Source organism: Pavona decussata, unplaced genomic scaffold (assembly GCF_977016875.1).
Source record: "Pavona decussata unplaced genomic scaffold, jaPavDecu1.1 SCAFFOLD_324, whole genome shotgun sequence".
In the NCBI taxonomy this organism is placed as follows: Eukaryota; Metazoa; Cnidaria; class Anthozoa; order Scleractinia; family Agariciidae; genus Pavona; species Pavona decussata.
This window is the reverse complement of record NW_028145713.1, coordinates 1-72,089: the sequence shown is the minus strand read 5'-3', so window position 1 is coordinate 72,089 and position 72,089 is coordinate 1. Positions and strand designations below refer to the sequence as shown.

At 38.1% G+C, this 72,089-nt stretch overlaps 5 protein-coding genes and 1 pseudogene across 5 annotated transcripts in view; 3 read left to right on the top strand and 3 right to left on the bottom strand.

Annotated features, from left to right (window-relative positions):
• LOC146453651 (uncharacterized) overlaps nucleotides 1–4,493 on the bottom strand; it is a 33,561-nt gene extending 29,068 nt beyond the window's left edge. Inside the window, exons 1-3 of the mRNA XM_085096258.1 lie at nucleotides 4,316–4,493; nucleotides 1,310–1,541; nucleotides 1,009–1,191 (exon numbers count right to left, since the gene is read on the bottom strand). Coding sequence (XP_084952384.1) covers nucleotides 1,009–1,191; nucleotides 1,310–1,504 — 378 coding nt within the window. The 5' untranslated portion in view covers nucleotides 1,505–1,541; nucleotides 4,316–4,493. The remainder of the gene's footprint in view (nucleotides 1–1,008; nucleotides 1,192–1,309; nucleotides 1,542–4,315) is intronic.
• LOC146453649 (uncharacterized) lies at nucleotides 3,250–11,841 on the top strand. The gene is made up of 5 exons (XM_085096320.1): nucleotides 3,250–3,354; nucleotides 5,382–5,469; nucleotides 5,612–6,072; nucleotides 7,754–8,095; nucleotides 10,818–11,841. The coding sequence occupies exons 2-5, from the start codon at nucleotides 5,441–5,443 to the stop codon at nucleotides 10,994–10,996; spliced, it is 1,011 nt and encodes a 336-aa protein (XP_084952446.1). The 5' UTR covers nucleotides 3,250–3,354; nucleotides 5,382–5,440; the 3' UTR covers nucleotides 10,997–11,841.
• LOC146453650 (uncharacterized protein KIAA1958 homolog) lies at nucleotides 9,101–10,680 on the bottom strand (annotated as a pseudogene).
• Nucleotides 11,842–19,816: 7,975 nt separating the features above from the next.
• LOC146453648 (lysophosphatidic acid receptor 3-like) lies at nucleotides 19,817–20,749 on the bottom strand. The gene has a single exon (XM_085096397.1). The coding sequence runs from the start codon at nucleotides 20,747–20,749 to the stop codon at nucleotides 19,817–19,819; it is 933 nt and encodes a 310-aa protein (XP_084952523.1).
• A 4,030-nt stretch (nucleotides 20,750–24,779) lies between these two features.
• Nucleotides 24,780–25,710, top strand: LOC146453647 (uncharacterized). The gene is made up of 2 exons (XM_085096396.1): nucleotides 24,780–25,664; nucleotides 25,705–25,710. Exons 1-2 carry the CDS (start codon nucleotides 24,780–24,782, stop codon nucleotides 25,708–25,710), a joined length of 891 nt encoding a protein of 296 aa, XP_084952522.1.
• A 13,856-nt stretch (nucleotides 25,711–39,566) lies between these two features.
• LOC146453646 (uncharacterized) lies at nucleotides 39,567–69,806 on the top strand. Its single transcript, XM_085096395.1, has 17 exons — nucleotides 39,567–39,672; nucleotides 42,148–42,205; nucleotides 42,660–43,280; nucleotides 43,787–44,018; nucleotides 44,342–44,730; nucleotides 46,841–47,074; nucleotides 48,510–48,743; nucleotides 50,634–50,960; nucleotides 53,886–54,166; nucleotides 57,396–57,528; nucleotides 59,189–59,487; nucleotides 61,866–62,007; nucleotides 63,262–63,693; nucleotides 65,585–65,692; nucleotides 67,724–67,992; nucleotides 68,442–68,562; nucleotides 69,424–69,806. The coding sequence occupies exons 1-17, from the start codon at nucleotides 39,646–39,648 to the stop codon at nucleotides 69,804–69,806; spliced, it is 4,290 nt and encodes a 1,429-aa protein (XP_084952521.1). The 5' UTR covers nucleotides 39,567–39,645.
• Nucleotides 69,807–72,089: the final 2,283 nt, after the last annotated feature.

Below are 72,089 nucleotides of genomic sequence, written 5' to 3'. Positions count from 1 at the left end.
ACTTCCGGTTACACCGGAGCGAGTGATTTATTTGCATACCGAGCGCCCCTATCACTCGTGATGCTAAAGCATATCCACGAGTAAAAACTAAGGTAAGCAAGTGAGAACAATACCTCCATACTCACAAGGTGGGACACATGCAAAGAAAACCATTTCTTCATGGATATTCTCTACACCAGTTCCCCCTTGTTGTTAAGCAAACTGGCGGACGAAACGGTTGACTTCTTTTTGCTTCTGCTTATGCTTATGTCGTCCCCGTGCTCATCAGTGAAAACTGTGACATAAGCGTAAGCACAAGAAGAACGAACGTTGAATTTCAACAGCCCTTGCTCAGATCTTCTTTTCCTGCGTAGTCAAGGCTAGAGATGCCTTGCACAACTCTTACGCATTTTTCGTGCACTTCAAACTTCCCGCGTGCTTCATATCTCGATGAACGTACGCTGAAGCCTGAGCTAATTGTTAATTATAACAATTCTTGATCTTGATGTAAAGTATATGAAATCATTCATAAATGAACTGCGGATGTAGATGAAAGTGAGAAGTGATCATCGCAGTGAATTTTCCAATTTATGAAGCCTGAATTTTTTTCAGGCTTCTTATTTCCTATTGCATAAATTGGAAAATTCACTGCGATGATCACTTCTCACTTTCATCTACATCCGCAGTTCATATATGAGTCATTTCATATACTTGACATCATTTCACTCCTCTCACGGGAAAATGGGAATCCACAATTGACCTTGCTCCCAATGTGTGGCGTCATAGCTCAGTTGGTAGAGCATCGCACCGGCAACGCGGAGATCACGGGTTCGAATCCCGTTGAAGCCTGAATTTTTTCAGGCTTCTTATTTGCTATTGCATAAATTGGAAAATTCACTGCGATAATCACTTCTCACTTTCAATTCTTGATCTTACAGCTTTTTGTTTTCGCAGGTTACGTTCTTAGTCATGGCGTACAGACGTCTACTTCAGGACCCTACAGTAAAACAAAAAAATATGATTGTATACCTGCAGCTCATAATCCTCGGCTGGTTTCAGTCGATACTGCGGTTGTGATTTTTGAGAAACCTTATCATTATTTAGTACCACTTGGCTCAGTTCAAGTTTGCAGTCGGCAGGCAGATTCCAACCATCAATGTAGTAACAGACTTTGTTGAATTTGTTTTCCATGCGCTTTATTCTTCCTCCAGCCTGTAAACGAAGTCAAACGACATTTTCTCTTAAGCAAGGGGACATCGTTTCTACCTTTATTGTCTGAAAACTACCACTGCACTATCACGAACATATTATTTTAGCTATATTAACTTACCACTTTTTCTAATATGAGTCTCTTCGCGCATGCTCTTTGCCCTTCATCACCACGGACTTTGAACCCTTCCAATTCCCTTGGCGTAAAAAGAACTTTTGCTCCAGATTTCTGTTCAATTGCTTCTATCACACTGCCACCCTTACCGATAACATAACCTTTCAACTCTTTTGGCACAGCTACAAACTCAAGCTCCATTGTCTCTCTGATTCTTCGTTAACTGCTGTAAATTAACCTGGAAAGCAGTAAGATAAAAAAGATATGATTGGCAATAATTCCTTAAAGTTTAATTTAAAAAACAAAATTCATATATATTTAAAAAAGCAGGAAGATGCCACAAGTCGTCCGCCATCAAGTCTAACTGTGAAACTCCAGATTTAGCGGAAATATAGGTATCAATATATCTAGTTCGTACACAGGTTTTTAATACTGGCCCATTAATGCGACTGGACATATTCCGTCACAATTCTAGAAGTTTAATAACTCGGAATAAGCCCTTGTACAGGGATGGATAAATATTGAATTTGAAGGGGTAAAAACAAAAGAGTTTTGCCACAAGTAAGGTGGCCGCTGTTGATAAGGGATGGAAAATATGAAACAAGGCAAATTTCTTTATAGTTTGGTAATGTGTTAGATGTTGTTTAATCTATAGTTCGTTCATGTGAAATGTGCCGATGCAAAATCAAGTTTCGACAATTCCATTCAAGAAGGCCTGCAGCTTAAAAAAATGAGAATTATTCCTAATGCTGTTTAATCATATTTCCCTATGATTTCCTCTCTCAGAGAGTTTCATAAACAACCTTGAATACAATGGTGGAAATTGGACTACATGTAGGCTCGATTTCCAGTTGCGCTCAGGGAATTTGAGCCTGGGTTCATACCTATTCCCCCCTCCTCTCCCTCTGGATCCAGGAGAAGACGATGGAAACGGCCAGAAATAAGACCTCATTGCTTTATCTTATAAGTTGCAAACGAAGCAGCTACATAAACTTTGTCTGAAGAGCCTATTGAGGCGTAACTGCCGCCCTGATTGAAATACCTTCCCAAAGAAGGCATGTCAAAAGGACCTGGGTCCAACCTGTGCCCTTTTGGTTTGTTTCTATTAAGTGATTTCTCACTCTACGTATACTACAAACATTCAACTACGAAACCGAGTTGTTTTACCTCTTTTCGTGTTATAAGGAATAGTGAAGACCGTTCGTTGATCGACAGAATTGTACAGACTGCCAGACATGCATTGGGGGCCAAAAAGTTAGCAATGAGTTTCGGTTTGTCTTCAGTCAAAGGATGAATAGTGCAGGAAGTTAAAGTCGTTACACCACGATTATAAACTTGCCACATTTTTGCCCTTTCACTGTCTCTTTTATTTTCCTCGAGACATATTGTAAAATACTCACTGTCGAAAATTTGCTCTCAAACTCTTTCTGTTTTCCCTCTTAGACGTATAATTCTTTGTTAAGCTCGAATAATGACCGCCCAGGATAAAACTATTCATTATCGCCTGAGGTTAAAATTATAGGAGGGATCAAATTGTATGCCTTGTAGTCTGGATATAAATACACTGTTATGCACGAAGCGGATTCTGTTCCAAATATGTTGAGCGCTCGCTTAGCAGTTAAGCGTAGAGGCACCAAGGCTCTGAATTATATTTCCAAATTTCGAATTTTGATATATTGCTAGTTACAACTCAGTGCTCTTCTACTATTGCATCACTCAACAAACATCACCTATATTCAAATAGCAACTCAAGTTACATGGACGTCTATCAACTCGTCTGACAAAAGTCCCTGACTACACTGAAGCTCGAATGTTCGCAATTAAATACTCGAATTGTAGACATGTTTGGGTTAACCGACCGTGGGAACTTACAGAATCCTGTTAACTACTCAACTAAGAAAACCCGGGCAAACCCACACAAATGCAAATAACAGGTATCCAATGAAAAACTTGGAAAGAACGGCAGCTTAAGGACATTAACAAACCAAATTTACACGTCGCTCCAAGCCAACGTGGTCAGCAAGAATTGCCAAGCATATCTATCTCGAGAGGTATGGTTAAAAGTCCAAAGTAAACAATCAACTAGACGACGACACTTAATTATAAACTTACAAAGCATTTGTGTAGGATAACCTAGACCTTGAATTATAACATCAACATGACGGTCACGAGTTCTTAAGATGCGGAAATGCGGTTAAGCTTCAGTGGCAAACTCTGTGAGTTCTTTAAAGCTGGCGGTTATTACTGATGCATGGTAAAAATATTCGCTCGAACATTAGGTGAACTCTAAAAGACTTCTTGTTGATCATTTAATCAACAAAATGAAATCAGGAAGAAGAACAACGTGTAAATAAGGTGTTTTAAAATATCATCAGTTGAATGTTCGGTTTCATTGTTTACACTATTGAATAGCATTAAATCAATCTTTTGAATCGCTATTTTAGTAGCCTACATGTATTCAGTCTTGTTGATGTTTTCCGAGATTTATAGTTTAGGCTGTTTCATGTCCGAGTTCTGAACGTTCTTCAGTGATTCTTGGGTTTCCATGTTTGAGTGCAGCGTGTTTCGTTTTCGACTTAAGGGTGCTTCTTGGCATGGGCTTCGCACCGCTACGGACTGTAGTATTTTCACGCGAATACCGTAATTGACAACATGAAAACCGCAGGTTTGGAAACGTAATTTCGAATAAGGTCACGTATTATGCGAAACAATATAGTTCTGGGTGAAACACACTTTGAAATGCAAGGATATAATGTCAAAATGTAGATGTGACTGCACGTAATCTAATTATTTTCACGACATGTACATTTGCATATGTTTTAGTATTTGTGCTGGATGGGGTAATATCGGCTTCTGTCTTATTTTCAGTTTCATTCCTAGAAATAGAAATGCCACAATGGAAGTTTACACCGAAAACGATGATTTGTCCGGAAAGATCTAAATCGATCGACAGTACTATCAAAATGAAATCTTGTTGTACTTTGTAATGTAAACAACTGAAATATGGCTCACCGCTCTCGTTGTCGATCATTGCCCCCATTAACCATGGTTTTTCGACGTTCAAGGCTTCGGACGTGAAGTGCTTAGCTTGTATGACGCAGTATTTTGGATAGAAAACTGTTTTTACGAGAATCAAGTCGTCGAAACAACCAGCACACAAGCCGGAAATACTTCCGTTTGAGTCATAATCGGTAGGAATGCCGGGTAATTCAACCGATATAGCCTGGAACGAGACTTAATTTTTGTGTGGCAACTGCGCATGCCGTTAAGGAACTTTATAAGTGAATTATGCTAAGTTTTAACGGAACAGTTGTTTCACAACGCAAGTTAAGCTCAAATGACGTCAAATATCCTACTCTTAAACCGAGGTCAAACGTAAAAAAATTAGATAAGTCTGCTAAAGTTAAAGCTTTTCCTTGACCGCGGTTAATAAAAGCGCAAATAACGTTACAACTCTTGCTCACGTTGCCAAATCTTTCCTAGTGTTAGCGTCTTGTTGAACTTGAACTTGCCTCGCTGTGACCAGTGTGGGAATCTTATTTGAAGATTCTACACCGTTCCCTGCTAGTTAGTACTTCTAGACTTTTCTCGTTTATTTTTATTTTTTTTTTTTTATTTTTTTTAGGAAACTGTACTGTTGTAAACTCGAGTTTTCAAGGCATTAATAATTGCTGCTCAAGTTATTCAAAACAACTTTTAAATAATTCAAGTATTAAAGTAGGAGACTTTCACGGTTTAATGATTTAAGTCCAGAATTTTGAGAAGATGACTGTAAATGCTACTTCAATGCCAACCTTCTGTTTTAATCGCACTCCAATATTTTGCATACTGACTCTCAATTTGATCGCCTGCACTATCCACGAATAGCAAGTCACCAGGTTGCAACAAACTATTTTATGGACGGTTGATTTTGTCCAAATTTTATATATTTTTCAACAAGCTGCATTCAATGCTTTCCACCAGAGAACTCACCCGTCACCAATTAAATTAAAGAAATTTGCATTTCGACGTTACTCACCCAGAAAGCGAAACAATCAGAACAAGGCGAGCCTATTCACTTCTATCGATTGCTTTTAAGGGCTGAAACAGAGACAGATCAGGAGAGATCAAAAAGAAGAAAAGAAGCGACCGTGTAAAATGATCAGCTGTTTTTCAATTAAAAAGATGTAAGTACCTATTGACACGTCGCTGTTTTGATTCATGTTGTAGAACCTCGTGTAAATATAGTTTCTTAACTATTACATAATGATTATTAAGCGAAACCGCGTAATTTTTCAATTTACCTTCCGATCTTTTCTCTCTACTCAGGTTTCCGACAACATCGTCGATTTCCTTCGTGGTTGTTACTATGTTAGTCGGTCTCTCTCGTGCAGAGTCGCAATGCCACCAAATCAACGAAACAGTGTCCAACCTTTCCATTCAATGTGGATACCACTACACTGCACGATTTAATTCCACACAAAACTTCGACAATGCATCACAAGCTATTGCATCTTTGAAGTCTCTCCTAAAGAACTGTTCGACATATGTCGATACAATGATATGCTCTCTTTATCTACCGCGCTGCAGTGAAGAAATAAAAGGACCGTATTTACCCTGCAAAGGAGTCTGCCAAGATTATTCAAACGAATGTAAGGATGTTATTCAAGCAAATCGACTCGAGAGGACAGCAATGTGTGATGATTTGCCAGAGAAAGATAACCCACAGACAAGTAAGGGGTACAGAGAGAGATGCTTCACTCCTCCTGACTACAGAGATAGTGGAAGAAGTAAGTAATCCAACATTCGGGCTTATTAAGGGGAATGGTGCGGAACCTAATTAAGACATAACAAACTGACACATTTTCGTAAGATAACAAGTGATATCAAGCATTGTGTCCATATAACCAATATTTGGGCATTTACAAAGTTATCTTGATTACGAGCAGGTAACGAAAGATTTGTTTCGCTTTATTCGTTTGTTCTCTTGAAGTTAAACCTTGTCATTATAAAATCGCTGATTATACACCTTGAATATATTTTAAAGGTATTCACAAAGTAAAATGGCAGACATATTTTGTGGCCTAAGAGTTATCTCGATACGCACCAGGAGACATTCCTTCCAATCAATATATTGTCCATGGATAGACCAGTGATATAAATTGTGTTTTGTCTCAAATAAGTGAACAGCGATCCCATTTATATCGTAAATGAACAGATACTGTTGGCACGATTGGGACAGTTAAGTCAATTTTGTGGATAATTTTAAGAGACCTATGTAAACAATTCAGAATGGCCACCAACAGATTAAACAGAAGATCTGATTAATTAAAATTGATCTTCTCTCGTACACCGTTATTTAACACTGACATGACCCACTCAGCAAACTTTCAAAATAGCGTCTTTTGTGGATTATTCTGACTCTTGCATTTTTCTGACTTTAAAAATTGAGGGTTGAAATACAAGCATACATGAATAAACTTTATTTCACTTCGAAGTTTAGAGTAGCTCACAACAAAAGTCCTACGTATATCTCAAAGAAAAAAGAAATCAATAAATCAACAAAGTGAAAAAATAACTGAAATGGATAAAAGAATATATATTAACAAGAAACAAAGAAAACTCCAATTCTTTCCTACCATGAAGAAACGAATGTACAAGTTGTTATATATTTATTGAAAGAATTCTGTTTTATTCATGCTAACACATACGCAGCACAATTTTTGTATTTATCGTGTTTTCAAGATGACCTCTGTATAAAAGCCCGTTGGTTTCTTGAGGTTTATCCTTCCGTATCTTTATCGCAATTATTTTTCTTACATTAATGTGTTTTATGGTCTTTATGGAAAGTAAATAAATAAGTTCTCAAATGACGTTATTCTTACTGTAAAGTGGTAACTCTTCTACCTAGGGTTGAGTTTTTAAAACTCGAGGTCGGAAGATAAAAATAACAGTTCTTTTCCCGTCCGATTTTCCTGCAACCTGGTTCGCAAATTTTGCACGCGAAACTACATTTGAATGCAGGGGACCACACGATGCACTATAAACTACTCTGAATAATTTTCGTTGCTGAATCTCTTGAAGAGGAGATGCACGTGTCCGACATCACCTTAAGTGTCGATAAACCAAACTAATTGCAGGGCTGACAAAGGAGACTAGTGGTACTGGTTAATTAATGGCCCAAATAAAATTGCATCTTCCGCAGTGTCCGTCTTGTAATAAGTTGGGTTTGTTTCCACACGAACTCTATGTAAAAAGATTCCCCACTAGGAGACTTCATCGTATGTCCTGCGACACTGACTGTGCGTAGTGCACTTACTTTGAAATCAGGGCATTAAAAATGCAGATAAAAAAATTGTTAATGAAGAGTGTTTGTTAAAGGGAAGTTTAACTGATATTTCGACCATTTACAACCCGTTTGTCTCGCAAATGTTTCCTTATGTGGCCTATCTTATTGTTTTCTTTATTTAGCACAACAACAGAACGTAAGCTCTCGCGCAACAACGACCAAATCGTCTGGGAATGTTAGCTCCCCGCTCACAACGAGAAAGGCAGTTGGAAATGTAAGCACCTTAGTGACAACGCCCAGAACATCAGAAAATGTCAGAACCCCTGTGACAACTGTCATGGCTGAGCCATCTGGAAAAGGTACTGTGTCTGTGACAACAGCGATGGGAATGGAAAATGTAATCACGTCTGTAGTGACGACTGAACAACCAGGAAAGTATTCAACTAATGGTGAGGTTTCCTCCACTGTTAGAACACTTGACCGAAAGCCTAGCAGCTCTAGTACTTCTGCACCAGGAATCAAAGGTACGAAATACAGTGAATAACTGGGTTTTCTTTGAAAGAATAAGGTGCAAGATAGATTTGTAGTCGAAGGAATAATTTTTCCCAAAGTACAATGGGTGGGTGGGTGGAATAAGGGAGACCCTATCCGGCAGCACGAAGAAAAGTGGGACCCGTATTATGAGGCCGCTAAAGTAGCTGTCAAGGCCTGATATAAACCTTGATAAACCTAGCAAATAGAAATTAGTGTTTAAATTCTAAGTTGGGATAGTTACCCACTTTGACTTATCAGTTGCAATTGGCTACAGAAAGTAATACAGCAAATTTATAGCACTTGGGGTATTGTGGGTCGCCGGAGACAGCAGCGTCACGGCAACGCATGGTAATAGGACGTATATTTACAGGCCAAAGCATTAGCTTAATATTATTGAAATTCACCGTACATGTGTAAATTTTTTTTTATAATCACAGGCAACTAAACATTAAGGACAATAAAGTACTTTAATCTGGACAGAAAGACTGACAGACTGGTTTTATGGAAGTTACTTTGCAGACAAAAACACTGAATTGCTTAACTTTTACAAGCATTTTCTGAATAGTTGCAACACAGCAATAAATAGAGATTACTTTATGGTTGGTGAGTGCGTACGATTTTTATCCACGAGTTGTGAAGAATCGCAAACGAACGAGTGAGCGCAGCGAACGAGTGAGTTTGCGATTCTTCACAACGAGTGAATAAAAATCGTACAAGCGAACCAACCATGAAGTAATTTGTTTATTATATATGTACTGAGATATTACAAAATAATGTTAACAACTATCAATTGCACGGTGAAATCGACACAAAGACCACAACGAGTTGCGAATGATTTTATTCGAGCAAACTGAACGTACAAAATTTCCTATCAACATTAAAGTTATTCAATGACTCTGAAGAAAGTGGAACACGGTGTACTTTTAAACGTTAACGATTCTTTAACTTTAAATGACAATGAAAATTTTCAGCTTTATATTAAATATCGTCGTTCAAAACCGTAACTATATAAAATTTGAAAAAGTTGACTGTTTTGTAAAACTAATTATAGTAATGCATGCATTCTAATCAGAGTCAGAATCCAGTACTTTTAGCCTTTTGTACCTCTTTGGAGAAGATTTCACCTCAACTTCTTGGATTGCCAACTTCGGGGATTGATTGAGGCTGTTAATAGAAATGCTGAATTGACCTCCATGAATAACAGCGCCCGTGAAAAGCGACATCGCTTGTTGGTGATGATCTGCCGCCGAGCGACCCGCCGAGCTAGCTGAAGGATCAGTGGAGCATTCTCCAACTTGAGATGAATAAGTTTCTTCTAAGCTATGCACATTCCCAGACATCAGTTTACTTAAAGTACGAGACATTTTTACTTGCCGTTTTTCAGAAACTACAGAACAATTTGTCACACTTTGAAGATTTTTATGTCCCGACAGTTGAATAATATCCGTCGCTGGGATGTCGTTGTTTGTTAAAGTTTGGATCATTGTTTTGCGACCGCTATGGTTCTTTACATTGGGTCCCAGCCCGGCTCTTTCTGCCATTTTTTTCATTAACGTCACGCCAACGGCTGACTTTTTAAACCATGGTTTAGAAGAATCTTGTTTTTTACAGTTATTTACTGCTAAATAAAATGGCGCGTTGTTGTCGTTCATTTCCGACGGCCTTTTCTCCGCGTAGAATTTGTAAACAGTGACGGGATCTCTTTCGCTTCCCTGAACCGAAAACATTTTCGGTTTTATTTGCCTGACATCTCTGGGGTTTTCTCCGGTTCGAGTCTTAGTTTGTCTCTCAGTGTACTCTAAAAATTCCTCGCCATTTGTAGTTTGGCGTAGTTGCACATCGCCCCAACACATGTCTCTGTGTTCCTTACAACCACGGAGACCGAAATAGACTGTGTTGTTGAACCAAACTGTATTCAGTAGAGCCTCAGGAGTTGACTTTCCTAACAATCCTTTGTCATACAGCAGTTTTGTATGTCGTCTTCTGTGAGGAGAACTGAAGCGTTTGGTTTATCGCCTTTGCCTTTCTTCTTGAGATCTCTTTGTTTTGACTTTAATGCCGTTCGTGCTTTTTCAAACTCGACGTCTCTCACAATGCTGTAGCCGTAATCCTTCTTCTTTAAATACCGTTCAAAACTGGCCATCATAGCACGCAAGGAAGTGGGTTCGTAATCTTCGTTGTTTTCTTTCTTTCTTACTGTTATGATAAATTCGCTGATGAATGAACTCAGTTCGTGTGGGGGAATTTCTTCTACAGGCCTTGACTCGTCTTTTAGCCTCAAAAATTCCTTAAGCAAAGCAACATTCTGTTCAGTTTTCTTCCTGGTATTTTCGTTTTCTTGTCCTTCAATAAATTCCTCTACTGAAGTTATATCTGCAAACCTTGAATTGCTCGAAGAAGACGCCATGGTTTTCCTTTTGCCTAGTGACGCCGTCAGTGAAAGGCGGGAAAACCGATACGATTTTTGTCACTAGTGAAAACTTTCGCCTGCGGCTTGTGATTGGTCATACGGTATTTTTCACTAGTGAGAAAACTCGTACAACCAATCAGATTGCGTGTACTCTGCAACGCATCATTTTTATTTGACAATTCATTTTGCAGTAAATCTCAGTACATATAAAATAAAATAATAAAAGTAATATACCAAGTGTAAATCATCTAACGATAGTTTTATTATTAAACATTAATTAATCTATTTATCTTTATCTTTAGGTGCACCTGAAACCCAAGCAAGGAAAGGCAGGAAAATATCGGCTGCAGGTACCGTTGGCATATTACTGGGCTTTATAGGTGGACTGGCCGCCATTATTGCTGGTGTCGAATTATATAAGAGATACAAGAGGAAGAAAAGTGGATACAGGCAGAGTCCAATAAAAATGGATGAACTTTAACCAAAGTATGAGATAATGGAAAGCCATAAGCATCTCGATTACGGACTGGTTAATCGTAATTTTGCAGTTAAGAAGGAACAGAGAACCACATGCACTCCTAGAGTGTTAATTTTGCAGCTTTTCGAAAGACAGTGGGGACCTTCAGATCAGAGTAAGAGTACGAGATTGAATACGAGTACGACTTTCAAATTTCAAATCAGTTACATCCCCAGAACTCTCGCTCCCTCCCGTTGTTTACCAGCAGATAAGGAGACCCTATAAACAAGAATGGTGTGACAAGCGGTTATCTAAACCACACAAACTAGATTTGAAAAGTCGTACTCGTACTAAATCTCGTACTCGTAGTCAAATTTGAAGGTCCCTATTTTCAAATAAACAGTTGCTGAATTGACCCTGAGACCTTGATTACCATTTAGAAAATCAGCTAGAGAGAACGTCAATAAATTAACCTAGAAACATTAGTTAATAAATACTACGCACCTTGCTGCGTTTCGCAGATTCAATTAGTTCAGCCCAGATGTCGTTTTCTACACCTGACAAATAGGTGAAATTATATTGCATTTAGGGACGGCATCTCCTTTGGTTACTGCGTATTCGAAATCGCCCCAGCCATATGCATACTTGGGTTTCCTATGGCCGACACCTACTAATACAGGGATTGAGGGATACAGGGATTCTTACGTGGTTCATAACTATGCGGAGAAAGCAGATCCTAGCAAGGGTTATTGGTATCCAAAAAGAAAATTGCGAAAAACCATTCAATTTTTAGAGATAGCTGAAGTTCAACTTGGAAACGCAATAAATTGCTTTGTCTTTTGCAGCTAATTAAAATTATTGTTGGTTAATTATTATTCTATAAAACAAAAATGCACTGCTACCCCAATCACCCCCCCCCCCCCCCTATTTTCTTTTTGCATTCCAGTAGCACATGTTAAGATCTGCTTTTCTCGCATAGTCTTTAACTGCGCAAAAATACTTCTGTGTTACGAGGCATCGTCCTGTATAATATTATGTTAAAAATATGAATTCAGAATCATTGGATTTTTGTTACATTGCATTGGTTTATATTGGAAAACTGTTTCAGTTTCTTAAGCATCCAAGAGACTTGCTGAGAAGTTTATATTTTATTTACGCTTCCAATGTTTAGATGTCGTTAGGTCAAATTAGAAACTATATCGTGTAGAATAGGGGACACCGAACGGTATTGAAAATAAATATAAAATAAAATAAAGCACTTTACTTAAGAGCCACCCTATTTTGCGTATATATGCATAGCACTACAGTCAACTCTCGCTATGAAGGACACCCCGAAAATACGGACAGCAACTAGTCCCCGGGAAAAATATATTACAGACGTTCGACTGAAATAAATTCCTGCTGTTACGGAATCTCGCTATTAAGGACACTAACTCGCGGTCCTGAGGGTGTCCACAATAAAGGGAATTGACTGTAATTGGAGACACCCACTAGATGGAATTGGAATTTGGAAATGTTGGTTTTTGAAGAAAGGAACCTCTAAGAGCAAGGACGAGAATCAACAACAAATTTATCCACATATGACATAGAGTCAGGAAATCGAACGGCGGGCCACATTGGTGGGAGGCGAGTGCTCTGACCACTGCGCCATCTCTGCTTCCCATGTCATGCTTCCCGTGAAGATGAAAGACGCTCTAACTGATAAATTTGTAGCCTACGATCAGGCTAGGTGCTCCAGTTTGTTTCGTGCATAGTTAATAGAAAGAGACTAGCTACGCTTCGTGCGAGTTTTAGGCCGGCCTACTCGGGAAGAACCGGCGGAGCCCAATCAAGACTGCCAGTTCGCAGGCTAAGTAATTTGTTTGAACAACTAAACGGTTTCCTTTTATGGACTGCCAATTCCAACTTTCTGAACATAAAAAAATAATGGCTTTGCTGTCGGAGAGATTCACATGTCGAAAGGGCGACAGCGTCTAGTAAAATCAGTAGCCTAAAATTTCTTAAATTTCTTTAAATTCTTAAATGTTCATCAAAAGTCTGAACATAACTTACCTTAGCCCACGCAAATTAAATATAGAGTTTTCAAACGGTTCTCAAATGATCTAGGACCACAACGAACAGTGAGAATGATGTATTCTTCAAGGTAACACAGGTAAATCCGGAAAAAGGAATCCGAGTGCTCCTTTCAGGAGTCGAACCTAAGCCCTTCCGATTACTCGGTTCGGATGCTCTACCACTGGGCTACAGGAGACTCGTGGGAGCTTAAAGGCCATTAAACAAGGTTCACGAGAAACCGTGTTTCAAGTATTTTGCTTTGATTTCCTTTTTTCCGGCGTGCCACCTTGTATAAATCTTCGCAATCTTTTAATTTCGTCGTCTTGCAAAGGCATCATTTAATGTAATTTATGTCTAATTTTACAGTTTTGCCAGGTCAAGCGTACCTCCCCCCTAGATTCTATTAATGAAACGATTATTTTAAAATTAAACCCTTTACTCATCTAAAGAATTCGTTCATCCATCCATCCATCCATCCATTCATCCATCCATCCATCCATCCATCCATCCATCCATCCATCCATCCATCCATCCATCCATCCATCCATTCATCCATCCATTCATTCATTCATTCATTCATTCATTCATTCATTCATTCATTCATTCATTCATTCATTCATTCATTCATTCATTCATTCATTCATTCATTCATTCATTCATTCATTCATTCATTCATTCATTTATTCATTTTGAAATTGGGCAGCCGTTAATGTTCAAATCAATATTCGATTTCTTATTGAATTGGAAAAGAGCAATAGCTTGTCAAATTCGAACTATGTTTGAAACAACTTAAATTTGTCGTAGAAATATTGTTTCATTGTTGCATGTTGTCGACACGTTCATTTAATTCAATATGCAAATGTGGTCATTTCAAGAGCACAAATTCAAGCGCTTGTAACTGAGTCGGGCTGAAAAAGTCCACTTTATCCTCCATGACTTTAATAACATTACCCAAATTGTGGCGGTAAAAAGCTTCGTTTACTTTAGAGGACATTGCATTATACAGCGAAGAATAGCGTTTCACATGCGCCAGCTGTTCTGTCATTGGGGAAAGAAATGAACATCTTTCAGTTTACTATATTAAATTTGTATATGCATTAAAAAAATAAGAACAGCTTTTGATTATAAAATGCTTCTAATTCTTGTTTTGTTATTTTTTTAAATAACTAACAAACATAACGCAAGCATAAACGTACAGAATATACCATTAGTGAGCTTACGCAACAGGACTCACTTTCATCGTACCGGGTTGGAAATGGAGAATTTTTGGTTCACACAGTATGCGTTCAGGGGCACCCGACAGATCGTTTCGGTAAATTACGTAGCTGTTCGGAAGGCCCTTAATCACCTACAATTTTCTAAAGGAAATTTTCACCTCGAACGTTCGTGATATGGGAAATTGAAGGCCTTGTTTTATCAGAATGATAAAAATGTGGTTTCAGGTACCGAAGAAAGGTTAGCTAAGATTTTCGGAAAGGAAATAAGAGCGAATGCCCACAAGAATCAAACGAAATCGGAAAATAGCGGCAAAAGTGTAAAACCTCAAAATCGCTCAAACTTTGGCTATCACTAGCCCACTTTGAGTTATTTATCGCAATGTAATTACTTTGTCAAATAACTTTTTGTTTTGGCGGAAAATGACTATAATAAATGTCGGTGTTAGCCACGAGAAATTTCGACTTGAAAATTAACGGTTTTTAAGCAAGCCGCTCGCCTTAACTGTAGAGCAAGAAGACATCCTCTTATTATCAGCTTATTCTACATCTCTTCCCAATTTGATTTTATTATTTCTATGAAGTTTGAAAAAAACCATGACATCGAGAGGGACCTGAACGAAATCCCACTGTTACTATATGGAAGTGACGAGCTAAATTTAAAAGATTATTTACTATACTACCTTTATCACGAATGAGGTGAAATTTCAAGAGTAAAGTAAGGAAGAAATGGGCTCTTAATTGATGTAACTTTTGTTCTGGGGAAATTAAATTGTTGTCTATAACAGAGCGCTAAAAACCACTGAAGTACCGCCAAATAAGAGATTGCGTGACAGATCGTGACAGAGGTTACAATTGTGTTTTACGGATATTTAAGCCCGAACTCGATATTAATGCTGTTCAAAAATAACAGCATTCTCTTTTGAGAATGTAATGGTTTTCTCGTATTATATGAAACTTCGTTCGTACCTTGTGTAAACAAATTCATAACTCTCAAGAAAAAAAAGTTATGACATCGCGAGACATCGGGAGGTGTTCTTGTCTCCGACCCCTCAATCCTTTAACTGTAGTTTCCTTTCGAAGTTATCTATTTCTTTGTTGCGTATGAGATAATTTGTCTTTATTCTATTCGGTTGTGAGAGCTACTAACTCACACGTTTCATTAAGCATGAGATCTGATCATGACAATAAATGCTATTATTGCCGACTTCTGACATCATTGATTGGCAACAAAATTTCAGCTAGTTGTGTATAAAAAAGCCGTATTTCCTCGAACAATAGCCGGGGCGATTTTTTTCCACACCAAAAGAGGGCAATTATTTGAGCGTCCAACTGGGACAAACTTTCCCGTTGTATTAACAATTCGTTCGGATACTACTTTGGAAATACCCCGATCTGCTTTTCTATTTATTCCATGTTTGGATAGGATTTGAGGTACACAGCACTTAACGCCTGTGATATGGGCAAACGGTGTCCAATTTCCGTGCTGAAGTCTCTTTCTCCTTGAAAACACCCACTCTAGCAAGTAGCGGTTCCCTCTCCGTGATTACTCTAGAAAATGACCAGACTCTGAAAAGAGCACGAAAACTGCGAAAACGCCATTGCAGTGCTGCACAATACAAGACAACTAGCTAGCTTTACAAAGCGCGTCACTCTGAGTAAGAAAGTTCCGTGGAAAAATTCCAAACCTTTTGCGTGGAACTCGTTTATAATTGGCTATCAGTATAGCAACACGTTCAAATAGTTAATTTCAAGAGTCAACAAAATAATTCTTTCCAAGGGTCCGGACGCACTGGACTGACAAAATTTGTTTGGCCCTTCCAAAAATCTCGACAAAATTTGTCTCTGCCAAAGTTTCAATTTGTCAAGCGTGGGCGCACTGAGACTCAGCAAAATATTTGTTAACCACAAGTGTCAATCACACGGAAATAAACACCATCGCTTGCGTGCTGAGCGCGGGAAAGGTTACATGAGATCTCAGGAGTCATGGGCTGATGGTGATCTTTAACCGCTTCGATCGAATATGTTGCCTCAGCATATTATTGCTTGTATTCTAGTTTTTTTTCTTCCTTAAATTCGTTCGACTCCAGCAGAGGCATTTGCTACTTGTACTATGCCAGTGGAGGCTTCACCTTGTTCGACTGCAACTGGTTCAGTGATTTGTCCTTAGAAGGCGGCGAAAGCCTCATCCTTATTATTGGAACCTACCTAGGCCTTTGCAATTCTTGGTTTGAAATTCATTTTCATTGGCGTAATATCCCCGAAGAATTCTTTTAGTGATAATAATAAAAATGACAGGCCTGCAAGACTCACTGCGTTACGTTGTGTACATTTTTATGATCGCTGCCTTATATTTTTGCAATTTTTTTATATTTTCTGAAATACTCCCACTAAAAATAGAGATCAAATATTCTTGATTGACATTTTCCTTCAAATCGTGGCGTGTAAATTAACAAATCTGTGAGATTTCACACCTGACAAAAATTTTTCCTGCTCCGAGGCAGGACGACGGCGTCTTTGAAGTTTGGTAAGCCTTGACAAAATTTGGTAGATCTAAAAATCACCGGGCGCACTTGTCTCAGTAGATTGGTGACAGATTTTTTCGCAAAATTAACAAAAATTTGCCCAGTGCGTCCGGGCCCTTGCAAGTCTAATATTAAACAGAAACTAGGGACTTTAGTCTCTGTTTTGCCAGCTTTCTATAATTTGTGATCATCCGCATTCGGTTTTTTTTTTTAACTAGTAAAGAAACTCGTAATCATCCAAGTAAAGAGACAAGTATGTGCACTACTGGCTACGTGAAAATTGGCGAGGGAGCGAGGGAAAGCTTGAATGATCAAACAAAATGATGAATAATAAAAATCAGCAACAATAACAAGGTCATTAATGTATTTTCATCCGGTTAGGTCTGCATGTTTCCCGAAATACGTTTGTAATATCTGTCACGGTGCGTCACGCAATCTCGGTTTGATTTTGCGATTTTGTCAGATATTGGGCGGTCTTCCACAGAGCACGATTAAGTTTCCCCGGAAATTTTTTTATTTTAGTTGAAAGCCCATTTCCTCCTTAATTCACTCTTACATTTTCATTTGATTTGTGATAAAGGTAGTAGGATAAATTATGTTTTCAATTTAGCAAGCGATTTCTATAGAGTAACGGGTCCCTTTTTTTCTGGTCGGTCTCAGTGTTACAAGCTCCATCGATCTTGATGGGAATTAAAAGATAAAACCTGAAAAGGTTGTAGAACAAGCTGATAACAAATAGATGTCTTCTAGCGTTATCAGTAGGGCAAGTGGGTTACTTCAAAATGACTGATTTTTCAACCCGAATTTTCTCGTGTCTGGCTATGAAATCAATCTTCGTCATTTTCAGCCGAATCAAAAAGTTATTTCACAAATGAACCACACAGCAATGAATAACTTAATATGGACTACTAATAGCCAAAGTTTCAGCTATTTTCAAAATTTGAAAGTTTGCCGCACAATGTTCGATTTTTGTGTGCACGAGCTCATAAGACCTAAGGCTCGATAAGGTTTTCGGGAAATGGACAAAAAATGCCCTTGTCATTTCGAAAAGACTCAAGTTCCGCTAAAATGACCGAACAGATAAAAATATTATGGCGCGGCCTGAAATGAATCTAGAGAGCTTTAAAAGAACTCCACATAGCCTAAAATGGCGTTTCAAAGGATCTGAGCGAAAATTGTCGTTGGGTGTCCCTGTGCGTTGACTACTGCAAATCAGGAGAAATCTGCTTTGTGGAAAATCCACTATTGTACAAATCAAAAATTTCCGCTCTGAATGTTGCTGGTTACTCGCCGCCATTTTAAAGAACACTACATTTTCTACATAAGGAGCATCAATTGTTCGTATATCATCCAATCAGAAGTCAAATTTTGATTTGAATGACTGAATGCATTCTTGAAACGACTGACAGGTTCAATTTTCAAATAATCAATTCATCAGTAGAATCTAGGAAGTAAGCTTGACCTGGCTTGCTTTAAGAATATGTCTTGTTAATAATTTTTTTTCTAGTTTCGCAATCAGAAAAAAACAAACTCCGAAATACACAAAAATTTGACGTTGTAGAAAATCTGTCTTTACATATGATGAAAGGCTTTTTGACAGTACGAATCTGGAAACATCACCGTAAGAACTTTCATTACAATTTGAAAGACAAAGATTGGGGAAATGAAACGCCACTAATATGTCAAAAAACAGCCAATTCTCTTTGTCAGGGTCTGTTCGTTTACTTTTCGGTTGAAAGTTGAATCATAGTTGTAATGACTTTTTTGCACTGTATATTTCAATTCGGATTTTTGGCAAATAGAAATTTACAGTGCAGTTTCGAACTAGAAATATCATGGGACAAGCTGCCAGTTGGCTTAATAGCTCAGTTGGTACAGCACTGCCCCGACATCCCAGAGGTTATGGGTTCAATTCTGGTCAAGCCTGATTTTTGTTTTTTTTTTGGTTTTTTTTGAGGCTTTCTTTTCGCAATTGCTTAAGTTACGTAAATCCTTCTTCCATTTAATCTTTCGCCCGCAGTTCAAACTGATGTGCTTGATATATTCATATTCACGTATATGAATTGATTTGCATGTAATCAAATAAATTAAAGCTCTTATGTCGCCCAGTAAAAGCTTTTTTTTTTCTTTAATTATTAGTTACCGTCTTGTCGTGTGCAGAGGAAGGGTTTGTTCATTGCGAGAAAAATGTTCATGTTCCTCGTTTGAACTTTGAAATTTTTAATAAGAGATTGCTAACGTCTGAGAATGTAAAAATAGCCCCTAATATAACCTTTCACGACAGTTATCCAACTGTTACAAACTTACAAACAAATGTTTCTTACGCATATATAGTCTCGTTCTCGAGCTTTGGTAAAGTTTCCGTGAAAGAGGGTGTGGCTTCAGTCTGCAAGCTTCAGAATTCTGATTCTAAAACAACCAAACCGCCATCTTCTCTCCTCTCTGTTAATTTTGTACTTGCAACCGCACTAAGCGAGTCATGCTCTAAACCAGAACTTGGCACCCTACTGTTATTTCATCGGTTGTCTCTCATTTCCAGAAGTTTTGAAAGTTTTAAAAAGCAGGAATGAAAATTTGGGTTATCTGGTTTCACACAACGAGTTCGTTTCAAGTCCGTTCACCACCCAAGAGAGGACAACCAAAAATGATAATAGACCATGCATGAATTTCGGAGTTGCCGTGCGATGTTTTTATTTCATTCCTATGCAACAAAATTATTTTCATATGAAAAGAAATTCGAGTGCCTTATTTACGAGATGCTTCTAATAAGGAAAAAGAGAGCGACTCAAAACACTCAAAAAGACTCCATACCAGCAAAACTGTTCACTCCATCTCCTTTTATTCTAATGCAGTTTCACACCTTCCTTTCTTTATATATAACGTTACTGAACTTATATTAATTTACATCTGATAACGGCGACATGTCGTCGCCGAAACGTCATGTTTTAATCTCGCTACTTTTTATTCTCGTATGAAAGGTTTTGCACTTATTCTCGCTTTCATAATGAGGCTCACAGGAACTCGAAAATGGCCTAAAATTTTATCAAATATTACGAAGAACTGATTCCGGGTATGATTCGTCTCACTTCTTCTCGAATCTCTTTGATTCTCCAGCAGTATAGAAGAGGATTCAGTGATGAGGATATTAAGATAAGAGTCGCTGTTAAATGCCAGGTTGTATGAAAAGCTTCTGCAGACATCTTGAATAAAACGTGGATGCAGATGCAAACTGCATGTGGTGAGCAGCAAAGCAAGAAAATCACCAAGATATAAAACACGGTGTAAACAGACTTTTTGTACTTAGAAGTAATGGCTGTCTGTCGACCACCGTTTTGGCTAGGCAGCTTAGCTTGAATCTGCCGCTGTTGATTGCGAATTATTCCAAAAACCTTGCAGTAACAAAAGGTTGTTGTTGAAAAGCAGACCAGGCTAAGCATTCCGTAGAGTAGAGGCTCTACAAAACGCAAATACGAATGCGATGATATGAGGAACAAGCGAGCTGCGACGTGTGCTGCTGGGAGGAACACAAGTGCTCCATAAATCGAATATGTACGCCTTTCAGTTATGAGAGATCGACGACTCATGTGTAACCATCTTTCCACGGACATGATTGTAATAGTTTCTGCTGTGACAGTGGAAAAATAGCGACTAGCCACATCTGCAGCGCTGATCACAATGCAGTTTGTTTGCGCAAAAAAATAAGCGACGTACAACGGCTGGGTGATGAGCCCTGTCGAAAAATCCGTGGCCGCCAGTCCCGCTAAGAGAATGTAAGATGGTGTTCTGAGGGAGGCGTTTTTCCATATTGCTGTTAGTATAAGCGAGTTTCCCACCACAGCGACGAGTGAGAATGAAGCATTAATGACGCCAGTAAGAACTAGAACGGCTTGTGGAGAGTTATCCCTTTCGCGAGTTCTAAGATAAAACTGACACAAGTTGAAAGAAGAACTATTTCGCGAGGAAAGTGATGTGTCGTTAGACATAGCTGAGAATGAAGAAGTTCAACTTGATTGGAATATAAGTAAAATGACCGGGTAACCCTTAACAGCTTCGTTTACAAATTTTATTTAAATAACAGCTTCGTTATTAGTTCAGCTGTTTTTCAACCCCTGATTACTATTTGACAAGGTGGGTGATCTTTTCAGTTCCTTGACAGTAGGTCTCTTAATTGAATTTAAATTTTCTCTGAGGCTTGAGTCTTGATTGGTTAATAAAATACAAAATATTCGCAATTAGCGGACTTGTATGGTTAACTCCCCACGTCGCCCTTGGTTGTTGAAGTGAATATTCTGCCGACTTTAATCAAAAACTTTAGAAACGCAGATGTTAAGCTGTGCGACCCTAACCTTATCACAGTACTACTCTTAATAAGGATACTTATAGAAACGGCTTGTTTCTGGTTTAGCCGAGAATTTCGACCATATTAGAAACTGACAATGCGCATTTATTTTGTTAGCTTCGTTTCGCAGAGAGCTTGTGTCAATAACTGTATTCGCCGTGTTGACTGTTCCCCCCTAATCTACCCTCACTCCCCCCTCCCTCGTAACCTTGTACAAACAATCAACCAATCAGCAATGTGTTCGAGTTTCACAGTGAATGAGATTTCGCTGATTTCAGTTAAGACATTGATTTTCTATGACACACTTTTTTTTCATCTACATAAAAGCACCTACATGTATTGATACCAATAAATAACTACAATAAATAACTTCGACAGCGTTGAGACTATTGAAAGAGGGTAGTGGGAAATTTAGTTCGGTTTGAATTATTGAGTCCATTTTCTTCACAGATGTACATGCAAAATACTTACAACCTACCAAAATCAAACGAGGCTGTACAACAAGAGCACAAAACCTGGTCTATAATTTACTTCTGTCCGTGTAGATTAATCTTTAAAAAGCACATTCATCAGGGTCCATTGAAAAGAGAAAGGAGTTCTAATTTCTTAGACCTTGTGAGAATAATTTATTATTATTTATCGTTTTCCGAGGTCTGTTTGTTTGCTTAGCTCCTCAGTCAAATTGTTCCGACTACCAGAAAAATTTCAGTTCTGCCATTTCATTTCCGTTTCATTTACTTTTGACTTTCGAGAAATACAAATGCAAATTCAATGACGAAAGAGTTTCCTCTATTAATCCATTGCTATGGGTATCAAAAGCTGTACAGGTGGCACTTCAAAGAAAACTGGTAAAAACTGAATGGAAGTCTGCATAAACTTCGATTCCACAATACAAGGGCAAGGAACGAGGGAAAATTGTGAAAGAATTATTCAGCTTTGGCTTATTCGAATTACTGCCTATTAGTACTGTCTCATGCCGCCAGAGCTCAGATGAAAGACACAGCATCCTTGATTATAGGCATCATCAACGCATTCTTCTCGCCCATGGCAGTTGCAAGGAACGTTGTTATTTTGATAACAATAAAATACGAAGGAACTCTTCCCTTAGATTTTCTTCCTACAATTTTCTGGCCGCATTATCGGCTGCAAAAATGGTACAGGTTTGATTACGCAACCAATTCGAAAGCAATGTATTCCACCGGGAAACTCTTAACAACTAACGACACCAAGATGGATTGCATTGCGCTCACAAAAAAAATTTACACTTGCAGTAGTTTATTTGACATTGTCACTGTAGAAACCGGCGATCACAGCCATGTCCATACAGAAAGATGGTTGCACATTGCCTTTCAATATATCCACCACTCTAGTGCAAAGCTGGTTTGCTTTCGTTTTCATATCTTTTACAGTTTAATATACTCGTATACACTAGCCTGATGTGTCGCCCGCCAGCGCCCTAAAAGAGGCACAATGATTTAGGTTATAATTTGTATTGCTTATTTTATTTTACTTCTCCAAATTCCACGTGTTCAAATTTCATAGTAGGATTGCCAAGAAGAATGGGTCATTCGTTTTAAAATAAAGTTTCCTTCCTGACGTTAAAATTTTGTGTGTTTCTAAAATAGCGATCAACATGTTCGAAATGACCGGAATTGACTCCGAAATTTACCGGATTTTATACTAGGGAAGCTTTAAACATCTAAAACTGAAAAAAGGAAATAGTCTAGAAATAAAGTTCATATTTCTCTAACACATGTCTCTTTGATCATGAGCTACTTTTTTAATTTATCACACTTTAATAAATTCAAACAGTTTTTTTGACGGAATACTAACAGGCACTGTATTGTAGCTTAAGGAAACACGATAGTAAAAGTGATATCAAATTATTTGCTAAATTATCGCGAAGAAAGGCTGGAACGTTCCACGTCCTAAGATGGAAAATTCTTGTAAAAAATCGTGTATAGACATCCTCCATTTAAAAAAAAAAAAACCTTTAAGCTTCCATTTTCTACCCCCACCCCTGGCACGCACTTCTCCTGGGGAGAAATTTGTCAACGATTAGTAGCCACGCCTTCTTGGGTCCTGATTTTTCAAGATGGCGTCGTTGTATTTTTCTTGCTTAAGCGTCAATGTTTCACTGCCTTTAGTGACTTGAAATGCACCCCGCTAGCGTGCTTTTCAACGTTCAAGTAGGACGTATCTTTAAAGTATATTCTACAGCTGGATTAGGCTGAGAAAGCTTCAACAGCCGAATTGACACAAAGATAGCAGCGACTCGCGTTACTCGAAGGTCCTTGAACATCTTCGAGAAAGGTAAGCTAAGTCATCCAGGAACTTGTTGTTTCAGCCAACCAAAAAGACTATTACAAATTTTGAAAGACCAGAGGCCGGGGAAATTGGGAGTATAATACATTGCAATTGGTTTGTTTTTGTAGCTATTTAGATGTGTGTTCTAGATAAGCTCAAGAGTGGCATATTTCTTAGGTGGATGTTTTGTGGTTGACTCGAACCAAAAAGATTATTACAAATTTTGAAAGACCAGAGGCTGGGGAAATTGGGAGTATAATACATTGCAATTGGTTTGTCTTTGTAGCTATATATAGATGTGTGTTCTAGATAAGCTCAAGAGTGGCATATTTCTTAGGTGGATAATTTGTGGTTGACTCATATTACACCCTGTAAAGTGACAAAGTGGGAGTTTTCAGCCAAATGGAAAATATTTGCATAAAGATAAAATTTATTTTCCCAAAGGAAAATCATTTTCTTGTTTACTACTTCCAATTTGGCCGCCGTGAAAACTAGCCTCTGTACTTAATGCTTTGATCTCCTAAACCTATCCGTTCACTCTGACAAAATAGCGAAATATGAAACTCCACGTTAATTACTTTAGACTACCAACCCTTGAGAGTTCGCCTCGTAACCCTCTTGGCCAGGGCGATAGTGGTTTAGAGGAAGACACTGTGGAATGGTCTAAACAAAACCTTGAGAAAAGTGTCAAGATTTGCAACAACGTGTCACAAAATACCGACGCCACGTTCACAAATGCTACTTTAATATCGTACTGCAGCACTGAATTACCGCAATACCGTGAAAAAAACAAAAACAAAAAACAAACAAACAAAAATACAAACAATGCAAATGCGGTCTACAGTAAACCTCCATTCCCACTTCGGTTTTATCCGGTAATCGCGACGTACGGAACGACCACACAAAAAAAATAAATAGTAATAATAATAATAATAATAATAATAATAATAATAATAATAATAATAATAATAATAAAAACTACTAGATACAGTTTGCTTCTCTTAAAACCTGAGTGATTTCACAGTTTGCTGTCATAAAATTGTAAAATATCAACATCTTATATATAAAAGCTAATTTATATGGGTTTGGTTCAGAAGATAAAAGAACAATTTCCATTGATGTATTAGAAATATGTATATACCCGCATAATAGGAATATTCAAAATAAATGCCCAGTCACAGTGTTTCCAATCATACACTAAGATAATAATAATAATAAGAATAATATTTTTTTTAATTATATAAATTATCTGAAAATTAAAATATTCCAAGCAAAATTGATATTTACAAGCTAAAAGTAGAAAAAAGAACTATTAAAAAACTTGAATATGAAATTTTTAATTAAAAGGGTTTTGCTGAAGCAAAGACATGCCCGATAGAGTAACCGCTGACCACTTCTTACGCACGCTCAACCATTGCCATTCTTCCTTGAAATTCACTATGGAGACCGAACATGACGGGTCGCTTCCCTTTCTTGGCGTGGAATTACTTAATCGAGCTCCCAAGATCGAAACCAAGGTTTACATCAAGCCCACCAATACAGGCCTCCTACTTCACTACCAGAGCCACGTAGATGATCGTTACAAACGGAGCCTAATTAACACCATGCTAGACCGGGCCTACCGATTATCTTCTGATTGGTCACATTTCCACGAAGAATGCGACCGGCTGAGAGAAGTGTTCAGTAAGCTTAAATACCCACAGCACTTAATTGACACGGCCATCAAAAAGGTTATCGACACTAAGGTATCTGATCCACAGCCCTATCCATCGTCACAAGAGAAAGCGAACACCGTTAGAGTCATCCTACCGTTTAAAGATCAGAGTTCAGCGAACATTGTGAAACAGCAACTAAGTAAACTAAGTTTAAAAGTAGGAACTGCCATCGAACCTGTGTTTGTGAGTCGAAAACTCAATGAAGATCTTAAGGTGCAAGAAGCCAACCCCTTCATTGTCAACCAACAATGTGTAGTATACAAATTTAAATGTAACCTGTGCGATGCAGGATATGTGGGGTATACGCGTGGCCACCTGCATGAGCGCGTAGACGGACACAAAAGAAAGTCGTCTTCCATTTACAAACACTACCATCTTCAACATAATGACCAGATACCACAGCGTTTTTTAGAACGGTTTCACGTTCTTGCAAAATGCACCAGCAAATTTGATTGCCTCATTCATGAGATGCTATTCATACGCAAACTGAAACCAGAACTGAACGTGCAAACTGATTCAATTCGCGCTAAAGTATTTGTTTATATAATTAACCATCTATTAATATGTTTATTTCCAGCTCTAGCCTATTTAAATGTCCGCGTTCACAAACTGATTTTTTCTCTTGATAATGGAGTCAAGATGACTCTGAAACGTCGAGCTTTAAATTAATCTCGTACCCCGATCTCAGTCGTCGGTTCGGGAATGTCGAAATGTGAGATCTGGTAAAGTTCGATACAACGCCATTTCTGGTTGGTTACCAGAATTAAGAATGCCTCATTCTAATCTGCTCTGTGATTGGCTCTTTCCTTCTGTGTTTGGTTTTCGCTCAGTTCGGGGAAGAAACAAAAACACGGAAAAGTTTTCGCTCCGATTAAGATTGTCATGCGACGTTTTAATACATACATGCCCTTTGTGTGGGGAGAGAACAGTGAGAAATTGTTTTTTCGGAAGACAACAGCGACTTTAGCCGAAAAGAGTTTGCAGTAACGTTCAAACGGCCTTGCCAAATTACACAAGTTTCCAACACGATGGATATAAGCTTGCTTACTTTTGGGGATAAAATGGAGGTAGGTCATATATATATATTTTTTTGGTATTTCTTGACAAAAAATGATTTTTTTTAAAATGATTATTTATTTAGTAAACGCAAATTTATTTCCCCAAAATACTTTACCTTGAGTTCCTGAACACGCGCGCCGCATTTGCTAGCATATTTTCAGTTTTTGTCTTCTGCTAAAAGACTATTTTCCTTCTATAAATTGAACTGGACTTTGAGTAAGAGACTTCATAATATAATATTAGTCCTTTCAGACCAGTGTGCTTATTCCCTCAAGATCCATAGAACATCTCTCATAGGACTTTGGAGAAATTGATAGAGTGTCCACACAATATTATTCTTCATCTGCTGGTGAGATCAATATCCCTCCCACCCCTCAGCTAAGAGAAATGAAAAATGTCCGACTTATGACCGCCAAAATAATAGTAATGAAACCCGTACTACAACAGAGAACACCTTGTCTGAACCGATTAGGGCTCTTTATGTAAGTGTAGTTAGTTTAATTTTATCCCCTCTCTCCCACCTACTGAGTTAAGAAAAAATTTGGATCCAAAATATAAAACTAGCCTTCCTCTAAAATAAAAATGGGGACATTGGTTTACATGTCTGCACCACCTAATGTTTTGCAGGTCTATGCTTGTGATAGGCTTTAGAAAAGAAGTAGTTTTAAAAGGAGGACATGCCTCTTTGGATTTGACATCACTTATAGTTTTTAGAATCTTTTTGCCATTGTTCTTTTCTTCAAGATAGGGGAATTTCTCCATTATTTTATCATTAGTATGGAGTCCTTGAAGTACTAAACACACTTCATTTACTACTTCCATTGTTAATCCTTAGCACATTCTCTGATACAAATAGTTATCACTGGCCTCAGTTTCTCCTTTATTTCTTGTTAACTCTGCCTTAATTTCTTCCACCTGATTTCTAGGGAGAAGCAAGTTCCTAAAGTTCCTATCAGTGTGAATATCTTCAAGGGCTAAAACAGCTGGACACAGCTCAACGCATAATTAAGAGCAATGACAGTCATTTCGGACAACAGATATCACAACAGCTGCATTTCTCACACAAAAGCCAAAACCAAAGTGGTTATAAACAAAAATTTTCCCCTGCACAGATTTCTGAGGTATTTACACTAATCTGTCATGATGGGTTGCATTTCTTCAATATTTGCACCAATATGATTGTTGTTAAAGTAAAGTTTTGATGTAGCAGGCTTCCCATCTCTTCCACTTTCTTGGAAAAAACTTTCCATGGTTTGCGGAAGACCAAAATGAATAAATTATTATCCTTCCAACACAATGAGAATCAAACCCCATTCCCAAAGATTGTGGCAAATAATATTCATTGTCAGTCTGTAGAGAATGAGACTGAGCCAAAAGTGCATTTTGAGGAATTTGGGGAGTAAGGTAGAACTGGTGATCCCCAAGCTTTCCACCCAAAAAGGCACCCCCAAATCCACACAGTACTAATGATGAGTAAATAATAGGCTGACAGGCTTAATTTTTGACATTGGTGGTGATAAGTTCATCTGCTCTGGGCAATAATATGTAATCAAACTGGTCAACATTACTTTGTGTTAAGATAGGAGGGCCTTTGTAGTACTCCATAAATCTTTCATATTCAAACTTTGTATGATTGTAGTTTGGTTGTTTTTCTGTTGCTGTTGTTGTCATGACAACAATCTTCGCTGTAGGGAGTACTGAGGAAAGTGTTCCTCGTTTGCTGTACTCTGAAGTTGTGCCCCCTGAACCAAGATGCAATTAATTAAGAAAAAACTGTAGTCATTCACTGGGATGTTGTTATTCTTTCCATTAGAATAAGACAATATAATTACCAGAAAATAGATAATGAGAAGGCTGAATAAAAAGGGATTCTCAAGTAACTAAGCCCTTTTTGACGCATGGGGTGGTGGAAGGACGAAGCATAAAAGAAGCTGCGATAATCACCAACAGTATGGCTCTGTATTTATTAGCTTTTAACCTTTAAGCCTCAGTGTCAACATACAGTTTCTCCTTACTGGTCTCTACATGTCCATTTTTCATAGTAGCATTATAGGGAGGTTGTTGAAATATCAAGAAATTTCACCACTGGTGATCTCATGACCTCTCCTTGATTGTGTATTGATAAATATTAGGAGAAATTTTGATACTGATCACTACTGGGGCTTAAAGGTTCAAGGTTCACTGTTCTGATATTTTTTGTGTACTTGTGTGAAAAGTCCTTGAACATAATTTTGTGTTGCTGGTCTTAATATTAAGAAAAGTTAGGACCTGACATGAGTGCAAATATCAATACAAGAAAATTTTTTTTGCTCAAGGAATTGGCATCAACAAGGAATTTTCATCCAAGACAGACACTGTTTTCAAAGTTTCTTTTCCCCACCACTTCTCTGCAGTGGGTTTGTGTCTGACAGTTTGATTAAATGTTGTTTCCTGGCTATGGAAGGCCATGGTTAAGGAATACTTAGGAATTCATGGTTACTGAAGATCAGCTTACTGTGAAAGCTGTTGTTTTGCTGCAGAAATGGGTGACAGTTCATTAGAACACACAGACATGCACAGGAAAACAAATAGTGGAAATATTTTTTTTTATTTGTTTTCTATTTATCTGCTATTTGCTACTTTTATGAGCCCAAAAGACCTTCACACCTTCCTATTATTATTGTTATTATTATTTTTTTTTTGCTGAAATCAAGGATCCCATCAGAGGTGAGTGTCCAAGCACCAAGATAGCTACTTTGGACATAAAGAACCTTGTATTATTCTTAGCGTATCATCCTCTATGCATGTACAAATAATGCAATGCTCAGTACAACAATGATTATTTAAGCAGCTCATTGTGCCTTGCAAATCAAATGCAGCTAATGACCTTTGTTCTTCATATCAAGAGTCAAATATTATTGGACTTGTGTATTATGTGGTTCTAATTTTCGAGTCTGTGGACTCCTATGTGTAAAATTATAACCTTTATTAACTTGTCATCAAAGACGCAGTCGAGGGGGCATGTCCCCTAAACTTAACATAAATTTCAGGTGAAAACATTTCAAGTGTTATGTGATAAAGGTGAATCAAGAACCACTGAAATGGAAAGCTCATCACTACCAAATAAAACTCTAATGGGAAACTCATAGGGACATGCTCTGTTTGCTTACATGTTGCAAGTAACCAAACATTCTTCAGATCCCAAATCCAGATTTGGTACCTCCATTTCCCAAAAGAAATTCAAACTTCCATTTTTGAGAAAAAAAACCCCTTTAAAACAGCAAGGGTGTACTCAGTATTTTAATGTTGGACATAATTGGGTGCCTACCATTTAGACGGACAGGTCTTTCTGGTTTGCTGGTATATAACCAAGACAGTAGCATGGTGTTAGGGCTAGGATGGTTCATGGTTCATTTATTTCACACTATTTACACAACATTAACATAGAAAGAAAAGTATTACAACAAATGATTACAAGATAAAAATAAATACAGTACAAATTATAAAATGTGTGTGGTGGTCAAAGTAGCAAAGGCTTTCTAGCTGACCACCACCTACTTTTAAGTAAACAAAGAAATGACACTGAGCTTTATTGAGATATTAGGAAATGTAGGAAATGTTTGTAGAGCCTAGGATGTACAAGAGAGAATTACATTTGTGTAAATTAAGGTATGTTCGAGATATACTGAACCGAGCAAGAAATCTAAACAGGACAAGCTTAATAAAAGAAGAACAAAACAATAAATAAATAAAAACAAAAAAAAGCAAAAAAACAACATACAAACAAACAAACAACAACAAACAAAAAGAAAGGAAAAGGACAACACATCATCAGCAGCAACAGCAGCGACAATAAAGATCAAAATATAAGCAGACAATTATTATCATTATTATTATTATTATTATTATTATTATTATTATTATTTTTAACTCTATTATTATTATTAGATAGTTACATACTATTATATTTGATCATTAAACAGAACATATATTATTTGATTGACAAGAGATCAGGTGGGCCTTATAAAGTTTCTTAAACCTGTTAAAAGTTTTTGTTTTTTTCAATGCCATGGGGACAGTTTCCCATATAACAGAAGCAGAGTACTTAAAAGTAAATTTGCCTATGTTAGTTCTAACTTGTGGTCGGTGGAAATTAAGCTTGGCAGAATTTCTGGTGTTATAGGAGTGGACAGTTCTTGTAGGTAGGAGGAGGCCCTGTTTAGCTGGTTCATATAAAATTACATTATTACAGTGACCTTGAGTTGTGTCCTTTGGCCTGTAATTTGGTTTGGAAATTTAAACCATTAACTTATGGAAGAAGGAGAATTTGTGTGACCAAATCAGCTGAAAGACTACAAAGAGAAGAAATAATTTTTACGTATCACTGGTAGACCACAATTTCTGAAACTTTGCAAATGAAAATATGACATGAACCATTTAACTTTCCAATGCGAAATTTAACACCAAGATGCCAATCAGTAACTCTATTGTGCCTCATCTACAACAACGACCACAAAATTTTTCTGATAAAGCTTCGACAACAAAAACTCTCTGCACTGTCTGTTGCTACCTTTAGCTTGGGGTGCACAAAAATTATGTGACATTTCCCTGCCTGTAAATTACATTATCTTCAATACAGTTACCATCTAAGGCGAAAACTGGTACAGCTTACTCCGGTTGACTTAAGTCTTTCTAATTGATCGTCGATAAGCACGTTGATCTTGAGTGGAGAAAGCACAATTACGATGGATTTGTTCTTGGAACAGTTTTCATTACAAAGATAGTCTAGATGGTCGCAAAGGGTAGGAACTAATCTTAGTAAAAAAGTGATTTACCGCGCTTGTTGATTGCAATCTCTCCTGTTGCCTTTTTCGTTTTGGTTTAAGTTTCAAGTTTTGTTGTCCTCTCGACCGAAGAACGTTCCGAAGAGCACCCTCGAAAGCGAAAACCTCACCAGGAATGATCACAGTTACGAGCAGCACGGTGGACAAAGGATGATGGGCAGGCCCGTATTCCGGGCCTCAAATCGAACTTTACCAGATCTCCCCTCCGCCTGACCGTGGGAGATCTGGGTACGAGATTAGCTTTAAATATGAAATACATGTGTAACATGTTTATGCATTGCGGATGAAATATAGAAGAGAAAGGTCCGCGCAGTTATGTACGTTACCAGACAGTTGCGAAAAACCTGAAAAAAATTCAGGCTAGTTGGCTTGATAGCTCTATTGGTAGAGCACTACTTCAGCATCGCAGAGGTCATGGGTTCAAATGCCGTTCAAGCCTGAATTTTTTTTTAGGTTTTCTGCAACATCCTGGTTGCGTATATAACTGCGAGAACCTTTCTCTTCTATATTAAAAGAACTATTTACTAGAAATACGTGACTCGCAAAACCTCGCGAAGCGGGGGCTGGGTGGAAAGCCCTCTTTACTCGTATTGTAGCATCAAACGAGGAGATTAAGAGCCGCATAAGATTTTTTTTTTGATGAGCATGGTGTTTTCGTAGTTCCACGGGCTAGTTTGCGGTTGAAAATCTATTTCTGACGCGACGTAATGTACAACGGGCGTGCAGCGCTGTCGTGTTCGATGAATTTATTTCCCACGGAAAATTATTGACCGCGGCCACAAAACGTGTAATTTCTTTAATGCACTCTTTCACAAAAAAGATTTCTAAAAGAAAGGGAAAAGATTCTGGAGAGATAGTTCTGTGTCCAGTGAATATTGATGAACATTGCAGTTGAAATTTGATCATGCACGCATATTTTTTTCGATGTATGCAAATTTTGCTCCAGACGACGCCAGACAGTCTGACGTCATTGTGCGGACACCTTCAAAGATATAAACATATATAGACATATATAAATATATTTTTCGCTCGAATTTGCGCGGCTTAGCTCCGCTCGGGCCGGCTCGGCCCGACAAATTTATTAACCTCGCTACGCTCGGGCCTTCGGCCCTCGCTTCGCGAGGAACAATTCAATTGTAAATTGGCAAATAAAGTTTTGTATGGGCAGGTACAAAAGTCGGACCGGATCAACACGGACCGCCAGTCCGGGTCGGATCAACTCGGATCGACTCGGATCGTCTCGGATCATGAAAAAAACATAAAATTAAATAAAATTGAAACTTTTACCCATTTGAAGGTTAAAATTCCGGTCTAAAATGGGCCAAATTAAGAAAGACTCGCGACGTTTCTCCGTGTCGTGCTGTGTAATCAAGCCGCCATTTTGTATTCTAAGTGCCAGTTCCTCTTGGACTCGTCTCGTGTTCATCCATCCCTGATCCCGCCGCGTCGATCACCACGATCATGGACCCAGATGAAGGTAAAATCTAGTAATTAAAATGACTTGAAATACCCTTCGGATCATCATCCTCCTCAAAAAACTATCTTCAGGATCTTTGAAAATCGTTTTAAGTTCGTTTTTTATAAAACGTCAACCATTTTGGACTGAAATCCCTCGTCGTCAAGCAGGCCAAGTTTAGCTAAATTTATCAACTTCCTGTTCTCCAAATTAGGAGCCAAACGGAAGTACGGTGAATTTCTGCGAAATCACGTAGCGTATAAACAGAAACGGGTTATGACTGAAACTATCATTTTGGTGGACGGATACAAATTCACAGAAACGTTGCGGGTCTTTCTTAATTTGGCCCATTTTTGACCGGAATTTTAACCTTCAAATGGGTAAAAGTTTCAATTTCATTTAATTTTATGTTTTATTTTCATGATCCGAGGCGATCCGAGTCAATCCGAGTTGATCCGACCCGGACTGGCGGTCCGAGTTGATCCGGTCCGACTTTTGCACCTGCATGCCTGTTTTGTATTGTTAGTAGCGTAAGTAATCTGTAGTGAAAACATTGTAATATAATGTAAGTACTGTGTTCTTGAAAATAAAGTCTAATTTTGTTAAGAAAAAATAAAAAATAATAATAATAATAAAATAACACGTTTTTTAAGTTCAGAAGCAGTCAATCGACCCATTTATTTATTTTCTTTCATTTATTTGAGCGTGCAATGTTATGAGACATTCCCCGAGAACCTTGCATACAATAAACATGCAATAAATATTACCTTATGAAAAAATATATACCAGTAAAAAACATGAAAAAATATATACCAGTAAAAAACCGAACTCTTCCTAATCAATCTGTCAAAATTTTTAAAAAATTCAATCACTTCAAATTTCATTTAAAAATTGGTCCAAACGATGTTTTTTGTAGTCTTTTTTAAAAAGCGTGATGTTGGAATAGTCTTTGAGTGTTCTGGGTAGAGTCTTCGACAATGAAAGTGCCCGGCTTTCGAAAGTTGAGCTGACCAGAGGCAGATTTGTATACAGGGATGTTCAGCAGAGCCCTGTGGAACATCATGGACAATCATGCGTAGACTTGAAGTCTCGGAGCCGATTCGGACGTACTGCTTATGTTCCAAAAGATAGCTTTTAAACCATTCCAAGACCGCGTCTGAGACGCCCGGTGTTTATAATCTAGCCAGAAGTTGAGAGTGGTTAAAACTGTCTGGAAAGCCTTTGGGGGATCAAGGATAGCCAACAGTATTGTGCTGACTCAAACAGACTCCAGACAAGATGAAGAAAGGTTGTGTTCGTATTCTCTGAAGTGTGATAAATCGCATTTACCATTCCAAGTTTTGCGAATTTAGTTGGAAGGTGCTTCTTTGATTAGGAAGAGCTTAGTCTTCAATATTGTAATATCGAGCAAACCGGCCACAGGGCAAAATGCAATTTAAAGCCCAGTCAGGACTTAAATCTTTTAAGTAAGCGCAATTGTTGTTATGACAATGGTTTAATAAACTGAGCATTCGAGCTGTTAGCTGTTATAGAATTAACACGTCCGTCACACTTATTGTTTGAATACACACTGTAAAACTCAAAGGCGAAAAATTAAACTGCATTCAGACCAATCACAACAGTTGGTCATGTGTTCAAAAAGCCTTAAGATCGCCCAATCGAGAATCAAGTCAAAGGAATTGTGTAAATCATGTTATTTTGTATACATTGGGGATAGTGGAGAGAGCGAAAGGTCATGCAACTCCCGAGAGGGGGGGTTGGGGGGGGGGGGGGAAGAGCACAAGCTTGGCAATAGAGGCAACAATGACTCGGCGATTAAAAAACACGCGGATGCGACGGCGCATGAAATTCATCCCAGCTATATGGATATTAGAAAGTGGAGTGAACAATCCACGAAATCGCTTTTTTGGAATCTTTCCATTTCATTCTTGCCTCCAATGCTGTGAATGAACGCCAACCTTTCCATAAGGCTTGCTTGTCTTTTGTTGCATCCCTAAGGAACATAGGCAAGTCTAATTATTCATAGTCGTCATTTTATTCTGACAAAGATGGCAGAAGGGCTGCCGAAGATTTATAGTATTTTAACCTTTTTACGTCAAATACAATTGCTCTTAAGAGTTTTATTTGAAAAATTAACATACATTGAAGTTAATGTTGAACTGAACCGGAAGATTATACACACTATTTGTTGTCAAGTAAGTAAGCTCAAGCGATATAAAGGGAGATATCAATCTTTTAGAGGTCCTTTCTTCACAAGCCTATGGGTAATGCTGTACATTAGTAATTTCAATCCTTTTTATTATTTATTTATCGAGGTAGCTATTCATTACCAAAAACGGTATAAAAACTGCAGATCTCAATACCAGTTTACTTTATTGCGGATGTTGCGGATTGTTCAATATCACTGAGTGACACTTAATTCAATGATCAAAACACCTTACCGCGCGTGTATTTGATTGATCTAAGTGTGAAATTGAAAAAGAGCGGCAGCTGCTTTTGAGGGTGCACTGAAAACCTAGTAAGGTTATCGAGTTTGGCTCTTCAGTCCCGAAGTTTGTTTTCAATGGTGGCAACTAGTTGATAGATACATATATTTTTTTTGCAATATATCACGAAAGATGCCGAATAATTCATCGTTGATGACGCGGAACAGCGACAGTCTCCACTTCAACTACTGCTTCTTCCTTCAAGTCCAGGAGACGAAAACTTCCGTGCATGGCATTCCTGCCTTGCTGATAGGGGTCATTAACGCTGTGTTCTCGCTTGTAGCGGTGGTTGGAAACGCTCTAATATTGGCAGTAATTCGAAGAAAGTCTTCGCTCAGAACCCCATTCTACATTCTTCTGGGCGGACTAGCAGCTACAGACCTCGCTACAGGATTGATCACTCAACCAATGTATGCGACTTACAGCTTAGTTGCATTTAGTCAGTCTGATCGGTTTCCTTGTGTAGCGGTCACAATTTACCATACCTTTGACCGCTATCTTTCCGCACTAACAATGGAAACAATAACAGTCATGGCAATAGAAAAATGGGTCCACTTGTACCACCCGCTGCTGATTACTACAAGACGTGTGTATATCATTTATGTGGGACTGCTTATTATCCCAGCGTTATTTACTGGTTCTCGTGTGTTGCTCATATCGGTGAGGGAGTTTCGAGAAGTTTGGATGCCTGTTTTGCGGGCAATTGTCGGTGGGCTCTGTTTTCTAGCATTGTTATTTTCTTCTCTTAAAGTCTTCAAAAAGATTCGCCGTCAGCAGCTACAAATTCAAGCAAACCAATCAACGCACAGTACTGATCAGACAGCTATCAAGCTAGCGAGGTACAAGAAATCGGCTTATACAATTTTCTTCATTGTGGCCCTCTTCTTGCTCTGTTACGTGCCGAGTATTATTTGCATGTCTGTCGTAGCTCTCTTAAATTGGTTCAATGAACCTTTTTCTGTGGTATACCATGCTTTATTCACACTATTTTATGTTTCATCATCATTAAATCCCTTTCTATACTACAGCAGAATCAAAGAAATTCGATTTGAGGTGAAATTGCTGCTAAAAAGGATCGTTTGCGAAGGGTGACATTCGATCAAAATTAAACTGCAATATTAAAAGTTGAAAGAATAAGTTTGTATAAGTATAATGTTGTTGTAAATGTTTATACTTAAAAATTAAAAATTTAAAAAAAAAAAAAGAAGTTTGAGCCAAGGAACAAACATTAGTCAATATATTGCACAGCTGCAAATGTGTTGGTCTCTGTACGTGACACTTAGTTTCTGAGTCATCATTTTTAAAAGAAATCCTATATGACATCAACATGGACATGCATATAATTAATATAAGCCATTCGACTCCGAATTTGGAGGTGCGTAGGCGATGTCACTACAAACTAATAAGGCTGTCTCGAGGAAACCTTGAAATATTTGAGTCTACCTAAATGGCTTGCGTTCTGTTCTCATGTTGACAAAATTTAAAATTCAATTTTTGGTGAATTTAAGCAACTGAATAAATATCACTTACACTTCTACCTTGCCTTTTTAATTAATTACTTTCTTTTTATGTCAGAGTACGTCCACCAATTTGAACATTTAATTTAAACTGTCATTCAACGGAAACCTGTCGATAAGGCTGTCAACCGACCAAAGGATTCAGAAGTGTGAAAATTTTAATTTCTGAGTGAGTGACGAAGAAAATTTAAGTTGGGAGGTAATATTGTAACCCCGTGATAGAGAAAAAAATATATCAAGGTTTATTTGGGAAATGATACAAGAGCTTGCGTAGCAGGACATCGGAAGTAAATAAGAGGTTGAAAAGTGGTCCTTGTGCCTACCCTAGTAACAGCTTATTGTTTGCATGTCATAAATGTTCATAGATGGAACATTGGATATTTGACTGAGTATGTTTGGAGTCTTGTCAAGTCATGGAAAACTCTTCTACTTATCGGTTCAGGTGATAAATCGCAAATACAAGTTATTGACAGAGAACTGAACTTGTGTTCCACTTGGACGACGTTAAGTATCACTCAAGTGTCTTTTTATAGTATGCGCTTCAAAAATAAAATGAATATGCCAAAAACGAGCATTGTAATTTCTGCGTGGTAAATTCGTTGGGTACAGCAAATATTTCATTTCCCGAGTTTTGCATTATACAATGCTCGGTTATAGATGGGAGCAGTAATTGCTTTTACCGTGAAGATTTAGTCCTGCTACTCTACTCTAACTCGAACAATGTGAGTGCCAATCAGTTACCATGACAAATGAAGAATAACAAGCAAACCGCAAAGTGCAAACCGCAAACCGCTGATTGTCACTTTGGAGGTTAATTTTTTGACGTTTTCAACGGCAGAAGATTTTTACGTAAGTCATTTACCTCAGCTTTGCATGGCCTGGGATTTGCGTTACCCGTATAATATTATGAATATAAAACAACTCTTTATCTGTCATTTCATGTCAACCTAACCATCAAATAGGCTATATTTTTGGAGTAGCGATTCTCTAATTTGTTTCATGTTGCTGGTTTTGTGATCGCAATGCTTGAACCTCAAGGCAAATATTTTCTTACCGGAGAACTATATACAGAACCCCGTTTACGGCGGCTAACTGCAAATTACTGAGTCAGTATCACGTTTGCGGTTAAGTATTTGATATTTCCAACGGCAGAAGATTTCTTTATCTTGGAATTTGCGTTTTCTGTCAAGTATGAAGGTCGAATATCGTATTTTCAAAACAACTCTTTATTTGTTATTTCATGTGAACTAAACCATGAAAAAGGCAATAAGCTTATATTTTTTTGGATCACCAATACTTCTATTTGCTTCATGCTACCCGTATAGTTGTCTCAATGCTTGAACCGTAGGGGAAACACTTTTTTTACTGGAGAAGTAAAATAGAACCACGGTTACGGCTAACTGCAAATGACTGACTCGATGTCACTTTTAATATTCTTTTATTTCTTCAACGGCAAAAGATTTTCATGTCCTGGAATTTGCGTTATCCGTTGAATAAAGGTCGAATATCATGTTTACAAAACAACAACTCTTAATTTGTTATTTCATGTGAACTAAACCATTAAAAAAAAAACAACAAGTTTATATTTTTTGACTGGCTGGAACACCAGCACTGAACCAAAAAAAGACATCATCGCGACTCCCGTTCTTTGCTCTCGTTGACTTCAATCTAAATTCACCAGGGCCCAGTTGTTCAAAGCCCGATTAAGCTAATCCTGGATAAATAAGAACTTTGATTCAAGTTTAACTACCAATCCGATCCGTAAAGTGCTTCCAAAAGATTTTTGGCCCTCAGTTTTGACTTAGGCCTTTCTTTTCCTTTAGTTTGAAATTAGGCTTTAAAACCACTCTTGAAGAGCGAGATGAAAACCTCGATTAACTTTTAATCGTAGATTAGCGTTAACTGGCTTTCGAACAACCCTGCCCAGCTGTTACAAATTATAACGTCAAACTCCAAACCGCAACCTGCCATTTGTGGTTAGCCGCCAACTTAGCTCTAAAGATCTCTAATATATCGGGTATTACGCGCGGAATATTGTCTTGAATATTGCTCTCGGATATTTTTTCAAGAGTATTTTACATCGGTGTTCGGTACTTTTAGTTTCCACTTTTTGTCCTTTTTCCCACTCACTTTTACCCAAGTTTGGTGGAAATTGGTCGCCATGGTTACGAGACGTACTGCCTTAAGAAGATTGAAGACAAGCAATTTTCGAATGAAAACGTGTGTTCTTAACCTGCTTTCAGTAACAAAAATACGAGATGTTAATGAAAAGCATAACTGAATTTTATCACACCACATTCGGCTTGTTAGTTAGTGCTCTCCTTCTTTCTCGAAAGACAACGGACTGTGCCAGAAATGTCAGTTCGGCTTGTGTACGTACCATGGAAATATTGCATTACTTAATAGTTTGAGCAAAATGTAAAATGCCTGGTATCTTGACCGCCATTTTAAAAAGGGCACAGACTGGTCTCCAACTGCGCCATAGCGTACACTATTTACTTTTCTTTGTGAAGCGCACCACAGGCTATCTATTATATATCAACTCTACTTAAAACATTGTGATACAATATATTCTAAAGTAGAAGCGGGGAATTCAGTTACTCACTCTCCCTCCCACCCATGGTACCACAATGGGGAAGAGTCCAGAAGTTGATACCCACAACTACGCTAAAACTTTATTTGTGCCTGAAAGTGTATTATTGTGAGTGTTCTTAACGTTATCATCTACAATTTAAAGCGCCAATTCAGATGAAAATGACGGACCTTCGCTAATGTATAAATTGAGGGATATAACGACAAAATCATTCAAATTCCACCCGTTAATTCTTTCGAAGAGCTCAAAACAAGTTGGCCTTTTTTTTTCTTTTCCGTAACCAGCTGCCGAGTCTAAATTCAATAGTTTTTGTGATTTGTTTTCATTCGAGGGCGAGAACATTCGGGTGTCGTCACACGACATAAGCTTTCAACAAAACAATGCAAGATTTATGAAACCTCACGGAAAGCGAATAGATTAAAACAATTTGGCACACAGCATGTTTTATTTCATGTCTTACATAATTAGTGGTGCATTCTCAAGACATCTTTTAACAGCTAAAGATGTTTGTTATCACGAGTTACTTCTAACAGAACCAACAAGAAAACTGAGCGCCGCAACGTTTGTCCCAATGTGACTTCATAATGAATTTAATTAGTGTGGCCTGTTTGGTAAGACAATCTTCATTTTCTACAGGACTATGTATAAATATTATATTTTAAAGTTTGGGTTTATTTCATAATGGACGACAAAGCTACTGAATTCGCGCAATAACGCGAACTCCATTTTGCAAAAAAAAAAAATTGGAACGGCGCATTGGGGTTCAAGGAAACCATTCGCGTGAAAATGGAATTCACAACTATCGCATATTATTTGTTGGGTTTCATCAATTAAATTACAAGGCCTCGTAGGTAACTGAATTTCTAAATAAATGATAGCTCAGTCAGCTAAAGAGTTCCTCTAGCTTGTAGGAGAAATAGAAAAAGAAATTACCGTTAGCAGAGGACAGTGATATTATTGATTTTTTTTTTCAAATGATAAATTGCTTTCTAGAAATAAGAAATAAAACATTCTTCTGAAAACACTAAGTTGTCAACACCAAATTTCCATTCAACACTGAATATCTTCTTTTTAGAAAACAACCTTAATTTGTCTCATCTCTTGAAAAGTTGAAAACTCGAAACTGCGCACTGAAAACAGTTTTAATACTTGAAAGAAATGCGATGTCATGTTTTAAGCCTGGTGAATAAATGAGAGATGTATACCTGTGTAACTGGCTGCAAAGAATTAAAAAATTGTACGGTTTAAGTTATGATAAACGATCTCTCTTGTTATCAGAAAGCGTTTATCTCTGACGCAAAAATTGTAAAATTGTAAATTTTCGTTAGGTTGTGGTTATAATTTCTGAAACTGTGCCAGGATGACATCATAAAATGTAGCCATGGAAATAAATGCCTTCTCAGAGTAAACTTCAAAGAACACGAATGGTAGTGCTGTCTGAATTCCAACATTTCTGGAAACGAAATTTTAGGAATCCTGACTAGTCTTGATCCTGCCACTTTTACAAGTGGAAAAGCTTTTATAAAGCGTCTCTTCGTCCTCGAGTTTATGTGGGTTTTAATGTGTTCTCAATATTCTTAACGCCGCCAAGGAAATTGGACATTTTCCCGCAACCTTTTGCCTGTCGTAACTTTAAAAAAAAAACACGGCCTTTAATCTTTTTTTTTTTCAAAGTTATGATGACGAGACTTTTGGCACATAAGCCATCTTTTCTGTGAGGAAGAACTGAGTTCCTTCTTGGATAGGAAGTTTAAACATTTAAATATCTGTAAATTTATTTTGCCGTTTTAATTAAGTTTAATACGACCCATTGTTTGAAACAGAGACAAAAAGAAAACAAAGCAAGCGGTGATAACATTCTAGAAGGACTTACATTAATTTATAAAATTTTCGAAATGATTTAAAGATTTGTAGCTTTTATTGCATTGACTTGATAGAAGAGAAAGACATTCAGAATTATTCTTGGTTTTATTGCGGGTGTTGTAGTGTTGCGTGTGTCCCGTGTGTGCCGTGCATGGATGTAATGTATTATTCATAATATTTATTTAATTTACTATTGCGACGTCCTAAATAGTGTAATGGATAACTGACTTTGCGGCAACAAAGTGTAAATTCTTCTGTCAAACGAGTTTCGAGACTTGGTTTGACACATTTTAGGCTACAAATAAACCATCGGCGAATTAAACTGAACTTTACAATTAGGTGTTGCGTTCTGTAAACTTTTGATGAGCGAACCAAAACAGACTTTCTCCGTATCAACGACCGTCGAAGTTTAGAATAAAAACAAAGTATTATTTCTTTAACAAAGAAAAACCAATAACCAATCATCGACATTCAAATCCTGGCAGTATGCCGGATGTTGATGGTATGCATGTATGCAGGATTCAGTTTCCGTTTTAGTTTTTTTTTTTTTTTTTTGGCCATTATTCTTGCACATCGTTAAAAGATAAATATATATTAAAAGATAAAAGATAAATAATAGCAAAGGAGAGAGGAACATATGGTGAGGATGCCCATAGAGAAACAATTATTTTGATGTTGAATAGCAAAAGAAAATGTGTGAATCATGAAATAAGATGGAGTATCGCGCCGGTAGACTTTGCACACCGGCAGCCTAAACGCCAGGTTTATGAACCATAAATTATCAATGAAGCCTGCAGTGCAGGTGTATTTTGGGGCGAGCAAACTTTCAGTATTCATTTTGTGAAATGCCTTGCTCCCATCTTGAAATTGAGGTGAGGAGAAGACTAGGCGGGCGTCAGGTCTCGTTCCGCCTCCCCACGTTTGGGAATCCAAGATGGCGGACCAATGCTCAAACGACTGTTTAAAATGCAGTACTCGGTCATAACAAAACACCTGCACTGCGGGCTAGTTATGCTGGTCTACTGCCTCGCTCGAACATTTTTATTGAAAACATTTCCCTCAGTGTTCGCCAATGCCCTTCACATTGCATTTTTCAACGTATCTGAACCGTGCACTTAAGAAGCAGAAAACATAATAAAAAGAATATCTGAATCTTCTTGCTTTCCGTTTTAAGGCCGAGGTGCATTAAAATAGCCTGTTTTGGTATTTGTTTTATTTGTTAGGTATTTCTTTATTTTTCTACTTCTGTGCATTTGGTGGAGGGAAACTCGAGCTTTGTAGGTGAGTGGTCTCGTTCTGTGTTCTTCAAATTTAGACCTACCTTGTTAATTTTATATGAAAAGGTCTACTACCTTTGTTTCACTAGCTACAGCCTCCCACGCAGTCGTTTTATTGCGGACTCGTATTAGGGAGGAGGTAATACGAGTCCCCTAAAAACGACTGCGTGGGAGGCTATTGTTTCCCTGCTTCTGAAGCAGACAAGCTTTACTACAGTTTCAAAACTGGCCATTAAAAAAAAGCCTTTGTTTTATAATGCCAGCCTTGTAATCAGTTTGGTCTTCGGCAGTGGTAGCATTCGTTGCATTTGTGGTGTTATTTGTAGTGGTTGTCTTACACTTGTCTATGGTATCACCAATCGCACCTAGAGAACCGATCCGATTCCATTAGTACTTTTCATTTGGCAAGGCTACATATAAAATATTAAAAAATCCTCCTTTTTTTTATCTTTTTGCAGGACGTGACTGTCTCGATCTTTTACACCATGGCTTCAACACCTCTGGTTTGTATGACATTGACCCTGATGGTAAAGGCGTCTTTCGAGTGCACTGCGATCAGGAAACAGCGGGAGGTGGCTGGGTAGTGTTTCAAAGGCGCGTGGATGGTGCTGTTGCTTTTCAAGGACAAAATTGGAACCAGTATAAAAACGGATTTGGCAGCCTGTCTCATGAATTCTGGCTTGGCAATGATAAATTACATAGAGTCACCTTGATGAGCCAGCAGCTTCTAGTGGAAATTGAAGGCTATGCACAGGACGTAGCGCATGCGTCGTACAAACGTTTCTCCGTTCAATCGGAGAACGAAAAGTACAAACTTACTGTGGGAGGATATTCGGGTACAGCAAATGACTCGCTTTACTTCCACAACGACATGATGTTTAGCACTATCGATCAAGACAATGATGCAAATAACAATGAACATTGTGCTAACATGTATCCTGGAGGATGGTGGCATAATATTTGTTTTATCGCGTTCTTGAACGGTAACTATACGTCTAATTACGGGATTACTTGGTTTACATGGAAAGATTCTTTTTCTCGGCTGAAACGAACATCAATGAAAATACGAACACTTAGGGGTAAGTGTACCATGATGTTGAACACAATGGTGATAACGATGTCGTTTATTATAATAGTGATGATGATGATGATGATGATGATGATGATGATGATGTTGATGATGATGATGATGATGATGATGATGATGATGATGATGATGATGATGATGATGATGATGATGACTGTTATAATGACGATGACAATGACGATTACTACTTGACGAAGATGGCGAGGTGACGGTTGACAATTGTTATGGTGTTGATAATCGGTACGAAGATAAACATTTATTCCACGAGCGCGCGCTGGATACGACACGAGGCGCGTAGCACCGAGTTGGTTATAATCGTCTTATCGTCGCAAGTGGAATGATTGTTTTATTATGTATGCTGTTTTGAAATGTAATTTACCATTATTCAGCGATGCTCCCAACGGCTCTTTTCTTCTTAATGCTGCATACTTCAGTATTCCATGAAATTTCCAATTTGATAAGTTTTTGAAATTGACATATGATTGTCATATTTTTCAGAGAGACCCTGGGACTTCTATCTTAGCTTTGCTGGAACCCATACCCAAGATTTTGCTTCAGTTCCGGTCGTGTTGGACTTTGAAGGATTTACAGCCTCATGGTGGATGAGAGGGCCCATTGCGCAAAACTGGTCAGCGGTGTTTTCACTGGTTAATGTGCCACAAGCCAAAATTTTGGAATTTTTGTTCTTGGGAGAAAAAAAATGCAGAATTAACTTGGACAGCAATGTTAGGTAAGTTATTCTGCAAGGAGTGTGTTTATAACCCAAAGATTAATTTCAACGGGCTTTAAAAGGACAAAATACGTGCATTAAGGTGTGTTTCAATATCTGCATTGAAAGTTGTTAAAAATTAAAATCTGATTGGATTCTCCAAATTGATCGAGTGAAAGCTCACGTCATTGTAGGAGGTACGTTCTGGAAAAAGATGAAAAAACATATTTATTATAGTATTTTGCGGCAATAGGGTTATTATTCTTGACTTAATAGCATCGTTGTTGTTGTTGTTGTTGTTGTTTTATGTTTCTGTATTTTTTTACCTCCCTCCTTCATCCCAGGGAAAACACGTCAAATCACGCCTTTGCAGATTCCGAATGGCATCACTTGTTGTTAACGTGGAACGTTATCTCCGGCCAATGGTTTTTCCGTGTGGACAACAAAATAGGATTCCACAGCTCCAGCTCCCCAAACCCGAATCCATTCCCAGGGGGCCATTTGATTCTTGGCCAATCACGCAACAGATCCGGGGACATAAACGAAGGACTAAGCTTGAGAGCAGATGTCTTGCACTTCAACATTTGGGAACACGTGTTCACTGAACAGGAAGCTCTGCAGATCTACTCAGATTGCAGAGTCCTGCTAGGCACACTGGTTCCTTGGCCGGAGATTCAAGTCAGACTACATGGTGATGTAAAAAGGACTGAATTTGTTAGATGCCAAGCTAAAGGTGCAGAGATATTTATTTATTTATTGAGCTTTGCCTTGAAATAGATACACGGAAGACACTCAGGCAGGGGAGCCACTAAAGCAAGAGCCAACTACAGTGGTCCCCTTACATTAAAAATAATACGTAAACCATGGGGAACACGTACATTAGTTGTCAAAAAAGACTGAAAACACCACGGCGACTGCTGCATCAAACTGCGAGCGGCGTTGCATTTAGGGCAGAATGATAGTACTCCACGATCTTATATCGTCCTGATAAAAATTGAATCAAATGAATGCAATGCTCTGTTTAATGCTTTACTTGGGTGATTACTTACACCAATAAGTCATCACTTGCATCATTTCAAAGGACATTTAGGCCAGTAGCTTACCGGTCGTCTCACCGACGAAACTCTTTCAAAAAATCCTTTTAAAATGATTTCTGTGGTCAAGCTTCTATAAATACCTGAAAATGCGGGAAGAGTCGGTATTTTGCCTCCACTACACAAACGATAAAACAGTCACGCACGCAAGGCTTTGAGGCGTGGACGCGTTGCACAGCCAGGCCCAAGATTTTATCCACGCACGTAGCAATGCTGTGTGCACAACAGCCGGACACGTAAATCCCAAATAATAAAAAAAAGGACTGTCTTTCCTCAACCAGCGCCATGGTGCTTACCTTCGGGGTTTTAAGGCACGGTCCATAACGAATATCATTAAAGAAATGCACTTCTGACAGAAGTTAAATTTTTGAAAATTTAAGATTGTTCTGAACCCCTCGGGTAGAATTTTTTAAACTTTTCAAGAAGTTGTTTCTAAACATGCTGAGGGGGCCACGGAACTCGGTTTTTAGTTATAATCGCTTAAAGGTAAAATTAAGGGTGGTTTTAACAGGTGTTATGGTTATCTATTATGCTGTCAATATAATGACCATAACTTGTTCACTAATGTTTGGGCATGTTATTGATACCATTATTATTGTGTTAAGTGATAAAGCATGGTTCTATTAATCTGTCAAAGTATAAGAGCTGCAAAGTGATGCAAACCAGTGCCAGCTGTCTTATGCTGGCGCGCGAAACAACGCCAGTTTTAGGTTTTAACGAGTTTTCCACTGTGAACTTTTCTGAAAATTAACTCAATGTATTTGCACTCCAAAAACTCTTAGGGAGAATTATACATAGACAACTGCAATAAATGGCAAAAACGAAAATTGCACAAATTGACTAAACGTATATATACAGAATTTGTTTTGACTGTAGTAAAAGATACTTTGGAGTTTCTCTCTTCTTTACACAAAAAATAGCGAAATTTTACTGCACGAATTTCGGAAAAACACATCATCCGCTGGTTGCCATGGAGTAACGGTGTTTTTAGCAAAGAATAAGGATTTAGGTCCTCGAAACTATTGTTTGAACCCAGTTATGTTCTCAGTGCTGAAAGAACCAGCGTCAAGAAAAATGTACGCCACTACCAGCGAAAACTGAAGAAATGGTATACTAATTGGAGCGACCTTAGATGTGATTTATATTTGTATTCCTGGGCCAATTAAGTAAACACAATGCGAACAACATTTTATACGTTTCACCTCAAACTTCATTCCAGAATGGCGTTTACGAATCCTAAATAGCGTAGTTACGGTTACCACTATTTACTTGCACATTCAAAAGTTGGCTCACAATTAAATTAAGACCCTAAGATTTTAGTCAAATAATCATCTTTAACAATTTCTTGGAGGATTCGATTTACACTTAACTCAATCTCGTACCCAGAGTCTTCAGGCTTTTTGGTCAGCGAGGGGCAACGCCAGGAAGACTCTAGGGACATCGAAAAATTTAATTTTTTTGATGGGCTGATCCGTAACGGTTTCCATTGTTTTACCGCAGAAATCCTGCGGTAATAAAATTCGATGTCCCCAGAGTCTCTCCTGGCGACTAACCCTCTGGCCAAAAGGCCTGAGAACTCTGGGTACGAGATTGCACTCAACCTGGAAGGAGTGGTCACGACCGACACAGTTTTGGCGAACCAAAGATCCAAAATAATGATCACGGGTGACGTTGACTGACATCATTTTACGTTCACATCTGTTTTATGCTTTGAATTATTACTAACAATCTTTCTATCCTCAAATTTAGCGACGTACGACTGGCCGCTTTCAAATATATACAAAAACAACAAGTTGCCAGAACTGATAACTGGTAGGGAGGCAACTGCTTCTGGGGATCTGAATTTTATAAATTCGAAGCTTGGGGTCACCAGCAGAGAGCAGAAAACTTTCATTAACCTTCATAGTACAACATCGGCGTGTTTGGGCAACCTGGACCTGTGTGAGAATGGACTATCTATAGCCTTTTGGATGAATTACAGAGGTTAGTGGGATGTGTTTGTTTATTTATTTATTTTTTTTTTCAATTTATTGTTTCTACTTTAAAGGCAGCATATTAAAATAGTCATTTGCAACAGTGACTGACACTACATGGCATGTTGTTAACGATGTACTATTAATAATTGCAACTACAGTGCGACCTGTAGAACCGGGCTACTTGAAAGAAAACAACCAATCACGGCGTTTCTTGAGAACATACGATTCTCGTGCTTTTGTTCGCAAATGGATCTTTCAGGAAGCTATCTCGTTTATTGATTGTTTCCTCGTTTTAAAGTATCGTTTCCACAGACATGTAAGGAATCAACGAGAGTCGAAAGGCATACGGAAATATCTGGATGAACAAGTGTTTGGTTTACAAAACAAACAAGCAAGCATTTCTGTTTTTCAAAATGGAATTTTCAACTTCTTACGGCACTTTTTTCATTGTCTGATGATTGTTATGTTTATATTACTAGTTTTTATAGATTTTGCCCAATTTTTGGTGGTTTGAATTAGTTTTTAGAACATCTTGTAATCCAGCTTAGTGAATCTAATATGACCACTGTTTGGAGATCATGACTAAATTCCTCATTATGTGAAGTCATCGGCTTATTATACGGAATAGAAACGCCTCGATGTTACATCGTCATAGCGTTAATACTCTTTGCTCTTCTGGAGAAAAAGGTGGGAGGAGTAGGTCTCACTCAGAAACCAAAGGAGCCTGATTAAAATAGTTGTAGGATACAATGTAAAAACTTTGGTTTGCAGCATTTCCTTCCTGTGCACTTGTTGTGCTGATTATAAGTCCCATGTTTGTATTTGACATTCTCCCTGAAAATTGCACTAAAACAATTATTCCCCTCTGGGTCACTAAATATTAGTAGATATTACCTCATCTTCGGCTCCACAAATATTCTACAGTATTTACTTCGCCTCCACCGAATTATTGTTGATTATAATATACTTACCACAGTTTGTTGTTTTCATCAATCCGATTGCTTTTAATTCTGCATATGATATACTGCGCAATATACAGTCCGCATTTCATTTCGAAAGCCCGCGTTTCCAAAATAAACAGGAAAATTTACTTTATTTCTTTTTCATTTCCTTTCGGATGTGTAGCATTTTTCCTGTAGTTGAGTATGTTATGTTTTGAACTATTTCACACAATCTCGTTACCTGAATAAATGGTTAACGCGTTCTCTAAATAATTCGTAAATATAACGTACGGATAGAGAGAATGCAAAGTGGCTGACCACAAAACAGCATTTGCGACAAAGCAAAGTTGTTTGTGACAAGGCTATAAAACCTTCTTTTAATAATTCTAAATTACCAAATCGGCTAAGAACTCATTGGTGCCGCGCGCCTCATTGGCTGAGTACAGTGACATAATTAGGAGTGATGGTAAAATCATCTCCACTGTTTTCTTTCATTTTTAGTCAATTTTGTTTCCGATATTCTGGGAGTGAACAGCAAATATCAAGATGTGTTACGTGAATGGCTTGTTCCATCGATACCAGCACATTCCCATTGGATTATTTGCTACAGAGCTTCCGATCACGGTTTTGGGGCGCAGGCGTTTCATCAGAAATGTAAAGGCGTCAGTGCGACTGTCAGTTTGGTGAAAGTAGGACGGTTTGTGTTCGGTGGATTTTCCGACAAACGATGGGGAGGTATGTAGCGTGGTTTACATCATAGTTCAAACATATGTATTACGAAATTGCCCCCAGGATATTACCAAGAAAGCGCTCTGATTATGAGAAGGTGACTCATCACCTAGAAATCGTACCTGTTTTCACATTTTTTTGGCCAAAATGGCCCCCAGGCTTGACATCAGGAAAATGGCTAAGCCCTGTTCACACTAGGTACCCGGGTCGCGTTGTAGGGCACAGGCGGTAGTCTGAACACAAAACAAACCTGTCAAATGACAGGCTTTGAATGGCGCTCTCATTGGCGTATTTTAAAGTCTCATGTTGCATCTTGAAATTCCATTGTCTCATTTTAATGTTAAATCTCGTAGACCAAAGATAAAATGTGAACCGAGAGTTTTGGCGGGAATATAACGTCATAGAATGTAGTGTAAGTAATTCCTCGCAGCGTCAAAACGGTTTCTGGCTTCCCATACGGCATGCAGCAAAGAGAAGATCTTTAAAAGATAATGATCACTGACGATAATCCCTTGCTTTTCTTTAAAAATATGATTACGAACCAACCTTGTTCCCAACTGAAGGCTTATTTAGTTTGGTTATTCCTATCCCTTAAGAAATACAGTTTTTCCCTAGTCCTGCTATGCATGAATGTTTGTCCTCCAACAAATATGTTTTCGAGAAGTGAACAGGTTTTCGAGGACAAAGCTGAATGAAGACATTTTCGAGAAGCAACCTTTTAATAAAAATGTATGCCGTATGTGAAGGACAAACATACTTCCCAATCTTAGGAAGATTCTAAATTTCTACCTCGATTTGAAAGTGAATCGTTGCATATGGAGTAATAACAGTGCCCAGGCCAGCAATAAAGACCTGCCTTCTGTTGCCAGGAGAAATTATCGATGATTGTACAAATTTAATAAACGAGAAAAAGGTTTGTCTGTTCTCCTTTTGCAAAATGTTAATCCCATCACAGTTTATACGATCTTCCATTGTAATAATAAAAAGATCTCCTGACAATGATTAAAAGTAACACCAGTTAGGCAGCTATCTCCTTTGGCCTCTCAAAACAATAATCATTTTGACCGCAAGAGGCGATCTTGGTGCAAGGCTTCGCACAGTAAAGAGGTTGGGAGAAGAACAAGGGCGCTCTCTTGTTGCACGTACCGTAAACCCTCTGTTAAGCTCCCCCCCCCCCCCCCCACTCAAATAAGCACCCTCACTAGTAAGTGCCCAGAGGAAGAAAGCTACTAAGCTTCCCCTCCACCTCCCTCCCTTTTAAGCACCCCCCTCCCCCCTTATTCTTCACAACCAAATTACATGCAGTACATTAACGGTATTTAGTTTTCAACATTTCGATTTCGCTTACCGTGTTATTTAGGTTATCATTTACCATTTACAATATTTGTTCTTCATAAATTTCAAGTTTCCTTCAAGTGAATAAAGATGTTCAAAAACAACTTGTACAACAACTATAATATCACTCAAATCTCCATATTAGACAGTCGTTGCCCTCGTCCAAGGAAATAGGGAAGCGTAACTCTAGCCTATTTCTTCAATTTTTTTATCTAATTTTTGCTGCCAGTAATGCGTTTCGCTAAATTAAAAAACCTCCCCCCCCCCCCCCCCTAAAACCCCCTCCCATCAAACATGCTTGAAATAAATAAGCTCCCGGGAGCTTAATAGAGGATTTACGGTGTATAAATGGCAGAAAATGGAGTTTGTCTCCAGGAACTTACCCAGCATTGTGAGCTCGTCATAATCAGCCTTTGGTGGGAGGTGGTATCAGAATAAAAATGTTGTTGGAAACTCAGCAGATTGTTTCTTGAATTGCACGATCAGGGCAAACTAAAACCCCTTAACTTAAAAATGTAGATCAAGTTGCCATAATTGTTTCTGTTTCCTTAAATAAAACAGGACAGTCCGCACAGTATCTTCGGAGTAAAAGAGCCTTTCTGTTCAGTATTGTAAACCCTGCTGGCCTTGGTCCTGTTAAACTTCATGTCAAACCTCATAAATTAGACAAGGCGTTGAGACGCGACCCAACCGCTGGACCCATTTTTGGTGAGAACGACCTTTACGTTGGAGACTACAGTCACGGCTCAGCGGTATCATTCAGCGACCTTGGTCATGCGTACGATTTGCCCAATGACACGTTTGAAGCAGGCTCACTGGATGCCAGGACGTTTTTAGCCGGAAGTTACAAATTTATCCCCGACAACATTGAGGTGTTTGGTTACGCTGGTATGTATTGATGCTTAAAGAATTGCTTGAAGGGAAATGTAATGTAATATTTTAAGCCTGGTGAACAAATGAGAATGATGTATTATTCAGTAATGATACAGGCAAACTCGGAATAAGCAATTCCCAGTGCTCCTATCAGGAGTCGAACTAGTAATCGTCAGGCTTTAGGTTCGACTCCTGATAGGAGCACTCGGAATTTCTTTTTCCGAGTCTTCTTGTGTCATTACTAAATAATATATCATTCTTAAAGAACTGCTTGTGTCAAATGTTCTCACACAACAGTTTGTCTTAAGTTCCTTTCGGAAATGAAGAGTGTGGCAGATCGGTTGTTCAAATTCGGTATAAGCTTCCCAACTATTTTGTGTGGGGTTGAGTTAGGAAGACTGACATCGTCAGTAAACTCTGAGATTATTAAAGCTTTGGCGGTTCTCCAAGAAACATTTCCTAATTGTAGTCGATTACAGGAACTAATATGACGTCAGAAACTACGCCATGAATTCCATGGGGCGGTCAACTTGGATCCGTCCAATTTCCTTTTCTTTGTTTTGTTTTGATGTTGTTAGTTTCTTTTAAGCCTCCTAAAATTAACAAACTTGGGCAACATGTAATCAGGACCAACAAAAACAGGCTAAAATGATCTTAAAAAGTAAAAATTCAGGAAACGAGTGAGGCGAAATATGGTTTCCATGTTGGATCAGCAAAGTTATCGAGAGATGGGGCAAGTGAATGAAAAAAAAAAAAAGGATGGAGATTAATTACTTCAGGTCACGATGGTCAAAACTTACGGTGTCTCTCTCAAATGACTTTATAAAATTATATAAAAAGCAAATTAGTTTATCATCGTAATGTTAGCTGTTATACCATTATAGCGTTTCTTTATTGGTCTTGTTTTATTTGGAGTCAGGGTGCCCTATTTTTGGGAAATCAAGAAATCCAAGGTGGGGCGTCAACAGAATTAATGACGTAAATCCACGTCGTATGACTTCATTTGCGGACCCAACAAAAGAAATATATGAAAAGCGTTCATGTTTGTATAAAAAAGGGGAGATTACTAGACTCACCAAATCTCAGACGCAAAAATCCTCTCCAGTAGAAGCCTGAGGAATGTTACGCTTAGCTGAGTACAGTACTGCTAAGGCGCTTTTGCTGTATTTTAGTCAAAAATGTTCAAATTAAAATTTGACAAAGAACATGTTTTAAAACGTGAAGTTCCTCTTACGACGAAGAAAATATGAAGATTTTTCTCTAAGGAAGAATTACATCATCCACTTTTTTAGGCTTTTTAGGCACTTTTCTTTTTTGCAGGGCCATTATTGATATCAGCATTTTATGCTAAAGAGGTTGCCCTTGTTAAATAACATTTATTATTATTATTATTATTATCATCATCATCATCATCATCATCATCATCATCATCATCATCATCATTATTATTATTATTATTATTATTATTATTATTATCAAGCATGATAAAGTGATCGTTTTGATTATGAAAATTACGGGCATAATCATATTTACGACGTTTCGGTATCCTCGTGAAACCATCATCAGGTCAAAATATTATGTTCAACAGATAACAAGAATATTAATGTTCAAGTTCAAGTCCCTTGAGGCTAGGTGAACAGTTTTGCTTTTATCGAGTCACTGTGAATATTTAGACACGGTTTGTGCTCACTTTGCTGGAGCATTTCTTAAGAATGTGAAACATATTAGATGTTATTGTTCTTGATGGATGTTGACTTTGGCTGTGATTGAATATTGATCCAGATCTTTTATGCTCATCGATTCGTTGGTAAAGATGCCGGCGCGTGTAACCAACATAGCTGGCAGAACACCAGCCACATTCAAATTTGTAAACAACTGATTGTTCGTTGACCAACGCGGGCTTGATTTCTTTATGTTTGAGATCTCCAACTTTCCGAGAGATGAAGACTGGGCATAAGTCGATGTTTAACAGCTTACCAAGATCCTTCAACTGTTTGCGCGCAGAGTCAGCTGATTTTCGTTCCTTGCATGGTAGAACAATTCGTACTGATTGCAGGTCAGGTGTAGGTTTGCATGAAGGTGCTGGTGTTTGTTTGGATGTAATAAAATTGGAAATGACTGAATAAGCTGTTCAGGATATGCCAACTTATTCCTACAGTTTTGTTTTGTTCAAGATCGTCATGCATTACTGAAAGTTCATTTACTTTCTCTTCTAAGGAGAGCTTTTGCGCCTTGCTAGCCTCTAGCTTGTTCTCCAAGTCTACGGCTTTCTGCTGTAGACTAGCGCAGCTGTTTGACACTGTTTTCATCTTGTTCTTTCGCTCCTCATTCTCTTTCACCACAGAGTCGACCCTTGCTTGTGTGAACTCTAGACTAACTCGTAGTTCTTTGTAATTTCTTTTTAAAGTTTTCTGTTCTTCCAGCGTTAAGTTGGTATTAGTTTCAATTCTTTTCACCGCCTCCCATATCGTTGCTAGTGTTAAGTTTTGGCCAGATTGAACGCCACGTGCAACGTCTCCCATAGTCGCTGAATTTTCTTCATTAAATCGCTTTGCGTTTGGAGATTTTATAGATTCTTCGCTGCTGGCACTACTAAGATCGCTTCTTTTACGTACAGTCCGGCTAGTCTCCGTCATTCTCCTGCTGTTATCCCATGTTTTACCTCACTGAGCCACAGAGCTCAAAGAAGCACGTCCGCCATGTGCAGCCTCTTGTCCCAACCTAATAGCACTTTGAATTTATTTATCACATTACGTATTTGATTTCTTCACAAGTCAGGCCAAACATGGGCATCTATGTCGGTCAATTTTTACTAAGTTCAAGCGAAGGCAATTCAATTCTTTTGTGAGTTATTCCGGAAACAAAATCATCAAACTATCAATAAGAAAATGAATTGATCGCGATATTTTTTGTGTTTTTCCTTTTGTGTTAATTGTTCAGTCAACAAACAGGTAATGAATTCGAATTCTTTGACTCCATCGGCAAGCGCAACATATATGGACGCCAGAATGGCCCCTTATGAGGCACGCCCCAGCAACCCTAATGGATGGTGTCCCTTCAATAATGTCGGTGGACGGTGGTTGGCGATTGACTTAGGAGCCTGGCAACGGATCAACAAAATAGAATTGGTGAAACACGACAGTGACACGAATTATGTCACCAAGTTTAAAGTCAGCTACAGTGATGACGGGCAGTCGTGGACTTGGTATAACAACGAGCAGGTATTAGACTAGTGTATAAGTACTTTAATTCAAGACCTTTTGGGTACCTTTAATGCTACCATACGAACCGCGTGTTTGAAATTTCATTCTCAAACTCATTAATAATTCATCAAGAGAAAACAAAGAAAATCACTACCGTGACCGTGGTTTGGATATGTGATCCTAATTACCATAAAATTTTGCCAACTTTAGCCTTGTATTTCTCTAAGAATTATTGATCATTTGAGAAGCCATATCAAACACTCGAAAGTGTGTTTCATCAGATATCCAAACACCTCGAAGTCGTTTAAAAAAAACTCGGCTGCGCCTCGTTTTTTCAACCTACTTCTCATTTTTTGGATATCTAATGAAACAAACCTTCTCGTGTTTGATATATTACATCAACAAATCATCAGTCAATCCATTTGTCAGGCTGACAACCCTGGCCAGTCAGTTTAAAAATGGAATGTACCATTTTGAAGACTTTGCTCTAAGCATGCTTCAAACCATCCTCGGAGACCCAGGGGCAGTTAGTCGGGTAGCAGGGATTTTCGTGGTCGAAAGTTTACTGTAAGAACGAGATGAGTTCGTCCCGTTCTCACAGTAAACTTTCGCTCTCGAAAATCCCTGTTACCCGACTAACTACCCCTGGGTCTCCGAGGATGACTTCAAACTGGAATATTTTGAAAGTGGTATGTGTCAGATTTGAAGGAACCCGAAGGACTAGCAGATAGCCAGTTTTTGAATTGGTGCATTTAGTTTTCAAAATAACCAGTCTGGCCTACAAGTTCTGGCAAATGAAGAGAAGCCTTAGTTTATACACATCATCCATGTCTGCCCTCTGTGATTGATTGTGCCGAACAAGAGAAATTACATGAAGTCTACATTAAAGGCAAGGGAAAATGTTTAGTGGTGTCATTTAAGCCTGGTTTTTACTAGCGACGCAAGCACAGACGCAAATACAAGCGCAAGCTTAAGAATGCTTCTTCCACCGTGAAAACGGCCTCGACGCAAGCGTAAAAAAAAGAGCAATCACAAGCACAAGGATAAAAATTTTTCCTTTCCTTTTGGTAAATGCACGGGATGACGTACGAAAACAAGTGCTGTCTACAGCTCATACTACGGGCTCAAACTCTGTTGGGCAGGATAGTGAACCAAATACATCCCAAAGCACAAACACAAACACCATATCAACTGGCCTGAAACAACTATAAACACAATGACACAATGATACGAAAAAGCAAAACGTGTCATTGAAAGGAATTCCAAGCTTAATTAACCATGTGCCAAAAATTAAGTGCAAGCTGTTACGCCTTAAAACTGTTGCTAAACAAGAGCAAGGTTTTATAAGCTTTTAACCCAACGAAAAAAGGGCTAGTACTAAAGAAGCATTCTCTTGAAAAACTTAGCATTGGAGAGCCTTAAAGTGCTACTATGACGAAATTTGTGTCTTTCTTATCTGAGCCATTTTAAAACATAAACAAGTAGTCTGTATGTGAAGAAGAATGCTGTTTACTATTTTCAAATATCTCTTTTTGTTCCAGAGATATTCAAGTTTTTAAAATATGCAAATTAGCCAAGTGATGACGTCACAAACTCAACCGAATTTTGGTCAAATATTATGAAAAAAGATATCGCAGCCAATTTGTATCAGAAATGCTTGATTCTTTGCAGTGACATTGTTCTAGGTGCGCTCCATAATATAAGCTTGTCACTTTTGTTACCATGGCAACATACTGGGTTCCAGCCTCCCTGATACGTAAGGCTTTGCTGGCCACCTTCGGCATTCTATTTTGATATTTGTCAATGGTGCCTCATCTGCATGATCCAGCAAGCGTATAAATATGTTAGGTCGAGTTCAAGGCTTTGTTAAATGTTTTTCAAGCTGAAAATCACTAAAATATTGAAATCAGGCGGGAGGGGACTGGAAAAGAGTGAGTTGCCATGGGAACCGAATTTTTATAGCCGTAGGTGTATTGCCTTTAAAACTATTAGCCGGCCAGGTTTCAATGGTCTCTGCTGTAAATTGACTGAGATAGCTCCATTTATATACTTGCTGTTATATTGAGTTGAGAATATGACGTCATCAGTCCTCTCATTTACATATTTTACACATTTTTCAAACGTGAATATCTCAGGAACCAATGCAGATATTTAGAAACGGTAAACGGCGTTTTTAATCTTTTCTAGAATTCTATGTGATAAACCTTAAACTTTAAGAGGTAAAATTTTGATCATAGTAGCACTTTAAAGGTGTACGTTGGACAATTAAATTTTTTCGATCGGCGAATGACATTTCAGACAAGTAATAGATGAGGTCATGTACAGCATTTTCTTGAATTGTATTAAGCATAATTTTAAATAGAAGTCACTTTTCGAATCGGCCGGATGAAACAATTTTTTGGTTTCATTAGCGTCCCAGTTTGTTATGACTTCATTGCAGTTTGATAATGAAAGTCCAGGTGAAGTTCAACGATCTGGCAATTAGCAACAACAAACGCTCAAAATTCGTTCGTGCATCAATGAAAACGCAAGGTGATCGATAAATTTTTATTTATCAAGTTGTTTTTCAAAAGTCTTTTAGGCTATCGAGTAAGTACTGACATGGTGGTACAGTGGAACCTCGTTTTAACGAACCTCTATATAACAAAGTCGTCGGTATATATAACGAACGATATTCTCTACCCCGGTCTTTTAAAAAGTGTGGAAAAGATCCTCAATTTGACGAACTGCCAAGAGACCATGGTAATTGTTTCGTTTATATATCGACGTTCTCTATCATAAACTTTAAAAGGCCGGGCTGGAGGGTTATACCGAGGAATAACCGTTATACCGAGAAATTCAATTCGTTATATACAGGCTCGTTGAATCGAAGTTCCACTGCATAACGAACCCTCTTTAAAGCGAGCCAATTTGCCTTGTCCCTTGAGGCACTTCGCCAAATCGAGATTCTACTATGATACTAAGGTTGTGTTCGATTGACTGTATTCCGTAATAAGTATGAGCGTAAAAGCTGTTAGATTTCTCTTTTCAAGTCATTTTGGGAAGATATTTGTGCAAACGTTCGCTGACACATGATAATTTGAGAGCTATTTCGTACTTCAGTAACTCCAAAAGCCTCTCACGAGGGCTTTTTTGTCATCATTTTATGTATTCCTATTCCGGAATAGAGTCAATCGAACGCACCTTAAATGTGCCCATTGATTTTTCTTCAGTTGTTTTATTATATCTCTTTCTATTAACTTATCAGATATTTGATTGGCATCCAGCGCCACTGGTGAACATTACTACCAGGCACATCAAACTTCATCCACATACCTGGAACAGCGGGATCTGCATGCGAGTTAAAATCTACAAGCATGCTTCGCCTTCTGGGTTCATAGGTAGGCATTTCGATACTATGAAAAATCTATGGACAATTGTTAACACCGTTTTTACAATAACTGTCAAAATTTCCGCGCGTTGATAGACTCGTAGCTATGAGTAAAGACAATAACAATGACACCAGATGTAACGCGCGCATATTCTCAGCAAAAAATAAAATCAATTCTGCTCTTTTCGGGCCTTTTCCATGTTATTGTATAAAATAAATCGACGGCAGTTTCCCATGGTCTATTAAACAATTATTCCACGAGCGCGCGTTGGATATGAGATGATAGATAGCCAACGAGGCGCGCAGCGCCGAGTTGGTTATAATCATCTCGTATCCAACAAGCGCGAGTGGAATAATTGTTTTATTAAAAAATAATCAAGAAACATTGCTAGATCTTGTTGATTTCGCTTTGCAAGAACAATTAGAAGGCAATTTAATGGTCTCTATTTCTCGGGCATGGTATAATGGCTCATATACCATGGCCGCTAAGTCAATCAAATCGCTCGAATTGCATTATACAAAAAACTCTAATAGACCATAAAATGACGCCATAAAATGTTCAAGCTGAGTTATGAATAATTGATAACGTCTTTTTATGGTCTATAAGAGTATATACCATAAGAAACTGCCGTCGGTTTGTCAATTACAACTGAAATAGTCAGTCGACTGGGACGCTAATAAATACGTTATCTACAGTACTAACCACTTCACCAGAGACGACCCAAAAATCTCGTGTTCTAACTTAGTGAAGTTCCATCGAACCTATCGATGCCAATAGCCTCACCTGCACCATACATAAAAAGGACCAAAGAAAATTCGAAAATTAGTGTAATGCCAGATAGATAAAAAAAACTGGCCGATCACTCGTTGGAGTCTTCATAGGTAATAACAGCATTGTCTAAATGGAGTAATAAGGTTTAAAAGAATTTCCTTAGGGTGCAAGAATACGGCTGCTCAGGCAGTCAAACATCATAGTCAATGGTCATTTAACAATCCAGCCTAGAATAACAGTTCCATATAAATTTACTAACCTAGGGCGAGGCCTCTTATATTAAAGGAAACCGCCACTGTTGAAATAAGTTAACGTTAAATTATTGAGCTTACAATCTCTTTTTACATTTTGTTGGAAAACATGGAAATAATATTTCTGTATTCGACAAGAGAGCATTTGATTATCACTCATTTTTTTTTAATTTCCTGGGCGCTGCTATGTTTGATTTCATGACGTAATACGGTTGTTCAATTGTTTCACACAAAAGAACTCCCGCTGACTGACAATAGCGGCAACCGTATAACGTCACAAAATTCAAAATGGCGGCGGGCGAAAAAGCGAAAAAAGGCGATAATCGTATCTAATTTTTTAGCACACTTGAATGTTATTTCTACCTTTCAAACTAAAATTAAGAATTCAGACGTTTACAACAATGTAACGTCAAAGTTTGTTGTCAGAGTCGAAGTTCCCTTTAATATAATCTCTTTGTTCCCCTTATGAAAGTTTGTAATAACTAAGCGTTTTAACAATTAGTTGTTTCCCAACTTTGTCCCAAGTGATGAAAAATACGTCCCTTAGGCTAACGGGAACCCACGTAACTCTAACTGTCGTGCTGTGTAGCGCTGATACAACTGAGTGATTGTATGTGTGCGAGTTTTTTTTTTCTTTTACCCCGTAGATCTTGGGGTCGATAACTCCTCCGTGATTCCAAACAGCAGTTTTACAGCTTCAGGTCATGCTTGTTCGAGCCCTGCTTCTTTTGCAATCTCTCCGCCTGACGGAAAATGCCATTCAGCTTGGTGTGGACAGGCTCCGCATGCTTTACATTGGCTTCAAATTCAACTCAATGCTTTGAACTATGTGATCCTGCTTTCTACGAAAGGGTCTAAACTTGGAGATATTGTGACCTCCTTCTACTTAACGTACAGCGTCGATGGCGTAGCTTGGGAGAACTACACTCAAGATGGAGAACGACAGGTAGGCCATTTCATCCTTAAGTGTTACGAGATTCGTAGAGGAGTGGTTACTAGCTCGTTTCCTCGCGCATGACTGTGTTCATGTAATATATCAAACACGAGAAAACGTGTTTCATCAGATACTCAAACACTGAGAAGTAGGTTGAAAAAACGAGGCGCAGCCGAGTTTTTGTTAACGAATTCGAGGTATTTGGATATCTGATGAAACACACTTTCGAGTGTTTGATATGGCTACTCAAATGATCAATAATTCTCGGACAAATGAAAGGCTTTATTTGGAAAAATGTTATGGTCATTTGAAACACATATCCAAACCACGGTCACGGTGGTGATTCTCTTTGTTTTCTCTTGATGGATTAGTAATGAGTTTGGGAATTACATTTCAAGCTGATCGACTTTTTCCAGGTAATACCAACCAATGTGAAATGCGAACTCGAAAACAAATAAATAAAATATACATTTTTTTCTTTATTGTTACAAGCACACTGTTGCTATCGACAAATCTGCGTGGCTCGAATTTTATTCCATTCGGGTAGAAAGCAAAAAGTGAAATGACTAAGCAAAGTGAATTTTAGACTAGAACAAAAAGGAAAAGAAAAATGAATTTGCAAAATTCCGCTTCGCCATTCCTAGTTTCGCCGTTACTCTTTTTTTACTAAAAACCACAAAATATTTGCCCCCTTTTGAGATTCAACTAACGAGCTTCCGGAAATCAAAAGCACAGTTCAAAATTTAAATTAGGGAAGGAAAAGGCCGTGCTGGAAGGATAAGTACCTGGCAAAAGATCTCGAGACAGACAGAGAAGGAGATGGGAAGATTGCATCAGCGAAAGGGGACTGGCCTGGCCATTCTCACCTTCAGTTGTCAATCAACCATCTACAGCGGAAACAACTGGCAAACAGCATTCATGAGTCTTTTTTTACGACACTAACTGATAAATTGGCTTTGTTTTCGGAATATACCCTGTTAACCGAATTAGACAATAATTTCTCAAACTCATTAATAATTCAAAAGCCAAAGACAAAGGAAATCGTGTACCGTGACGCGTTTGGATATCTGATGAAAAACTGCTCGTTTTTGCATCCTTAATTTCCCCTTCAAAACGTTTGAGAAGTTATATCAAATACTCGTCACTGTGTTTCATCACAATATCAAATACCTCGAAGTTCGTCAAAAATACTCCGCTACACGTCGTATTTTCAACTTTCTTCTCGGTGTTTGATATGTGATGAAACACTGTGTCTCGTGTTTGATCTATTACATCTTATATTACTGTGGTGATATAATGAAATTTGACGCACACTTTTTCAGAGAACCCAAAAGGCAGCAACATGCCACGACTGAATGGCGCCTATATTTTTTCACGCCGATGAAGGTGTGAAAGAAAGGAGGGGCTTATGCTTTTATAGCGGAACTTCTTCTTGTTTAAAGCTTGGTTACAATTATCGTTAAGAGATCCCAGTAGAGATATTAAGAACGTTCTATTCTCTGTTGATAAAATAACTTGCAGGATCAAAGTCTTATAAATGTCACTTGGCATTCATTGGCTAAATTGATTACGTGATGTAAGAAACAGGGACGTCTTTACTCAAACATTTTGAACACTTTCCTTTTTGGCGAGCATGCCGATGTAATTTCACCTTCAAAGGTTCCCACCCTCATTTCTCTTTTTAAATGTTTTGACATTTACTTTGCCACGTGACCTCACTTTTAATTGACGGTTACCGTTTTAACGTGTTAAAACACGTTAAGATCATTGTGTTGAAAAACGAAAATGTAAAGGGTTTACTAGGAAGCATAGAACAAGGATGCGAATGAGTACTCTTCTTCTTCTTCTTTTTCTTCTTCTTCTTCTTCTTCTTCTTCTTCTTCTTCTTCTTCTTCTTCTTCTTCTTATTATTATTATTATTATTATTATTATTGTTGTTTTTTTAAGAGGCTGAGAGTCAGTTAAGAACACTCTTTTTCTAACCAAATATTTTTAAAATAAACAGTATAAATACAAATAAAAAAAAGCATGAAAAAATCCAGTCTATATTGTCTAATTAACCCAAATAATAAGTGTCTTGGTCACGCCCGCATAGATTTATTGACATAATATAAAAGATAACTTAAGAACATCTTAAGAAATCAATGCCTGAACTTTTCAGGCTCAAAATTATACGTTCTTATAAAAAAAAGAGTGAAAAGAAAACAACAAGGAGCTTGAGAACAAGTGCTAAGGTTGGTTTTTAATACAATACAGTGCAACTATGTAATACAATGTCAAGCAATATGATTGTGTAATGGAAAGCAGTACAACTAAGTAGGCATAAATACGCATTGGCATCTTCCCTAGACCTATGAGTTAATACTTTTATTTTGTTATTTATGTTTCAGTTGTTTGTCAGTGACTGGGATGCCACGGAATGGGTTACGCATGCTATATTTCAACCATTTAGAGCCAAGTATTTGAGATTTATACCGCACGAGTGTAGAGGCATTTGCTGTCTGGCGGTCAAAGTTTTCAAATACATATATGGTAGGCGACTATTAAAATGAAATCTGAAGTGACTTATAATTACTTATAATGATGTTTATATGCTGCATAAAATTCTAACTTTGGCTTTTAACTATTTACTCTACGGATGAAATCATAAATTGTCGCCCATTCAAAGGAAAGCCGCTAGGCAGTACTTTCCTGCGACGCTATATCTTATTATGATGTAAAAGGTGTTTCTAGCCTGAGTTAAGAGAAGGCAACGGTTATCGAGCCTGACAAACTTCTTTTTTATATGTTTTCGTTACCATCTTTGCCCTTGTCCATGCGCACATCACAATAGATTTTGAGATGTGTTGGAGTGGAGCAAATGACGAATAGAAACGTTCCCGAATAGAAACGTTCCTTTGGATATAGTCAACTGTACTGTGAACGTTAACACAAAGGATTGTGCACGGTAGCAGTCCTTTGAATGTAAACTGCATCACCTTTGTTGTCATGGCAATTTTTTTAACCAGTCCCTCAATTAACTATGTTCTAACTTGATTCCTTGGATTAAATCGCAACGCGTGGTCACTGAAATGGACTAAATGTTTTTTGTTTGTTCACTTGATGTTGTTGTTGTTCTTTTGGTTTGGTGTACATGTGGCCATCCGCATTTTGCATCCGCATCATGTATGTTTTTTTTTTTTTTTTTGATATTTTCATATTTTTCTCGGCATATTAGCATGACTGTATTGCTAAGGGGCCTAATCAGTCTCACCAACCCGAGTTAAAATGACGTTACTTACTTACTTACTGACTCCAGTGGAGTCAATAGTCGTAAATTTGTCAATGGTTTTGTCTTCATTTATTTATTTATTTATTTCATTTATTTATTTACGAATTTTGACAAAACAGTTATACGTTGACGCTAAGGATATTTTGCGTACTAAAAATTTTCATTTGTGGCAATTTACTAAACCCTTTTTATGGAGTTTTTTAATTTTAATTGTAACAGCGTTTGTAGAGGCCCCAAGTAGCAAATTTCTCCTGGGACCCGTTAGAAAAATCGAGCCTTCACCAGTCGTTGCTTAAGTTTGCTCTGTGGTCCCTGGTATCGATACATATGCTACCAAACATGTTCTTGATGATAAAATCTTATTGATAGAGATCGATCAGTAGAATGCACCTTCAAAACTTTAAGGAAACGTGAAGTGGAAATCGAGGCATTTTGGTGGCTAGGCTTGAGTGACAACTAGGGTATTACATGATGTTAATATTAGTTTTTTTTTTTTTTCTCCTACTTGTCTTAAGCTCACGAAAACAGTCAGGCAAACTACATCATAACATCTGGAGCAAAATGGAAAAACGCAGAAGGTCTCACTCTGTATCATAATTTTAACTCGGTGGAGAACAGAACATCTTATCACCTTATGTTTAAAACAACAACAAAACTGTGGTCAGCGGTTATGAATCGAGATCCCGTCGTTCCCTTTGGCTGGGTTCACGTGTGTATCACATGGAGTGAGGTCTGGGGTCTGAGGTACTACGAGAATGGGCTACTTATCACACAGCAATTGAACTTTGAGCGTGAAGCAGGTGTCCATCGATACAAAAATGTATTGATTGGTAGACATATTGCCGTAGGCAACAGTTATAAAAAAAATTCCCTGCAAGTGTCCGAGCTCATGTTTTGGTATGATGTGTTGTCAGAGGCAACGGTAAAGAACTTGCTCACCCTAACAGGTAAGGCAATACCGTTAACAAGAAATTAGGAAAAGTAAGGAAGCAATTAATAGTTGCCTTAACCCCTAAGAATATACCCCCCCCCCCCCCCCAATTTACCCCAAACGCAAGAAAGAATCCTATAATAAGTCCCTCCTAATATAAGCCCGCGGATTCTTATAAACGGGAACTGCCTCAAATACAAAATAAATCAAAGCAACTGTACAGATTTCATTATGACCAAGCCTTTTCTATTTATAAACGAACGATTTCATACACTCAACTTTGAGTAACCGTTTAATTTACTACGATGTTTACTATAGACTGGTATGACGTTTACCGTTGTGAACGGTACTCCATTTTTTTTTATAAAGTTCAATGTTGTCGTGTTTGAAGTTAGCTTGTTCAGAGGGATTACCTTGTCATGAAATTGAAACCTGTATTGAGCGGACACTCTCGGGACCCTTGCTAGTGTCCCATAAGGACGGTGCCTACTTTTGTTACTGCGCATACGTTCTGCGCATCTTGATATATTCGAGTTTCCTATGGGTAGTGCCTACTAATACAGGGATATTTTTTGCATTGCTCGGTTTAAAACTATGCGAAACTTAGAACTTAGTAGGTTGTCTGGGAAATACCAGATAAATTTCAATAAAAGATCCGAATCCATAATGCCTTGACGGTACAGCAAAGGCTTGAGATGGCGGGAAATATGGATTCTGACCTTTCACTGCAATTTATTGGATATTTCCCAGATAACCTACTTATAGAGGTAGTTTTACGCCGTTTATTGCTATGCGGAAAATCAGATCTGGGTATTGGGTATTTCCCAGACTACCTTTCGGCATTGTCGCGTATGCTTTTACGCTTTTTTTGGACAACCTTTGTCGAAACAGCCGTATACGACCCTACGAATAAAGGCCCCTAAAAAAAATCCTTTGAAAAGTATAAACCCCGGGGCTTATTTTCCGAATTTTACGGTCTATGATTTCAAGCAAACGCCGAGAACCATGCAATCTTTCTGAAATCAAGATCTAGAACAATTAAGCAATCACATATCATATATGATGGCGTTCACATATTGACAGTAATTGAGGTGCTTGGATCAAATCCTGTTTTTTTTATAATATATTTTTTTGGTAACTTTTACATGGTATTGTTTATGGAACGTTTATTCATTTACCCTGAGTCCGTTTCACACTCCCATCTCACCCCTAACCTTCCCGCTCATCGAACGCCAAAAACAAGCAAGGAAAGTACGATGTGGATTGGGTTAAAATGTTATCTATACAGCCAATCATATCGTGGCGCAAACTTTTTCGTCAATTATCCTTGAAAATGTGGAACAAAATAAGTAAAGAAATTACCCTAATTTGGAGTATTATGGGACGGGGTCCATAAGATAGCGGGATTGCATGTACTTTCCTTTGTCCCATGGAAGCTCTTAAGGGGAAGATTGATTGCAGTTATGCGCTAATTCCGTTGTCATACGAACGTAAATTTATTGAAACCTCTTTAACTCATAAGACGAAAATGCTACCGTATTGCTCGTGGTAAATTATCCCGCTTGCGTCCATTGCGTCCTTGCGTTCCATCTGTTCAGAACTGGATTAAGGCAAGAGAGGATGATGCTTCATCCTCTCTTGATTAAGGTCGGTCCTATTAAACAAGTTGAACGAATTGAAATAATTGCGAAGTAGTAGGAAAAAGAACTTAGATTTTTAATTGACGTTTTTGTTGTCGTTGCACTGGACAGCGGTCCAGTGCTCTTCCGACTGAGCTAACAGAGCGGCGGTTAGTTAAATATCAATAATGATCGTATTTTTCATAAGGGGTGTGTTATGATAAAAAAATGTGTGAATCATAAAATAGTAAAATATTAAAACACTTTAACTATATTTTTCCATTGTAGATGTTAACAGAATCTGGTTACCTGAGAATGAGCAGCCAGCTATGGATTTCAAATGGCAGTCACGTGCAAACTGTACTCCAACCAATTATACAGGGCCATGTCGTGGAAGTAAGTTAAAAATATGTCAGTCAAAAATAAATGTTGCCAACGTTTTTGTTTGTGTCCCATGCATATATGTAGTCTGCGTTCGCTTCGGTCAGTTGCTCTACTACGCTTTTTAATCGATTACGAAACCGCACATCACCCTTGACTCTAAAAGAAAAACAAGTAAGAAAAACTAGTTTAATGTGACTTGTTTGAATGCTTTTTCCCCCAGCAAGGCACGGATCGGGTAGTGTTCCCAGAGTGGAGTTTGATTAATCTGAACCTGATCGTATGACTTGTGTGCGAACATATTCCTTACATGTGTTTGCTTCGTGTTCTGAATGTTCAAATTCGGCAGGATTGCTGTTTGAAGCGGTCTTAGTTGGTATGAAGTGACCGTCTAAACTGTTGTAATTTAATCACAGTTTCCTAAAATCGATTAAAATAGTCAGCTTGCATTCATTTCCTGGCGATCATGCCGTGACTATGACTGGCGCGCTGCTTTGTTTTTTTCAAATTAACACATCTGACGTCGCTGTTACGTCATAAATACCAAATGGCGGCCATCTTGGATTTCTCGTGTTTTGTCAAATATTCAGGAAAGTACGAAAATTACACGAAAAGTAACCAAAATCAATAAAGGAAAACTAATGTGAGCTAAAAACATTAAAATTACAATAAGAAAAGAATTTTCTTGATTTTAAAATGGAACTTTCCATTTTTCGAAAAAATTATGTTTTTCTAATGCCGTCCATGAACATTGAGGAGAGTTTGTCACCATTTCTTGGGCTTCTAAAGTGCATCCGATCCATACGCAATCCGTCTTCGAAATAATTAAAAATACAAATTGAACGCCGCCATTTTGATTAGTACTTTGTAGCCTGGCCGCATTTTTGTTTTTTCATTCCGTACAAGAGGTTGTTAAGCCAGGCACGTCGAAATTCCTTCGCTCGAGCCGTCCTGTTCTTAGTCAGAGTGCTTCCGTCATGCCGAAGAAATAGATTTTAGTGAAAACAAAGAGTGAGTACAAGGTACATTTTGGTGTACCTGTGAGCGCAGTGATGTCATGCCAACCGTAAGAGAATACCTTTGTTGTCTTGATCAGGGATTCAGAGTCAAACAACAAAATTGAAGGTACGATTCGTACTCCCTATTGTTTGAGTGTGTGTGTTTTTTAATTGTACATCAGTTCAAGCATTAAACATTTTTTTTATTTATGTCTTACATTTGTGTGTTTGATGTACATTTAAATTTGAATGATATTTCAAAGTAGTCTCCAGTCAAATGTTCACTGCACACATGCACATTTTGAAGCCCGAATTTCTCCTCGTGGTGTAGTTTGGCCAAGCCATTTCTTTGTTACACTCTCGCTTTTACAGGCAAATTATAAAATGTTACACCTCTAGCTATCTCGACCTTCGGATCTGCTATTATAGTCTGAAGCCAATGGCGACGGCAATTTCAGTCCATGACGAAAAAGGTAATTTACCACGGAAAAGCAAGACATCAATGTGGCCAGCTGCATTGTAGATTTACCAACATTTCGTTTGCATTTTTTTTTTGTCATGAAAATGCGACCAGACTACCAAGCTTTAGTGATTAAGATGGAGGCGTTCGATTTAAATTAAGGCGAACAATTTCTTATGGACCAGATGCACTTCAGAAGCTGAAAAAACGGTAATAATAATAATTATTATTATTATTATTATTATTATTATTATTATTATTATTATTATTATTATTATTATTATTATTATTATTATTATTATTATTATTATTGTCTTCAAACAGGATGTGTTTTCACAAGAGTGGTTTTCTGAACGACCTTGTAACGAACTTCTCATTTATATTAAGAAAAACCTTTTTGGAGGAACCCTTCAAACTTTTTCCTATCGATAGATTTGTGGTAAAAAATGCCCGAAACTTTACCGGTTCTTTTTTTTTGTCCGTCGGCAGTTTGCTCTTTTTTTAGCGTTATCAAACGATTTTACATTCTTTGGACTGGAATGTTCATTAGACTGAAAACGTAAACATTTAATGTAACCATTCTTTCAGAGGCAGGTACCTTTATGTACATCGAGTCTTCATACCCGACAGTGAAAGGCCACAAAGCTCGCCTGAAAAGCCGTGTCACTGTCCCTGCAAGAAATTGCTTTACCTTCTGGTACTACATGCACGGAGAAACGACAGGAAGACTTAATGTGTACCTACGCATACAAAGTTTCCGCCATCATGGCGATAAGCTCATTTGGCGGCTTGCTGGATCACAGGGTAACGAATGGAAGAAAGGAGAGATTCCCATTAAGCAAGATTTTGCCTACAAGGTACTTTGCATTTAATTATTGTGCAGCCTTTGGCTATAACGCCGTCATTCCCTTGATTTAACTCATTGCTTTTTCACTTCTTGAGAAAAATGTCACATGTAAGGCAAAGCATGTAGTAATTTTCCTGGGACAGCATGGTCAAAGATGCTGGGTTTCATTTCAGACTTAAATTTCCCAGGCCAGGAAACCCAAGAAAGCCCGGCCTAGAACGTTATTGCCATGGAGGCCAGGTTTTCTGGCCAAGGTTGCCGAAAAAGGCGGGCCTCAGAACTAACATGGCCAGGAAAGCCAGCCTTTTGTGGCCTGGGTTACCGAGAAAGCTTGGCGGTGGCCATATTTGCCAAGCTTTACCAGACTGCATTTTGTCGCCAAGCTTGGTCAAAAGCTGGGAAAGCCTGGCACACTAAACTGGTACACTTATCCTTAAAACAAATATTTCTCTCCTTTAGGTTAAAATGGAGGCAGTGGTTGGTGGTTACCGTGGTGATATTGCCATTAGTAATGCTACCTTAAGCATAAATGACAATTGTTCCTTTACTCCACGCGAGGCTCAGTTAACTGGCTCCTTCGGTAAATATCTTCACTCACGTTTTTATTATGTTTAAAACAAGTTTCTGTTAACTTTACTGATTATGTGTTGTACACCCTGGTAGAAAATACAACGAAACAAAAACGTGGTAGTTACAAGGCAATCTAGCCACCGCGCGGGAGTGGTGGGTGGTGCACTCCTCGGTTCTCCAAAACCTGCGGACCCTATTTCAAAAAAAACAAAAGGAATTTTCCGGTAGCCTTTTTCAGATCTGGCCTAGATTTCTCAAACTCCGGCAAAGATTTCAGACCCGAAAAACAATTTTACGTACTCAAAATTCAATTTATGATAACATTGAAAGCAAAAACATTTTCAAGGTTAAGAAACACATTGAGTTAGTTCGTGCAGAAAATAACTGGTAATCTGTAGAAAAGAGATAAGAAAAATACCTTTAGGTCCTGAAATTTCCTCGGGAGCTTTGGCAAATGCACGCCTGGCCTCTAAAAACTACACCCGTTTTCAGATCTACAGACCAAAACAACTCAAAAACCAACCCTTTTGGCGCTCTACATACCTTCATAGCCTATTAAGTGGGATTACCCCTTCTTCCCGGGATCTGACAGGACGAAAGTGGTTTTAAGGGTGAGAGGTACCTTGCCTCGCCAACCGATGTGGCTTGAAATTGATGTTCAAGCTAGATTACTGTCAATCATCCTGAGTCTTACTTTTAAAATTCTAGGACACAACTTGGAATCCGAACAGAGCAAACACTGCTTCAGGCTTATTAAAATTTACTCTACTTGTTTCTTTCAATCGCCAACACGTCAAATTCAAAATAGTTGCCTGCTTTCACTGTTTCTTTGCTTTTGAGCTAATTAGTTGTCTCATTTATTTCATTCAAGTTATCCAATCGGGAATGATTGATCACATTGACAGCTACACCAACCTTCTTCAATTCTGGCTAACGCAAGCAGGATTCTCCACCAATCGCTGGGCTCCCTGTTATCGTGCCACAGAACATGGCTGGAGCAGTAAGACATTCCACGAAAGATGTACTCAAGAGGGACCATCAGTCGTATTGGTTCGTAAGAGCTCGTATGTTTTCGGGGGATTTTCGGACACTGGTTGGAATCTAGGTAAGTCTGGGGAGATGTCCCTAGCTAGGGGTAGACTCCCTAGCCGGCATGTGGGACAAACTTTCCCTTGTAAAAACTTTAAGCCGGGGATAGCTCGCCTAGATCGGATAACTTCCATGCCGACAAAATGGGTAAATCTTGACGTTTAATACTTAAATAAATCGAAATTAAATTTACTTCTTCCACAGGAAAGGATTTGTTAAAAAAACAACAACAACAAAAACAGCTAGCGAGGGAGACGATGACGACAAGCTCAAATATAAACGTTTTGAGGCTGTATTTGGTGGATTTCGCTCAAACAATTTGTTTTAATTTTTCAGTGGAAGGTGTGCCGACCGAAAAGGGTCAGTATTCGTTCCTAGTCTGTGATAGGGAAGGAATAGCTCATCAAACGTCAGAACACAGAAATACAAATGAGACGATAAGTCACAAACCTGCTGTTGCTGACGAATAAAACACGTGTAATGACCAACTTCTAACGTACCACTGTGATTCACAACGGCAAATAACGTATACCTGAAACAACAGTCAGCCATTTGATTAGTGCAGATGTCTTGTAAGTTTCTTTGCAAGAACTGATGGTTTGTTTCTCACCATACAGGGCTTTTTTTTCTTTCGCTCTTAAAGGAGAAGTGTTACGGGGCTTTTAAGTTCTTTTGTGAAAAATGGTGAAATAAGATCTTCACCAAGCTACAAAATACTTCTAGAACAAGAGGAAAGAAATCAACTCAATTCTTAAAAGGAACAACTCGTGATCTGTTCTAGCGCATTTTGGAAACAAAAATGCGAAAACTTGAAAACCCGAGCCTATCATTTTTCAAGCTCCAATCCATACTGACCTACTCTGTCGCTGGCCGGCGGCACTATCGACAGTTTTACATAATGCACTGGAGAGATAAATTAAAACAAAACTAGACAATAACTTTTGTTTGTTTCTGTTGACAGACAAACATTTTTGGGTTTTGAAATGACACCAAATTCGCGTGATACTTCCCCTTTAATTATAACTCTTGATTTGACTTGATTTATTTTGTAATTGTAATTATTGTAATTTAACAGGGAAGAGCCACTCAGTGGATCTGTTAATAAACCATTATTATTATTATTATTATTATTATTATTATTATTATTATTATTATTATTATTATTATTATTATTATTGACTCTTGAAAACCTGAGAGAAAACTTACTTTGAGTCACAAGAGAGGCTGGATTGATTGTGTTCACCATTGTTACCGTTCAATCTAAAAAACAAGAAAAAAAGGTCACACTCCAATGCCAATAGTTAACAATAGCGAACTGGTCATAAGAAGTTTGTTTGAAGAGGACCCACCTTGTCTGGGGTGGGGCTTTTTTTTTGGGGAGGGGTATCCACGACAGCACCTATCTCATGAACATTGCCGACAAAATTTTATTGGCTTTAAAATTTGAATTGACACAGAAATATTCAGCTAGCAAGAGTCAACATTGCTACATAACCAAGAAAAGTGAGGTTTGAATCTCACTGTCATTTTTTTACTACTGGGTAGAGGGGTGGTTATGCAATAAAGACACCGTCTTTTGAGGTTGAGGGAGGAGGGTGCAGGCAGAGACCACCATCTATTTTGTGGTTTGGTGGACCTTGTTTGAGTACAGTTTTGACCACTTCCGTTATTTTTAACTATTGGAATAATATTCCAAAAAATCGATTCGTATACTGATGAACTCAGAGCTGCCAAGTAGGAGAAATATGAACGAAACAAACACAAGAAAAGTGCAGTTTTCCTGTTTATCGTGAAAACCTGGGCTTTCCAAATAAGGTAGTGGTGGTATATATATAACCCACCGATTACTTTCCGCGCGTTCTCATTGGACAAAACACGTCACGTGGTACAAAATCGGACGGCGAATATCAGGGCCGGGTTGTTCGAAAGCGGATTAACGCTAATCCACAATTAAAAGTTAATCGAGGCTTTCATCGTCAAAATGGGTTTAAAGGCTAATTTCAAGCTAAAGGTAAAGAAAAGTCTAAGTCAAAACTGAGGGCCGAAAATCTTTTGGAAGAATCTTTGTTGATTAGCAATTAAACTCGAGTCAAAGTTTGCGTTAATCCAGGATTAGCTTAATCGGGCTTTGAACAACTGGGTCAAGACGATAACAGTCGCCCGATTTGATAACAGCCGCTCGATTTTTTTCGACGAGAAAAACAAAGAAACAACGTCACAGTTTTAGGTCTTGGCTGCTGTAATCCAATCACAGTTTAATAAAATCTAGTAAACTAGTTAGCTTGTATTTATTTGGCATGTAATCCGGCATGCTGCGGCCATCATTGACTGTTTTGACTTTTCCGCAGTAAAGCACGCGCGTTTCAGACAGTAGACCTGCACTTTTCAAAAGATCTTTTTTCTCTGGACCCTTATAACCTGCACCTACACTGTTTTTTTAGGGTTGGG

Coding starts and splice junctions, on each gene's coding strand:
- LOC146453649 (XM_085096320.1), top strand. CDS start 5,441: ATGATCAGCTGTTTTTCAATTAAAAAGAT. Junction 5,470..5,611: donor TGTTTTTCAATTAAAAAGAT/GTAAGTACCTAT, acceptor CTCTCTACTCAG/GTTTCCGACAACATCGTCGA. Junction 6,073..7,753: donor CTACAGAGATAGTGGAAGAA/GTAAGTAATCCA, acceptor TTCTTTATTTAG/CACAACAACAGAACGTAAGC.
- LOC146453648 (XM_085096397.1), bottom strand. CDS start 20,749: ATGTCTAACGACACATCACTTTCCTCGCGAAATAGTTCTTCTTTCAAC.
- LOC146453647 (XM_085096396.1), top strand. CDS start 24,780: ATGCCCGATAGAGTAACCGCTGACCACTTCTTACGCACGCTCAACCAT.
- LOC146453646 (XM_085096395.1), top strand. CDS start 39,646: ATGAATTTAATTAGTGTGGCCTGTTTG. Junction 47,075..48,509: donor CTTTTGGATGAATTACAGAG/GTTAGTGGGATG, acceptor TTTCATTTTTAG/TCAATTTTGTTTCCGATATT. Junction 57,529..59,188: donor TTCGCCTTCTGGGTTCATAG/GTAGGCATTTCG, acceptor TTTACCCCGTAG/ATCTTGGGGTCGATAACTCC.